Source organism: Stenella coeruleoalba (genome assembly GCF_951394435.1).
Source record: "Stenella coeruleoalba genome assembly, chromosome: 1".
Lineage (NCBI taxonomy): Eukaryota > Metazoa > Chordata > Mammalia > Artiodactyla > Delphinidae > Stenella > Stenella coeruleoalba.
In genome coordinates this window covers 12,875,879-12,934,500 of record NC_137169.1, presented here as the reverse complement: position 1 = coordinate 12,934,500, position 58,622 = coordinate 12,875,879, and the positions used below count along the sequence as shown (strand labels likewise).

Sequence of the window (58,622 nt, the reverse complement as noted above, 5' to 3'; positions counted from 1 at the left end):
CAATTTTTAAAAAGTTAAGTATTTCCCGTTAGGATTTAATGCAGCTGCAAAACTTAGAACTCTGGAAAGGGGATGCTTGGCTTCTTTCTTCCCCTTCTATCTGTCCAGCTGGCAAGTGGTGGTTCCTAACCGGTAGTAGGTTGAATAATAGCCCCCGAAAGATATCAAGGCCCTAATCCCTGGAACCTGTGTTATCTCATATAGAAAGAGTCCTTGCAGTTGTGACTAAGATTGCAGATGTGACTAAGAATTTTTGAGCTAAGATTATCCTGGATTATCTGGGTGGGCCGTAAATGCCATCACAAGTGTCTTTATAAGAGAAGCAAAGGGAGTGACATACACAGAAGGAGAAGGCAACGACCACACAGGCAGAGACTGGAGCGATGCAGCCACCCGCCGAGGCATGCCGACAACCACCAGAAGCTGGAAGAGGCAAAGGATGGATTCTCCCCTAGGGCTCCGGAAGGGGTCCGGCCTTGCGGACATCTTGATTTCAGCCCAGTGAATCTGGTTCTGGACTTCTGGCCTCTAGAACTGTGAGAGGATAAATTTCTGTTGTTTTAAGCCACCGAGTTTTTGGTAATTTGTTAGAGCAGCTGCAGAAAACTAACGTGATTGCAGGAGAAGGGAGGGGAGATGGGTGTGAGGGAGGGAGGGAGGCAGCAGGAAAGTTCTTGCTCCTGAGCGCCATCACAAGATGCTCTATGGGGCTGGCAGGACTTAAACGGGTGCTGTCTCTCACTCGGGCTCCCCTGGCTCCTTTACTGATGCCCCGCATCCCCCATGGGCTCCCCTGGCTCCTTTACTGATGCCCCACATCCCCCATGAGCGGTTGGAGGAGGCTCGCTTGCACTGAGCGGATGCAAGGGCCGCTTTAGCCGTCAGCTCATCTCTCCAGCCTTCTGCAGCTCCAGGAATCTGGCAAGGGCTTCAGCTTTTGTCTACTGAGCTCATTCACTGCTCCAGGCTACCCTATTGGTCAGGTTTGGGGACAACCTCACACCAGCTTCCCCTTGTGCACGGCCCCCTTCTGTCCGCAAGAAACACTTGTGCATCTTCTGCCTCCGCAAATTCCAAGCGGGGTGGGGGTGGGGGGAGCTGATTCTCTTCAGAGAAAGAAGCACATGGTGACCGGGTTTATGGATCCCTTTCTCCTTAGTCTGTGTGAGGGCAGACACTCCGGATGACCATCTTTTTCCACCATCATGTTCTCCACGACCCACCTGAAAACAGCGTCTTTGGGTGTTTTCTGAGCATCTCAGGCTCTATGGAGCCAAAATCTGGCCTCAATCATCAAGACCTCAAGTCACCAAGTTTTATTTTCTTCAGGGGAATCTTACGTCCTAATGTCAGGGCCATAAAAGAAAACATATGAAAAGGACACAGGGGGGACTACCAACCTCACTCCACGAAACCCATGACTCCTGTTCTGCGCCACGTCCAGCTAGACGGAGTGTGGCACAGCAGAAAACAAGAGGGACAAGACTCTGCTTTACAGGGCTTTCTAGCTGGTGGAACGGAAATGACAAATGGGAGAGACAATGAGAATTTGCTGATGTCTGAAACGTTTGCGTGTTTGAAACGACAGTCAGTTCTCCTGTCCCCCTTGGGTTCTTGCATTCCATGTCTGTTGCCTTTTTTCCAAAGGACAATGTGACCAGGAATCAGGCTGCACCTTTGCCCTCGAACCTGATAAATATTGCTCTGTGGTATCCGAAGCCTGAGGCTGCCACGACTTCATCTCTGCTGCTCTTTCCTGCCGAGTGTCCCTGTGATCCAGTCAACTTTTTATAACTTTATTTTTTTAATCCTGAAATACAGAGGAGTGCAGTTAACATACACACACATTAAAGCAAATAATCAAATGAGCATCTGTATACCTCAGGCAGTTCACCTGGCTGGCTGTTTGGAAACTGACTTCAGTGCAGCTCTGGGGATGTGCTGCACCCCTGGGGGGCTCAGCCCTCCTCCTCCCCCCTCAGTCTCCCTCAGAGGCTCCTTGGGAAGATTAGAATCAACTAGGCTCAGATCATAGAAAATTTTATAGACCCAATGTATGCCCGGGAAAGAAAGACATACGCAGGAATGTTGGCCTTCAATGTATCCCGGTCGAACCTTCACGTTTGTAATATTCAATTGGACCATGACAGTGAGTGAATGAATAAATGAATGAACGCCAGGAGCATTAGCTTGACCTCACATACAAAGTGACTGTAAAACGTCATTGCAGGGGCTTCCCTGGTGGCGCAGTGGTTGAGAGTCCGCCTGCCGATGCAGCGGACGTGGGTTCGTGCCCCGGTCCGGGAGGATCCCACATGCCGCGGAGCGGCTGGGCCCGTGAGCCATGGCTGCTGAGCCTGCGCGTCCGGAGACTGTGCTCTGCAACGGGAGAGGCCACAGCAGTGAGAGGCCTGCGTACTGCAAAAAAAAAAAAAAAAGTCATTGCAGCTTCTCACAGCAGAAGTGAGTTTTCAATGCCATGACCATGTTGGGGTCCTCGGTGAGGATTTCAGGGGCTGGGGCACAGGGGAAGGAATCAAGCCACTGCCCAGAGGGTGATCCTCCACCCCTCCCCGGGAGCCAAAATGTCCCCAAGAGCTCTTGCTGTGCCTCACTGCAGGGGACCAGAGCCTCTGGCCAGGATCTTCCGGGGACGGGGGGACGGGGGCGCAGAATGGGCTCAGGGCACCATGCACCACCACTTGAAGGAGAAGGGCTGCCGGCACACGTTGGTGCCGCAGTGCACATTCCCCTGCTGAACGTGGTAGGTGTAGAAGTCATCGATGAAGGTGCAGTGGAGGCCCAGAGGCTCCAGCAGGGACCGCACCTTCTCCTCCAGGCAACAGCGGCCGTTGATGATGGGCCCGAAGGGCTTGGGGATGCCCAGGTGCTTCCCCAGCACCAGCATGTTCACCTGCAAAGAAGCGGGAGCCCAGGTCAGGGGCAGCAGCGTGCAGCCTGCGGCACCATCTGAGCGCCCCCTTCCTCTTCTGACCTTTGGAAATAACAGCCCCACTTCACAGATGAGCAAACTGAGGCCCAGGCCGGTAACGTGAGCTACTTAAGGCCACCCAGCGAGTCTAGGACTTCTACTCAAATCTGTCGAACTCCGGGGTCCACATTCTTAACACTGCTCTCTCCTTCCCCACGGCCACCCCGTGGCAAACTCGATTACTCAAGGCCCAGCTCAAGTACCACCGCCTCCGTGAAGCTGCCGGTGAGTTAGTCATCCTCCTCTGTGTTTCCATAGCTCCCAGCACAGTGCCTGGCACAGAGTAGGCACTTAATAAATATCTGTTGATATGATCTGGTGAATAAGTGACTACCTATTTTGGGGCACCTTCCATATGTTATACCTTATGTAAGTGACTATGTTTCCTCCGTTATATTGGGAGGTGGCCTGGTGAGGTGAAAGGATGAGGATTTGGGCTCCAGGCCAACATGGATTTGAATCCCAGCACTACTATTATATAGCTGTGTGGCCTTAGGCAAGTCACTTCGCCTCTCTGGGCCCCATCAGCAAAGAGAACCCAAACACATTTCCATTGCTGTGACAATTGGAGAAGAACCTGTATGCAGAGTCTGTGCCAGCTCGTGGTAAGCACGGAGTCAGTCTCCAGGGCTTACGAGTCACCGAAGGGGCATCTCACCGCTCAGATGTAGCCCATGCCAAGTGCCTGGCACTCCTCATTTCTCCGCCTGTTCCATGCCCAGGCCCACGCCCCCACCGCCCATCACGGGGCTCCTGGGAGAGTCATGGCTCAGGCTCCAGCTCCCTCTGGAGCCGCGCACAGTGGAGGAACGAAGTCGGCCCTCAGCATAGCTGATTACTTCATCTGAGATGCCTCATCCCCCATCTGTCAGCATCAGCTTTCTTGCCTGGCTGGGCTAAACTGGAGAAAACATGAAATGCTTGGGGCCAATTTTATTCCAGGGGTTAAGAGGAGGGTGCCCCCTCCTGTCTCATTTTAGCCAAGGAAGCTTTATTCTAAACAAAATCTTCTGCAGCACTTCAGTGCATGAAACAGACAAAATCTAAACCACTGCATTTGAGGTCCTACCTTGGAACCCCAGGGCCCTGGAGAACCCAGTTTGAAGACCACTGTGCCAGGGACTACAGGCTCTTCCCTGAACTGTAATCCGCAGCTGCAGCGGGAGAGGGGGCTGAAGGACCCCAGTAGAATTGGGTGAGGTTTCTGCCTGGCCTTTGGGTATTCTTGGAAGAGACACAGCAAGAGGGCAGAGGGACGGGAAATATATACCAGGCGACTTCAAGATGTTGCTGGGGTCAGTTAAAAGTTCTCGACAAAAGTGGATCTCCCTCAAGTTCACCCTTCAGACAGGTGAATCCCACTTAGCCAGGCAGTGCCAGCCTAACCTCCTCAGAGAGGCCTTCCTGGACCAGTCCGAAAAGGTGCCCCACCTTTATTCCCTTCATGGTACTTAATTCGACCTGAGACCATCTTGCTTGTTGCTTGTCTCCGCCCCCCAGAACCTGCCCCATTCCTACCTCACCTGCCACCGAAAGTCCACAGGGGGCAGTTCAGCCAGACCCCAGGCTCTGAATCCCACCTCTTGCCAGGGACCTGGTCTCCCTGGGCATCATCTGTAAAGTGGGGGCGATGATAGTCTTTGACCCCCAGGTGGTTGCCTAAAGCCTCTGTAAGGCGGATAGGGCCGTGCAAACCCCAACGGGTGAGGAGCCAACCAAGCCTCCTGGACCCAGTGCCCAGCTGGCCTCTCTGACTTAAGGCTACTCAGAAGGTCACTTCCTCACCATGTTTGGGAAAAAGGCTTCCACCTTGAGGGTCCCTTTGAAGCCTTTCTGGAGCCTGAAGAGCTGGGGGATGTCCACGATGTCCCCTTCCTTCACGCCCAGCTCCTGTTCCAGTCGATGCATTTCTGGGGGGGTGGGAGGAGGGGACGGCGGTGGGCGGGGCGGGGCTAGCACGGGGCGGGGCGCGGACTGCCGTTGGGGAGGGGCAGGTGGGGCTGAGGCCCGGCCAGGGGAAGGACCACGGACAGGGTCAGGAAGGCGGTGATGGGCACCTCCTTTTCCTCCCTCCTTCCCTCCCTCTGCTCAGTCCCTCTGGCTCTCTTTTCTGCTTCTGTGTCCCTGCCTTTCCAGTCACTCCAACGCTTGGCCTCTCTCCTGCCTCTGTCCCTCTGTTTCTGAGAGTTTCCCCCATCTTTCTCCAGCTCCAGCTTTGTCAATTCTCTCTCCTCCGTGCATCACCTTGTGTGTATTCCTGTAGTGGTGACCAAGGTCTCCTCTCTCTCTTTCTCTCTCTCACACACACATTGACCCAAATCCCAGGGCTGTTCATCACTGAGCCCGTGGAAGGCTCTGCCTTGGGCCTCTAACCACAGGGAAGGGGGCTGGAGGTGGGGGTGGGAGTGTCGGGTCTGCCCGGGATATGGCATCTCCTGGGCAGCCAGGCTAGTACCTCCACATATGAATTATGTTCTCTCAGTTTCTCGTTTGACAGAATGTCCTTTATTTTCTGCTGGGTTTTGTCTGTCATGGAGAAAAAGAAAAGAAAAAAAGCAGATGAATTCAGAGGTCCATTTTGCTCTTCCCAGCAGGTCCAGTCGGGGCTCAGTTTTCCCATCTATAAAATGGGGGCAGCAATGATTCCTAAAATATAGGTTTATTATGAGCATCTGGGAGGCAGATGACTTTAATAAAATAATCTATCAGGGTAAGTTCTCATTAAGAGTTTTAACTTCGCTCCCTTAAATTCTCTTATCTCCAAAGGGATCCCGTTTCTGGAGGGGCAATCAGAGGTCTGACCATTGCCTGATGCTACAGGACATATACAGATATTAGGTGAAAACTCTCAGCCATGGTGACTTCAACCTCTGACTCTGACCAGTGTCTGTGGATTTCACTGAAAAAAATATTTCATTCTGTGCTCCACCCAGACTGAACTTTTTTCAGGTCCTCAAACACATCTTGCGTTCTCCTGCCTCTGTGCCTTTGCTGTTCCTTCTGTCTGGAATATCTCTCTTCCTTCCATCCCACTGCCCCGTTTGCCTGGCCAACTCCTGCTCATCTCTCACGCTCATGCTTGATCTTCGCCTCCTCCAGGAAGCCTTCCTTGAGCTCCTCTCAGACACCCCTCAATGCCCCTGTGTTTAGTTGTTTCCTTGACTCACTTTGCCCTGGACTCTGGGTCCTGAGGGCAGGGAGCTATTCTGCCCTGTTCATACAGCATCCCCAGCACTTAGCACAAAGCCTGGTGCTCAGTGGCTACTCAGACGTCTGTTGCCTGAATGATTCCGTCTGGCAATAGGAGACCATGTGAAGGCAGAGGAAGTTTCCCAGGTAAAAGAACAGGCACAGCCATCTTACTCTTGACCCCTTGGAACAGCAGAGCCTCCCCATGGCCTTCCTTCATTCGCTCCTGGAACAGTTTGTAGCAGGACCTGGAGCTGGCCAGGAGCAGCCAGAAGCCCTGGAGGCAGAAACCCTGGGGTCAGAGGTCAGCTTTGCCCTGGGTCTCCTAAGGAGGAAGGTTCTGCTGAGGGTACGGGGAGTGTGGGTTTGGACCTGGGCAGACCGCCTCTTACATGCCCCCTCCTGGGGGTGAGGGAAAAACAGAGTCAGGAAGGTAAGGTCAGTCACCCCCAGGCAGAGGCAGAGCTGTGTTTGGAAACCCAAGAAGAAGACATGTGGCTTCCTCCAGGGAGCCCCCTGGACTGCACCTTCTTGTGCACTGGAACGAAGCTCAGGAACTCATCCACGTGGCCCACAGACAGCCAGTCGGAGTAGAGTTTCACAGGGGCCTGCACCTGCTGGGCACTGAGGAAATCCTGCAGGTCCTTGTGCGTCTCCTGGCTTTCCTTGCTGCCAATGCGGGGTTAAAGGAGTGTTATGGGGAGATGGGGGTGGGGGAGCCAACAAAGGTGGGGATTAGCAAGGAAGTCTCTTCGGGACTGGGACTTGGCGAAGGGGTCAAGGTTCTCCTTCAGGGAAGGGATTCAAGACCCTGGGATACCTTTTTTTTTTTTTTATTACATCTCCATCTTCATGAGAAGACCGGGCAGGTAACACACCTCTCATCCCTGTATTAGTTTCCAGCTGCTGCTGTAACCCAATTCGTGGCTTCGAACAACACACATTTGTCTCTTACGGTTCTGAGGTCAGAAGTCTGAAATCAGTTTCACTGGGCTAAAATCAAGGGGTGGCATGTTGGTTCCCTTTGGAGGCTCCGGCAGAGAATCCATCTTCTTTCCTTTTTCAGCTTCTAGTGGCCACGTTGGCTGGTCGCCTCTTCTTCCATCTCTTCAATGCCCGTCACTCCAACCTCTGTTGCTGTCATCACATGCATTTTCCCACCGCAACCCACCTTCCTCCCTCTCACAAGGAGCGCTGGGATTACATAGAGCCCACCCAGATCCTGAGAATCCCCATCTCAAAATCCCTAACTTAATCACATCTGCAAAGCCCCTGTTGCCATGTAAGACAGCATCTGCTTCTGGGGATTAGGCCACATTTGAGGAGCCATCATTCGGTCTACGTACTGCACCTATAACTCGGCTTCCTACAAGTCGACGGTCTGTACCCTGGGGCTTCATGGGGGCCACAGACTCCCTGAAAACAGATTCCAAATAGTGAGCTTGGGTGCATTTTTCTGGGAAGATGACTAGTCTCAAGGAGGTCTGTGATAGCATAAGTCTAAAAACCATCATTTCCAAATCGTCCCTTTCTCTCTAAAACCCATGCCAACCTGACTTCCTCCCCGGCTGGGCCGTCAACACTGCTCCCTCGAGGTCTTCGTGGTCACACAGCTAAACCCAAGGGCAGTGCCCAGGCTTCCTTGTCCATTAGCAGCATCCGAGTCAGCTGGTCACCCCCATGTCCCTCCCACACTTTCTGCACTTCGCTTCGGCCATTGCATCCTCTCAGCCTCCTGTGCACTGGGGGCCCCAGACCTGGTCCCTGATTCACTCCCTCCTTTGACGATCTCACCCAGTCTCATGAAATACCGTCCATGTGCTGACCACGCCCACGTTTATATCTCAGTCTGTATTTCCCTCCCAAACGCCGTACATGTGGTACAATGTCTGACTTGGATGTTGACTAAATATCTCACATTTGCCCCAAGCAGAACTGCTGATCCCCACTTCCCAGCTCCTTGTTCCCTGTTCCTCCCTCAGTCCTCCCATCTCAAGGGATGACACCTGCCACTCACAAGGGTCAAAACCTGAAGTCATCTAGGCTTGTCTCTCCCTCACAGCATCAGGAAATCCCATTGGCTCTGTCCTCAAAACATGTCCCAAATCTGGCTGTTTCTCACCCCCTCCCCTGCTCCCCTGGTCTGCAGCCCCATCATCTTTCCAGTTACAGCACCAGCTTCATCCCCACTCTCCCTGCTCCCACCCTTGCCCCACTGCCGTCCATTCTCAGTGGGCAGCCAGAGGTTCTCTTTAATAACATCAATCAGGTCATAATTGTCCTCTGTTTAAGACTCTGCAATGATTCCCTAGTTTCTCAGATTCTAAACAAATGGATTTACGATGGCCAAGAAGCTCACAGGATCCGTCTCCCCACTACACCTCATCCCCGTCACCTCTCTGCCTCTCCTACCACTTTGCTTCTTGCTCACTCAGCTCCACCCCTTCAGGCCTCCTCGCTATTCTGTGAACATGCCAGGCATGCCCTGCCTCAGGGCCTTTGCACTGGCTGTTCCACCGCCCAGAACACTCTTCACCAAGATATCTACAGAGTCAACTTCTTCACCTCTTTCCTGTTTTTGCTCCAGTGTCAGCTTCTCAAAGAGGCCTCCCCTGACCATTTTATTTAAAATTGCAATCCAGTCCCCCCACCACTCTGGCACCTGTGAACCCCTTGATTCTGCTCTTTCTTTTTCTGTAGTACTTGATTTCACCTCCCAACATATAATGTAATGTATTTATTCATTAAACATATTGTTCCTTGTCAATCTCTCTGGGCTAGAATGTCAGCTCCATGAGGGCAGGGGCCTTGGCATTGCTCACCAATAGATTCCAAGTGCCTAGAACAGGGCTGGGCACAGAGTATGTGCTCAAAGAACATTTGATGAATGAATAGCAAATTCATCCAAGTCACTGCCCTGGCTGTCGCCATGAGAAGAAAGCTACCTAGGCTGCAGGCTTGGATTTCTGCAGGCGAATGAAGGGGTATCCATGGTCTGGAGAAGGGCCCCCCGAACCCAGAGCAAGATGTGCAGGAGATGCTCGCATGTGCTACTCGCTACAGATTCCAGCACAGGCTTAGAATGCGTCCAAGTTCTCCTCCAGTCTCTCTGGTTCATCAAAGATGAAAGTCCCAGAGCGGGTGATGCAAATCCACCCTTAACACCCGCTAACGTCCCGTCTTAACAAGCGGAGGGTGGAACCTGGTTCGGAGTTTCTGCGGTCATTTGTGTGGAGCTGGATTTAACAGCGCTCTTTTGTCTTCATTCTGTTTAACTTCAAGCTTCAATGCTTCTACTTATGGCAAGTGCTACTGGTGTTCCACCGACCGGTTTAAAATGTACTGATGTTGTCTTGTGGGAGAACACCCACCACGTGTAAGCCGCATGCTAAGTGCCTGGTGTACAGTGATGGGCACTACGGCCCAGGCGTGCCCTTGTGGTGCTTCCAGTCTAGCGGGGAGACAGAGGTTGGAAAGTAAACAGTCCGGTGATTTATAACAGAAGGAACCAGCAGTGCTACAGTGGAGAATGCCAGGGGCGTGGATGTGTCCTTCAGTACCAGGATGGCCTCACTAAGGAGGGCATTGAAGCTGAGACCTGAAGGTGGAGAAGCAGCCAGACATGTGAACCGGGAAGCTAACCAGGAAGCGGGAACAGCATATGAAAAGGCCCTGGGGCAAGCACAAGTTGGGTACATTTGAAGAACAGGAAGGAGGGCAGTGGGGCTGGAGCCAGGTGAGGGACAGGGAAAGTGGCCCATGACGGGGTTGGAGAAGCAGATGGGGCCGTTACCTGGCGAGGAGTTTGACTTTTTTTTTTTAACATCTTTATTGGAGTGTAATTGCTTTACAATGGTGTGTTAGTTTCTGCTTTATAACAAAGTGAATCAGCTATACATATATCCCCATATCTCCTCCCTCTTGCATCTCCCTCCCTCCCACCCTCCCTATCCCACCCCTCTAGGTGGTCACAAAGCACGGAGCTGATCTCCCTGTGCTATGCGGCTGCTTCCCACTAGCTCGTTTACATTTGGTAGTGTATATATGTCCATGCCACTGTCTCACTTCGTCTCATCTTACCCTTACCCCTCCCTGTGTCCTCAGGTCCCTTCTCTATGTCTGCGTCTTTATTCCTGTCCTGCCCCTAGGTTCTTCAGAACCTTTTTTTTGTTTGTTTTTTAGATTCCATATATATGTGTTAGCATACGGTATTTGTTTTTCTCTTTCTGACTTACTTCACTCTGTATGACAGACTCTAGGTCCATCCACCTCACTACAGATAACTCAATTTCATTTCTTTTTATGGCTGAGTAATATTCCATTGTATATATGTACCACATCTGCTTTATCCATTCATCTGTCGATGGACACTTAGGTTGCTTCCATGTCCTGGCTATTGTAAATAGAGCTGCAATGAACATTGTGGTACATGACTCTTTTTGAATTATGGTTTTCTCAGGGTATATGCCCAGTAGTGGGATTGCTGGGTCGTATGGTAGTTCTAGTTGTAGTTTTTTAAGGAACCTCCATACTGTTCTCCACAGTGGCTGCATCAATTTACATTCCCACCAGCAGTGCAAGAGGGTTCCCTTTTAGAGGAGTTTGACTTTGATCCCAATTCTTTTCCTGAGTGATTTGAATACCCCAGACGAGAGTGGCTAAGAGACCGTCGCAGCCCCCCTCTTCCGAGGCTGTCTGTGGGTTGGGTGAGGACACCTGTGCTGCGGTGTCTGTCTGTCTGCCTGGCACCTGGCTTGTGACATCAGAGAGCCTAGCCTTCCTCACTCTTGGAGACATGGCCACGGAACACAATAGGACTGAAATTAGCGAGAAGGGCCAAAGTCTCAGCACAGCTGGCAAATTCATCCTGCTGCTCCTGAAACAGGATTAACCTGATTCTGTGGCAGAGAGACACCAGTGACCCCAACTAAATCCCCTCATTGTCACCACTCAGCACAGGAGAACAAGCGAGTTAAACTCAAGTTTCTTTTCAAAGCCTCCTGCGTGGGCAGGGCTGCTTCCTTTCCCCTTGGGGCACAGGGTGCTCCTTGGAAAGCCATTCACCACAGCAAACCTTGCACCCCGCACTCTTTCCTTTGTTTTCCCTGGTGCCTGAGGTTAGGGGGCTGTCCAGGCTCAGATCGCAGGCCTGGGGTCTTACTGGGAAAGCAGGAAGCAGGGTGCTCATGGCCCAGTTTGAATTCTAGCTTCACTCTCTTTTTGTGTGACTTCAGGAAAGCTGCTTCACCTCTCTGAGCCTCAGTTTCTTCATCTATAAAATGGGTCTAGGGATTCCCTGGTGGCGCAGTGGTTGAGAGTCCGCCTGCCGATGCAGGGGACACGGGTTCGTGCCCCGGTCCGGGAAGATCCCACATGCCGCGGAGCGGCTGGGCCCGTGAGTCATGGCCGCTGAGCCTGCGCGTCCGGAGCCTGTGCCCCGCAACGGGAGAAGCCACAACAGTGAGAGGCCCGTGTACCGCAAAAAAAAAAAAAATGGGTCTAGTGATAGCATCTACCTTAGAGGTTGTTAGATTAAATGAGTCCGCTCATGTAAGAATTTAGCCCTTTGAATGCCACAGAACGCGGGCTCACTAAATGTAACCATTATTATTACTATTATTATTATTGTTCTTTGCTGAGTTTGCCCGAAACTGCCAGGTTAGTCAAGCATGACTCACTAATATGTCACCCTCGCTCCACCCCCCAAACACACGTAGAGACCTTGGCTGACAAAGTCACACCGAGGAAGTGACCACTCTGATCCTGAACACCCCCATGTCCCAGAGGGAGCCCCCCAAAGACCAGCCTCCCACCCAAAAGACAGAGCCTCCAGCTGGACATTGGGGAAGGTTCTGGTCCTGGCCCTACCCTCACCTTCCAGCAAGAGCATCTTTTTTTTTTTTTTTTTTGGCCGCATTGCACAGTATGTGGGATCTTAGCTCTCCGACCAGGGATCGAATCCGTGCCCCCTGCAGTGGGAGCGTGAAGTCTAATCCACTGGACGCCAGGGAAGCCCCAAGAGCATCTATGGTGAGGACTTACGTCCTCGGCAGGGTTTTCCTGAGGACAAAGTGAGCTCATGGCCAGAAAGGGCTCTGGGAAGGGAAGAGCCAGATCTCATCACATCACAAAAATGCCCCGCAGCCACCTGTGTGGGGGCTGCTTGGGTAGGACGCACACCTGCAGGATGCTCAGCAGCAGGCGGGGGTGGGAGACAGAAAAGGAGGAAGGAGGCCTCAAGGCAAGGGTTTCAGCGCTGGTGCCCATCCCCGCCTAGTACGTACCAGCATGCATTGGATGGGGAAATCCTTCAGGCCTCTGTTCCTTGGGGAGGCAAAGACCACGGGCAGCGTTTTGTGTGGGGCTTGGATGTAGCCGATCTCCATCTCATCCTGTGAAGAGAGAGTGCAGGGGAGGCTGTTACGTGCGCTGCCTGGGTCTCAACCCCCAGCGCAGGGATGGGGGTGTAGAACCATCCACACGCTCCCCCTTGCCGTCAAGGGCAAATGCACGTGAGACATTCAACTCCAGAGGAGGGGCTCCGGGAAAGCAGAGCTTACTATACTGTATTTGAACAAACGTGTAGTGGAATCAATGGTGTGCCCTTCACTCTCGCTCCTGGTAAGTGCCCGGCCAGATGCCAGAGACCCACCGTGTACGAGCCTGTCCTCAAGGGGGGATCCAGGAGCTGGGCACTCACCACCCGGTGCTAGGAGGTGATGGGAGGGAGGTGAGGGGTCTTCGGGAACACGGAGGAGGGACTCCTGATTCAGTTGGGACGGGTCAGAGGAGAGTTCTTAAAAAGAACCTACTTTATAGCACAGGGAACTCTACTCAATGCTCTGTGGTGACCTAAAAGGGAAGGGAATCTAAGAAAGAGAAGACATGTGTATATGTGTAACTGATTCACTTTGCTGTACAGCAGAAACTAACACAACATTGTAAAGCAACAATACTCCAGTCAAAATTAATTTTAAAAAAAGAGAAAGAGGGCTTTCCTGGTGGCGCAGTGGTTGAGAGTCCGCCTGCCGATGCAGGGGACACGGGTTCGTACCCCGGTCTGGGAAGATCCCATGTGCCACGGAGCAGCTGGGCCCGTAAGCCATGGCCGCTGAGCGTGCGCGTCCGGAGCCTGTGCTCCGCAACAGGAGAGGCCACAACAGTGAGAGGCCCCCCGTACCGCAAAAAAAAAAAAAAAGAGAGAAAGAGCATTGCTGAGCTGAGGCTGGAGGGCAGCAGTAGCTCCGCCCCAAAGGAGGGCAGGTGAGGCCCCGGCCGAGCCCATGGGGCAGAGACGGGGAGGATGCAGAAATGAATCGGGTACACATCCTGCCTGTATTTTAGCAGGCAGGCGTGATCTTGGACACATCACTATTAGCTGAACCATCCAAGATTGCCATTCTTGGAGGTAAAAAATGGCGGCATATCAGCCATTTCTTCTGGTTCAACCTGATTTAACACAGATGGAAGGATGAGAAAGGAAGAGAGGGTATTATTTGGAGGTTTAGAAGAAAGAGGAATGAATTCCCGCTGGAAGGATTGAGGACATTTACGGAGGGGATTCGAGCTGGGATATGACGGGACTGATTTGGACGTGGGGGTGGGAATGGGGAGGGCGGCTGGAGAGAAGGAACAGGGCTATGGGATGGGGTGGGAGCAGGGCGGGCAGCATGGAAGGAGAGGCACGGAGGCTCGGTCAGCCCGCCAACTGCCCACTAGCACCACCCAATGCCAGGTTCTCGGTGCTGAGCTGAATGAGACTCCCTCTCTGCCCTCAGGGGGCTCATGGCACGACGGGGTGGAGGGGGAGCCTGGCACAGAGACGGAATGGTGATCCAGTGTGGCCGGTGTGGGACAGCCAGATTGAGAGGCAAGCTGAGAAGGAGGAGATGGGAGCCATGGAAAGTGCTGGAGCAGGGGTGTGGCCTGGCCTGGTGGCCGAGCCCGGGAAGGCTGGCTTGGAGGGAGGCTGCTAGGGGGAATGGTTGAGCTCCAGCCCCCTGAGCTTTGCAGCATTTCCTCAATTTCCTGAAGTTGTCTGAGAGTTTTCAAGCAGGAAGGTGGTCATCTTGGTGACCACGGCGGGCATGACGTGTCCACAGTAGATGTCAGTGGAGTCACTTGCCTGAGCCCTCCGTCTGTGAGGACCCTCAGAGGCTCCTAACTCCCCGCCTGTCTGAGGAAAGGTGACCAGCCAGGTGCTCGGCCGAGCCCTAGGAGCCCAGGTCCCCGTGTCCCTTGACCCTCAGGGATGCGCCTCCTGTGTGCCCGGGCCACGCACCTGCATCCACCGGTCATTCATGCTCTCCTCCTTGGCACAGACCGTCAGCCTGCACCTGGCTTTCTTGGCCAGAGCAGCCACTGACTTCAGGAAATCCTCATTTGCAAATAACCTAAAAAGAACAGAAAAAACAACCTCCTCAGTGCCCTTGATTCAGCAGTCAGTGGCCTTGGCTGGCCTTGAGGGGGCAAGCTGGACCCCCTGGGGTGTCTCTAGGGATGGAGCAGGACCTCAGGGCTGGATGGAGGAGGGGAGGGGCACGGTGGGTGCTCCAAGGCACCTGGAGCCTGGACAGAGACCGCAGCTCACCCTGTGTCTCTGCTCTTAGCAAGCATAGCTCGCTACACTCTGGTAACAACCCAGGAGGGGAGCTAGTGGGCAGCCTTCCACCGAGGAGGAGACAGAATGAGGAGGTCAGAGCTCAAGGTCACGCCATCTGGATTCGAACCCAGGCCTTGCTGGCTTCCAGCCTGCGTCCTGACCATGGGGTTACATTCTCACCCCTTCTGCCCCAAAGCAATGGGAAGAGGAGAGGGGAAGGTCCCCCTGTGACCCCGCATGGTTAGCAGGGGCTCTCAGACTGCAGGAGCCTCCCCCGGCAACTTGTGAAAACACAGCTGGGCCCCGTCCCGTCCCCAGAGTCGAGACCCAGCAGTTCAGAGGCTGGCCCAGAACGTGCATTTTAAATGAGTGCCCAGGGGTTTCCGGTGCAGAAGACTCACAGGCTGCCCTCTGAGGGGACAAATTATTACATATCACAGTTATTATGTGCAGCAGGGAGACATTGAGGGAAACAAGCCCTGGGAAGCTGGCGTCTGGGGAAGCCAGGCCCTCCACATAGAAGTCTGTGCTGTGATGGCCACCCTGGAGCTCCAGAGGGTGAGAGGGGTGCCGTGGCCCCAGGATCATCCCGTACCTGGAGGGCTGTTTGTCTGCTGGGAGAGAGCAGGGGAGGCTCAGGTCTGCGTCCCTACTTCTGAGACCTTGTCTTCTTGGTGTGTGAGGCCTTCCCAAGGCCGTGGCATCTCCCCCCTAAGGATCCCTCACAGCGGGATCTGGCAGGAGCCTCCCCTTAGGAGGAAGGGACTAAAGGCCCCGCCCTCGCCCTCCCGATGGAGGTCCAGGAATGGAGCGATGAGGGTGCCTGAGTCATTCACAACTTTGCAGAAAGTCCAATATACATTATAGTTCATTCATTCATTCATCCATCCATTCACTCCCTATCACCTGCTCTCAGCTGACACCTGGAAAGACCAGGGTGACAGTCACTGTCCTGGTCCCCAGGGAGTGCACAATCTCCTGGGTAAGTAGGGAGGAGCAAAGACAGTCAAAATTACAGATAGTAGTAAGTTCTGGGAGGTCAGGGAAGGCTTCCTGGAGGAGGTGATACCTCCATAGAGGCAAGGAGTTGGTTTGTGGCCAAACCAATGTCAGTCTAATCGCTGAGGTTTGAATGGAAGTCAGATCAAGTTGCGCCTCTGCACAGCCCTCAGATGGGCCCCCACCTCCCACAGACTAGAAGCCACAGTCATTTCCTGCCTCCCTGACCCAGCCCCTTCCCCTCTGGCCTTTCTTCTCCACCCTCATCCCCCCACCCCCGCTTAACCCTTGCATTATGCACTCCAGCGGAGCCGGCCTCCCTACATTCCTCAAGCCCATGGGCACATCCCACCTCAGGGCCTTTGCACCTGTGGTTCCCTCTGCCAGGAGTGTCCTTCCCCTGGGTGTTCCCACACCTCTGTCTGCTCAATGACACCTTCTGGGGGAAGCCTTCCCTGGCCCCCCTTCCCCACACCCCTCATTCTCTTCCTCTTCGCTGTTGCATCCCTCCGTGTAGCATTTAATGCCGTCTGAGGCACTAGACACTTTACTTAATGATTTTACATATCATTGCTCTCAACCCGCTAAGATGAAAGTGACATGAGGGCAGAGACTTTGTTTTGTTCTCTGCCTAGAACCGAGCCCGACACTCAGTGGCAGGTGCTCGCAAGCTGCTGAGAAGTTACTGATGTCTCTGATCACCAGGTTGTTGGAGAACAAATTATTACCGTTATGATGTGCAGTCAGCTTGGATTCAAAAACCTCTGTAAACAACAGTCCTGTGTGTGTGTGTGTGTGTGTGTGTGTGTGTGTGTGTGTGTGTGTGACAGAGACAGACACACAAAGAACAGCTACAACAGTCCTTGGGAGGGAGGTCCTTTCCTTCTCAGTGCTCACCCAGCACCAGACATCACCTTGTTTGCTGCATTTTGTCTGTGCCCTTTCTACAAGGCAGTGGGCAGAGATGTCCATCGTGCTTACTGCTGCATCCTCAGTTCTTAGAACCTGGCACAGGGTAGGTGCTCGGGAATTATTCACTGAAGTGTGTGTGAAGGGGCTGAGTCCCATTGGCTGGGATGGGAAGGGAACACCAAGGTGACGGCCAAGGGCGACTCACCATTGGCTCGAAACACCTGAGTTTATCCATCTCAGACTTGGCCACATGGAGCACCAGCTGGTGCTTGCTGAAGTCCCTGGGGGTCTTCGTGCTCAGGGTCACCAAGGACATGTCCTTCAGGTCTGGAATGAGAAGGGCATGGCCTGAGACGCAGGCCCCTGAGACTACTACGCCCCCCCACCCAAGACTACCCTTCATCACGTCACCTGCTTTATTTTCCTTATGCTCTTTCCAGTATTTAAACAATATTTTTCATTTTAGAATTAAAGGAATTCAAGGTTTTGGTCCTCTCCCACTAGGATGAACTTAGGATGTAAGCTGGCCAAAGCGGAAATCACATTTATCTTGTTTGTTGCTCTGTTCCCAGCTCCGAGAAGCATCTAGAGCAATGCCTAGCACAAGGCAGGTGCTCAATAATTATTTGTGGGGTGAATGAGTGGAAAGGTTTCTCCCCGGGGCCTGCGTGGGAAGTGAGCCAACCTGAATAGTGGCCGGCAAAGGCTTGGGGAGATTGAAGATGGACGAGAGTCAGAGGCTGGACAAGAGTCACGTGGTCAAGGGCACTGGAGTGGGCGGGGTTTGAACCCTGGATGTCTGTGGGCTTGGGGAGGTATTGCAGCTCTCCGTCCCTCTGCTTCCTCGTAAATACACAGGGCTGAGCGCAGAGCCCACACGGAGGGAAGGGTGCAGTCATATGTGTAAAGTGCATATTATAACGCCCGGGCTGGTTGGTTATTACTGTGTGCCAGGCAGCGTGTAGAGGCTGCTCCCTGGCATCAGGCCAGGCCAACTCCATGCGACTTTAAAATGCATCCATTTCTAGGCCATTCTAGCAACTCCCCAGGAAGGCGGCAGCTGCTGCCCTGGCCAAATAATCCTGCCCCCCTCGGCGCCCTCCTCCAGTGCAGGTCTTCCACCCTGGCCATGCCTCAGAGGTGTGCCAGCAGGGACCCTGCGCCCAACTTGTGCCCCTAAACCTGCCCTGGTGTTGGGATGCGTGGGTTCAAATCCTGAGCCTGTGACTTACTAGCTGTGTGACCCAGAGCAAATTGCTTAACTTCCCCATACCTCAGTTTTTCCATCTGTAAAGTGGGGGTGAGGACCATACATACTTCTGAAACTTGAGCTGAAGGATCAAATGAGTTAAGAATTCTTAACTGGTCCGAGCAGTGCCCAGCCTATGGCAGGGGCTCAGGGCTGCTCTGGCATGAATTTGGGGCTCTAGTCAGGCTTTCATTTTGAATTATTTTGGGCCCCAGGTTTGACCCAAGAGCAGAAGTTTGGGTTGGTTAACGGGCTGGGGATGGAAATTGGGCCCTGGAGGAGGCATTGGGAGACTGAGCGTTGCTCCCAGCTCTTCCCTGGCTGCTGTGTGACCTTGGGCAGGTTACTTGCCCTCTCAGGACCCCTGTCCATTCCTTCACCTACATAACAGTCATGCTAAAAAGAACATACTTCCAATAACCCTGGTTTCCGAGGGTTGTTACAAGGCTCAGGACAAAAGGCTTCACAAAAAGGCAATGCTCTATTCCCATTGGTTCTTGGGGGGTCTTTACCTTGGCTGTCAAGCTGGTCATCCTTGCAGTCCACAGTGGAAGATTTGGGATTGTCTCTGTCACAGTTCACTAGCAGGATGGCGCCCCGCCCATGAGGGCCCCAGGTCCAGGTCCTCTGTGGACACCCAGCAGAGACGGGGTACACTTAGGAACCTGTGTATGTCCCTCCAACTCCTGGGAAAGCCCAGCTACCTTGCCCTAGCACCTCGATAGCCTTTTGTGATTTACACATTTTGTTCCCACATCAGGTAATGTTTTGGTCCCAAGAGTGGATTTTTGCCTGCCCCAAAAGTCATAAACAAATTCCACTCATCCACTTAAAAAAAGGAGTCCAAGACAGTAAAATTGATTTCAACAGCTTTTAAAAACTGTTGGATTAGCAAACCAAACTGCGCTAAATATTTGTGTCTAGACTCAAATCTAAATAGCTCCTCTTCTGAGAACTCTTAATTACTCCTTCACCAAAGTGTGGGCACTATTCTTAGCAGTTGGTTACTGTCTGCCCAAAGATGAAAGCAAATTGAGCAGCCCCTCCCAGCAGGACTCTAATAGTGATGACATCTTCTGTTGGTAGGAGAGCATTCTCCCCCGAGGAATGACTGTGTATTGGGAGGGACCCAAGGATGAATTCCACTCCCAGAGCTGTAATTCTTCCCCCCACTTTTGACTGACCCCACAAAGGGATATTAATTTTTGACAGGTCATATCATCTTAAAGTGCACACCAGCATATGGAGAATTCCCTGGTGGTCCAGTTAGGACTCAGTGCTTTCACTGCAGGGGGCACGGGTTCGACCCCTGGCTGGGGAAATACTATCTGGCAAGCCACACGGTGTGGCCAAAATGATAAATAAATAAAATACAGTGCACACCAGCACAAAAATGTGCAGGCAGCTTTGGGGTTTCAGGGACACCCTGAGGTTTATCCATGGACCCCAGTTAAGGCGATTCATCACCTGCGTACGATATCACCCTATATTTCTGCAACATACATTCCCTCTCCCCACCTGGCTCCTTCCCTCCTCTATCCCCTGCCTCTTTTCTTTATTATTCACCTCATGTGAACCTCTCCCACCAGTAGCTAAAGTCTAGTATAGGGGATTTTTTTTTTTTGGCTGCGCTTTGCGCTTGCGGGATCGTATTTCCCTGACCAGGAATCGAACCCGTGCCCCCTGCAGTGAAAGTGTGGAGTCCTAACCATTGGACCGCCATGGAATTCCCCATAGTATAGGGAATTTTTGAGCCAGAGTTGAGACCTGCCTGCAAATTTTCTCTCTGCTGTGCATGAACTGGGTGAGTCTAGTTTCCAGTTTGTGGGACAACACATTCTCTGAACCCACAATCATGAAAATCTAGTTTTGTAGAATAGATGGGACCTATGTAAACCAAAACGGTAATGGTATTCGTGATTTTAATTTTCTTTTTTTTCCTGTTCTTCTTAAATTTGTTTCGTTTACTATTAACATGGATACGTGAGACAGACCGCTGTTCACCTCATCACCACCAGGGGGCGCGCTAGGAGAAGCCAGTGGAGTTACGGGAGCATTTGGGGCGCCGGACAAGGTCGAGCCATACCTGGTCCTTCCTGCCTCCGGTGGACTTCATTTTGCCAGTGCGAGTGAAGTCCGCGCTCAAGGAGATTTCTGAAATCCCGGGGAGTAAGAGGAGAGGGATAGTGAGGGTGCAAGGTGGGAGCACTCAGTCTGGTCCCAGATGGACAATCCTTTCCCCAGGAGACCTATCTGCACAAAGGCTTCTTTCTCACTGGTTCAGAGGAGACACAGGTTCTAAGACACCCCCATGTCTCCCAAGAAGAAGTCTGGCTGCAATTCTGACAGCAGAGCCGGGGCTTCTAACCACACACATTCTGCTCTCATGGAGGACCTGCCACAGCTGTGATGCCAACCAGACCCTGCATGTCTGGCCATCCCCAGGGGTCTCAGAAAGAGTTCCCGGCCACCCCAATGGATGTATGGTACGAAGCCCCTGAAAGGACACCTTGCCAGGCTCTCAAAGGCCTCTGGCCCCAACTCCAGCCCCAGTGACTTTGGGGTAGGGGACACAGTGGTTATTCCAACCCCACCTGGCTCTTCGTTCTGTGTACCGTGACTGCACTGGGGACTAGCCACAGCCCCAAACATACCCTGCTCTGTCCAAACGGCATGGCTGAGAAAGCATATGTTTGCTTCTGAATCCTTCCCCTCTCATCAGAGCGCATGACTCTATGGTCATTCCGATGACATTGTGTAGTGACCCCGTGAGCTCACAGAATGAGATTGACCTAGAGGACATTTTAAACATATCCATAGCCATGTATTGATGTTGGGCCATAGAGCATAGGGCTTGGTGGCCAGGACTTCCTGGCTCCTTTGCTAACCAGCTGTGGAATCTTGGGCAAGTCCCTTTACCTCTTGTACCTCAGTTTCTTCATCTGTAAAATGTGGTAATGATAGTGCCAATTTCATTGGATTGTTGTAAGGTTTAAATGTAAAGTCTTGGCACCCTGCCTGGCATAGAGTAAGTGCTATATAATAATAACAACAACAATAATAATAATTATTATGAAAATGTGTATTAATGAAATAAATGAATGAAATTCATTAATGAAAAGAAACCTGGAGCTTTCACATGCTGTTCATATATTTAATGTATGTTTAAATAGTAATAATAATATTATGATACTATTGTCCCAGATGAGGTCAAGTTAAAAATGTACTTTATTTAAAGAAGAAGAATAAATAAATACGAGTACAAGCAGATCACTGATGTGGCAAAAATGGTGAAGATGGGATGTAAATAATAGAATTTGGGGAACACTCGTCTATATTATTGCATAAAACAGTCTCATCATCTATTTTTTCTCATAAATATTTGAGGTTTCAAAAAGGTATAGAGATGCGTATGTTGAAAATCCACGTACCACTTCCTAAGCTGAGAAATAAAATATTGAGACGTAATTGAAGCTTCCTGCAAACGCCCTCTCTCCCCAGCTCCATTCTGGGTTCACTGACTGGGGAAGGAATACTTATGAACTACCAGATGCATGACTGGTTAGAAATTATCCTTTTCTCTGCTCAGTCTAAAGTAAGCTTCAGGGTGTAGTTTCTCCTGGAGAGATGCCTTGCATGGGTGTGTGTGTGGAGGGAGAGGGGTGGTGCTCCAAGGTCCCTGGCGTCACTTACCGACCCCGGTGATGTAGAGCAGGGCTTCAGCTGGAGTGGTCTCGGGTCCATAGTATGAAATCTGAACCTATAGGACAGAAGCCAACCACTGATGATTTCCCTTAGTCATTCAACAAACACTAACTGGCCTGCTATGTTCCAGCTCAGAGCAGGGTGCTGAGGAGACAAGGATCAGGCTCCCAGCCTGTTAGGAACACCCCAGCTGGTGGGAGCGGAAGGGGAGCAAAACACTCAGGTGACTATGATGTACAGAAGAGGGTCCTTTGGGAGACCAGGGAGGCAGTGGCTTCCTCTGCCTGCATGGTGTCAGGAGTTCAGCAGATGGGGATGTGGTGGAAGAGGCATTGGAGGGAGAGTGGCAACACCAACTCCCACTGCCCAAGGTTAAAAATCCAGGAAGAACCCATCTGATTGGCCCCGCCTGGCCAGAGGAGGGCAGAGTGTCAGGAACCACACTTCTAAGCAAGATGACGGAGGGGAGTTCCCCAAAGCAAAACCAAAGAGCTGCCACCAGAAGAAGGGGAGCTCCTGAGGGTCGCACTGAGGTGTCTCGACCTGTACTGCAGATAGTGGGAATCCAGGGAAGTGTCACACCCACTGTCACTTTGCATCTAGACCACAGCATCAGCCTCCTGACTGGTTGCGCTGCCCCCAGTCTGCTGCCTAGATGTAACTGACTCACTACACTGCAGCCAGTGGGTCTTTCTAACATACATATGTGGTCTTGTTACTCATGGATGAAAGGTTGTCATTGGCTTCCTGTTGTCCTAAGAGAATGAGGTCTCTGATGCCAAACTCTTTAATACTGGCTCCCTCTCTCCCTCACCTTCCCTTCTACCTTCCTTTCTTTCCATACAGCGCTTCCTCAGCTTCCCCAACACACATCTCACCCTCTCTTATCCAGAGTGTGCACACAGGCCACATCCCCTGTGTAGAGCTCTCGCTTCTCTTTTCCTCTTTTAAGCAGGTCATTGATACCATCCATCAGCTTGCCACTTCTCCCAGGAAGCTTCCTCTGATTGCGCCCTTGCTGACCAGCTTTGATGCCCAAGGTCTGTATTCTTACAGCAGGCAACAACTCTGCCCCAGGAAGTATCCTGCTTGGCCTGTCCTGCTGGGAACAAGAGGTTGTTGTCCCAGATCCCTGTGGGAATCCTGGAGGGTCCTGTTGAGTCCATCTATAGTCAATGCGGCTACAGCGGGTTGAATGGTGATTCCCCAAAAGATACGTCCACGACCTAATCCCTGGATCCTGTGAATGTGACCCTATTTGGAAAAAAAAGATCTTTGCAGATGTAATCAAGGATCTTGAAATGAGATCATCCTGTATTGTCCAGACAGGTCTTAAATCCAATGACAAGTGTCCTTATAAGAGTGAGGCAGAGGGAGATTTGACAGGTTGAGGAGGAAGTAATGGACCACGGAGGCAGAGATTGGAGCGACGTGGCCACAAGTCTAGGAATACCAGCTGCCACCAGAAGCTGGGAGAGACAAAGAACTGATTCTCCCCAGAGCCTGCAGAGGGATGGGGCTCTGGGTCGACTGAGTGGCTGACCTGTTATGACCTGCTGACCTCCTCCTACACATCCCAGCCCACGGCTGCCACACTCACCTTCCGGTCACCTGTGCTATCGCTGGCAGCTCTCATCTTCAGGCTCACCTCCAGCCCAGGGTCCAGGGGCCACTTGGAGGAACCTGTGAGATTCTTCTTGGCTGGAGGGTGGTGGGCAACATCTACGACCACTCCTGGGGAAGCATTGATGCTAAAGGATGTGCAGTCCTTGGGGGCAGAGCTGTGGAAGAGACAGATGGGGAGGACAGGGGGACACGGTGAGGCAGTGCCTGGCCCACTACTGCTCTCCCCACTGTTCTTCCTTTCCCCACCAGTGTGGACACCAGAAGGCAGCCAGACTGACCCTGACCATGGGAGTAAGTACTGGTAGGTTGTCAGGAGGTAGTGAGAAACAGAAAGAAAATCCCCTGCCCTGGAGAGGTTACGCTTGAACTAGGAAAAGCCACACACACACAGATGTGTGCATAGAGTGACGTGTGTACCCGAGGCTTATGTTACACAGACACGCACACACAGTGTTGTGCATATACGAAGAATCGCACGAACAGTACAAACAGTACTCAGTACTCTGAAGGACCTTCCCTTACAAAACAACTGGATCATGGTTAGAATATACTTTTGTATTTATTTATTTATTTATTTTTGGCTGTGTTGGGTCTTCGTTTCCGTGCGGGGGCTTTCTCTAGTTGCGACAAGCGGGGTCCACTCTTCATTGCGGTGCGCGGGCCTCTCACTATCGTGGCCTCTCGTTGGGGAGCACAGGCTCCAGACGCGCAGGCTCAGTAGGTGTGGCTCACGGGCCTAGTTGCTCCGTGGCATGTGGGATCCTCCCAGACCAGGGCTCGAACCCGTGTCCCCTGCATCGGCAGGCGGATTCTCAACCACTGCGCCACCAGGGAAGCCCTAGAATATACTTTTCAAAGCATTGCTGAGATGTGAAAAGTAAGGGAAATTGCCAAGAATTCCCTTCTCTGCATACACACACACATACACACACACATACACACACAGACACACACAGGCACACACACATACACAGACACACACACAGACACATACACACACACACACATACTCACACATACACACACAGACACACACACACAGACACACACAGACACACACACAGACACACACAGACACATACTCACACATACAGACACACACATACAGACACACACATACACACACAGACACACATACACACAGAGACACATACACACAGACACACACACATACACACACAGACACTTACACACACACAGACACACACACAGACACACACACATCTCACTGTGGTTAAGAATACCAAAGACATGGGGCTTCCCTGGTGGCGCAGTGGTTGAGAGTCTGCCTGTTGATGCAGGGGTCACGGGTTCGTGCCCCGGTCTGGGAGGATCCCACATGCCGCGGAGCGGCTAGGCCCGTGAGCCATGCCCGCTGAGCCTGCGTGTCCGGAGCCTGTGCTCCGCAACGGGAGAGGCCACAGCAGTGAGAGGCCCGCGTACCGCATAAAAAAAAAAAAAAAGAATACCAAAGACAAACAGTTTCTTTTTTTTCTTTTTTTACATCTTTATTGGGGTATAATTGCTTTACAATGGTGTGTTAGTTTCTGCTTTATAACAAAGTGAATCAGTTATACATATACATATGTTCCCATATCTCTTCCCTCTTGCGTCTCCCTCCCTCCCACCCTCCCTATCCCACCCCTCCAGGTGGTCACAAAGCACTGAGCTGATCTCCCTGTGCTATGCGGCTGCTTCCCACTAGCTATCTACCTTACGTTTGGTAGTGTATATATGTCCATGCCTCTCTCTCACTTTGTCACAGCTTACCCTTCCCCCTCCCCATATCCTCAAGTCCATTCTCTAGTAGGTCTGTGTCTTTATTCCCGTCTTACCCCTAGGTTCTTCATGACATTTTTTTTCTTAAATTCCATATATATGTGTTAGCATACGGTATTTGTCTTTCTCTTTCTGACTTACTTCACTCTGCATGACAGACTCTAGGTCTATTCACCTCATTACAAATAGCTCAATTTCGTTTCTTTTTATGGCTGAGTAATATTCCATTGTATATATGTGCCACATCTTCTTTATCCATTCATCCGATGATGGACACTTAGGTTGTTTCCATCTCTGGGCTATTGTAAATAGCGCTGCAATGAACATTTTGGTACATGACTCTTTTTTTTTTTTTTTCTTGGATTGAGTTTTAAATACTTCTTGATTATTTTTATTGTTTGGAATAACAGATGTTCACGCCTGTTAAAGGACCCCAAACTAGTGAATATAATTAGAAAAAATAGAAACTGAAAAATACTTGCCTACTCTTAAGAAGAAATGACATTTTAAGTTTATTCTATACTAAATAGCCAAGAAGAAATTTAAGAATTCTCCTTTGGAATTTTGGATGTAAGGATTTGTATCCATTCAGCCAATCTGTGTCTTTTGGTGGGAGCATTTAGTCCATTTACATTTAAGGTAATTATCGATATGTGTGTTCCTATTCCCATTTTCTTAATTGTTTTGGGTTTCGTTATTGTAGGTCCTTTCCTTCTTTTGTGTTTCTTGCCTAGAGAAGTTCCTTTAGCAGTTGTTGTAGAGCTGGTTTGGTGGTGCTGAACTCTCTCAGCTTTTGCTTGTCTGTAAAGGTTTTAATTTCTCCATCAAATCTGAATGAGATCCTTGCTGGGTAGAGTAATCTTGGTTGCAGGTTTTTCTCCTTCAACACTTTCAATATGTCCTGCCACTCCCTTCTGGCTTGCAGAGTTTCTGCTGAAAGATCAGCTGTTAACCTTATGGGGATTCCCTTGTGTGTTATTTGTTGTTTTTCCCTTGCTGCTTTTAATATGTTTTCTTTGTATTTAATTTTTGACAGTTTGATTAATATGTGTCTTGGCGTATTTCTCCTTGGATTTATCCTGTATGGGACTCTCTGTGCTTCCTGGACTTGATTAACTATTTCCTTTCCCATATTAGGGAAGTTTTCAACTATAATCTCTTCAAATATTTTCTCAGTCCCTTTCTTTTTCTCTTCTTCTTCTGGAACCCCTATAATTCGAATGTTGGTGCGTTTAATGTTGTCCCAGAGGTCTCTGAGACTGTCCTCAGTTCTTTTCATTCTTTTTTCTTTATTCTGCTCTGCAGTAGTTATTTCCACTATTTTATCTTCCAGGTCACTTATCCGTTCTTCTGCCTCAGTTATTCTGCTATTGATCCCATCTAGAGTACTTTTAATTTCATTTATTGTGTTGTTCATCGTTGCTTGTTTCATCTTTAGTTCTTCTAGGTCCTTGTTAACTGATTCTTGCAATTTGTCCATTCTATTGTCCATTCTATCTCCAAGATTTCGGATCAACCTTACTATCATTATTCTGAATTCTTTTTCAGGTAGACTGCCTATTTCCTCTTCATTTGTTAGGTCTGGTGGGTTTTTATCTTGCTCCTTCATCTGCTGTGTGTTTTTCTGTCTTTTCATTTTGCTTATCTTACTGTGTTTGGGGTCTCCTTTTTTGCAGGCTGAAGGTTCGTAGTTCCCATTTTTGGTGTCTGTCCCCAGTGGCTAAGGTTGGTTCAGTGGGTTGTGTAGGCTTCCTGGTGGAGGGTACTAGTGCCTGTGTTCTGGTGGATGAGGCTGGATCTTGTCTTTCTGGTGGGCAGGTCCACGTCTGGTGGTGTGTTTTGGGGTGTCTGTAGACTTATTATGATTTTGGGCAGCCTCTCTGCTAATGGGTGGGGTTGTGTTCCTGTCTTGCTAGTTGTTTGGCATAGGATGTCCAGCACTGTAGCTTGCTGGTCGTTGAGTGAAGCTGGGTGCTGGCGTTGAGATGGAGATCTCTCGGAGATTTTTGCTGTTTGATATTATGTGCAGCTGGGAGGCCTCTTGTGGACCAGTGTCCTGAAGTTGGCTCTCCCACCTCAGAGGCACAGCACTGACTCCTGGCTGCAGCACCAAGAGCCTTTCATCCACAGGGCTCCTTAATTTGGGATGATTCGTTGTCTATTCAGGTATTCCACAGATGCAGGGTATATCAAGTTGATTGTGGAGCTTTAATCCGCTGCTTCTGAGGCTGCTGGGAGAGATTTCCCTTTCTCTTCTTTGTTCTCACAGTTCCCAGGGGCTCAGCTTTGGATTTGGCCCCGCCTGTGCGTGTAGGTCGCCGGAGGGCGTCTGTTCTTTGCTCAGACAGGACGGGGTTAAAGGAGCCGCTGATTCGGAGGCTCTGGCTCACCCAGGCCGGGGGGTAGGGAGGGTCACGGAGTGCGGGGTGGGCCTGCAGCGGCAGAGGTCGGCGTGACGTTGCAGCCTGAGGCCGCCGTGCGTTCTCCGGGGGAGCCGTCCCTGGATCCCGGGACCCTGGCAGTGGCGGGCTGCACAGGCTCCCCGGAAGGGCGTGTGGCTAGTGACCTGTGTTCGCACACAGGCCTCCTGGCGGCGGCAGCAGCGGCCTTAGCGTCCCATGTCCGTCTCTGGGCTCCGCACTCTTAGCCGCGGCTCGCGCCCGTCCCTGGAGCTCTCTCAAGCAGCGTTCTTAATCCCCTCTCCTCGTGCACCAGGTAACAAAGAGGGACGTAAAAGTGTCTTGCCTCTTCGGCAGGTCCAGACCCCTCCCTGGACTCTCTCCCGGCCAGCCGCGGCGCACCAACGCCCTGCAGGCTGTGTTCACGCCGCCAACCCCAGTCCCCTCCCGGCGCTCCGACAAAAGCCAGAGCCTCAGCTCCCAGTCCCGCCCGCCCCGGCGGGCGAGCAGACAAGCCTCTCGGCTGGTGAGTGCCGGTCGGCCCGATCCTCTGCGCTGGAATCTGTCCGCTTTGCCCTCAGCACCCCTGTTGCTGTGCTCTCCTCCACGGCTCCCAAGCTCCCCCACTCCGCCTCCCGAAGTCTCCACCCGCGAAGGGGCTTCCTAGTGTGTGGACACTTTTCCTCCTTCACAGCTCTCTCCTGCTGGTGCAGGACCCGTCCCTATCCTTTTGTCTCTCTTTAGTTTTTTCTTTTGCCCTAGCCAGGTACGTGGGGGGTTCCTTGCCTTTTGGGAGGTCTGAGGTCTTCTGCCAGCGTTCAGTAGGTGCTCCGTAGGAGTTGTTCCACGCGTAGATGTATTTCTGGTGTATCTGTGGAGAGGAAGGTGATCTCCGCGTCTTACTCTTCCGCCATCTTCCCGGAAGTCCACAAACAGATCTTAAAGGTATCCAGAAAGAAGAAAAGTCAGGTCACCTATAAAAGAATAATAATTATCAATAGATTGAAAGTAGACTTCACAACAGCAGTAATGAAATCCAGAAGAGAGTTGAGTAATATCTTCAAAGTATCTTGAAAACATAACTATTAACGTAGACTTGTGTACATAAAAAATTATATTTTAATAAAAACATTTTCAGATGAAGAAAAACTGATGTTTTAAAACCAACACACTTTCACTAAAGCAACTTCTAAAGACATTCTTTAAGAAGAAGATACCTAATGTCAGAATCATCTGGATTCAATAAAAATGGTGAACAAATAACATGGTAAATATTTTGGTAAATCTAAAAAATATTGTCTGTATAAAAAAAAGTTTATAAAAATATCAAAATTGTGAGATTAAAAAAAAGAGCAGAATGTAAACTGGGAGAGGTAATGAGGTCTTCAACTGAAGAGAGAATTAAGATAGTGTTGAATTCTAGAAATGTAAAAGTATTCACCAAAAGAATAGAAATGGAGTTTATAAATTTCTGTACATGGAGAAAATGCAATAATTTTTTAAAAGAATGGATAATTCCATTCAAAACGGCGATTACAGAGAAAAAGGCAACATAGAAAAAAATAGACAACCAAAAACTAAAAAGCAAATGGTAAAAGCAAACTCAAATATATAAATGATCAAAATAAATATAAATAATGTTACTAGTTAAAAGAGAGTTTGGGACTAGATAAAGAAATAAAATCCAGCTCCATGCTATTTATAAGAAATGAACCTAAAATACAAGGATCCAGGAAAGATGAAGTTTTAAAAAAAAAAGGAAAAAAGATACATGAAGCCAATATTAGTCAGGAGAGAGCTGGGATGGATATATTAATATCAGACAAAATTAATTTTTAGGCAAAAACCACACTATTAGCATATAATTTACATTAGGAAGAAATACTGTAAAACACCTAGGATAAACCTAACAAAAGATGTGTAAGGTTTTTATGGAGAAAAATGATCAAACCTTATTGAAATCCATTAGAGAAGACCCAAATTAGAAGAAAGAAATACCATGAACATGGTTAGGAAGGCTTAATATCATCATGGTATGAATTCTCTCCAAATAGATTCATATGGTCAGAGAAATTCCAGGGTTTTACTTGAACTTGACAAGTTGATTCCAAGGTTTACTTGGAAAACCAAGGGGCTAAGATAGTCAAAGTACCTTGTAAGAAAAAGAAGCAAAAGGTGAGGGACTTGCTCTACCACGTATGACTTACTGTAAAGTCATGGATTGCATTGTAATGGCTTAGGTAAAGAAAATGACAGATGCAACTTAAGAGAGATTCTCCTTGATCTATGACAGAGGTGGTCTTGCAAATAACTGGAGAAAGTGAAGATTGTGTAATAAATGGTGCTGGGACAATTGCTTATCCATATGGAAAATGAATACATTGAATAAATAATTAAATTGATCCCATCCTCACATCATATACTAAAGACTTAAGAAAGACAGAATTTTGCATCTTTTTTTTTAAAAAATAGCTCATTTTCTAGAGAAGTTTTAGGTTCACAGCAAAATTGAGAGGAAGTTACAGAGATTTCCATATATCTCCTGCCCCAACTGCTGTATAGCCTCCCCTATTATCAACCTCTTCCCCCAGAGTGGTACATTCATTAGAATTGATGACCCTACATTGACACATAATTATCACCCAAAGTCCACAGTCTAACATTAGGGTTCCCTCTTGGTGTTTTACATTCTGTGGATTTGGACAAATGTGTAATGACATATAGCCACCATTATAGTACCATATCAAGTAGTTTCACTGACATAAAAATCCTCTGTGCCGCATCTAAAGATGAGTTGGCTATATCTATGCATGGTTTCTGGTCTCTATTCTATTCCATGTTTCATTTGTCTATTCCTTTGCTAATACCACATTGTCTTGATTACCGTAGCTTTACAGTTAAGTCTTTTTCTAAAAATAATTTTTATTCGGGTATAGTTGATTTACTTTACAGTAAGTCTTGAAGTCAGGTAGTGTCGGTCCTCCAACTTTGTTCTTCTTCAATATTCTGTTGGCTATTCTGGGGTTTTTTGTTTGTTTTGTTTTGTTTTCTTTGTTTTGTGTCTCCATATAAACTTTAGAATCAGTTTGTTGATATCCACAAAATAACTTGATGGGATTTTGATTGGGATTGCCCTGAATCTACAGGTCAAGTTGGGAAGAACTGACAATATTGAGTTTTCCTACCCATGAACATGAAATAGCTCTCCATTTTTTTACTTCTTCTTTAATATCTTTCATCAGAGTTTTGAAGTTTTTCTTGTACAGACTTTATACATATTTTGTTAGATTTATACCTAAGCATTTAATTTGGGAGGGGTCAAATGTAAATGGCATTGTGTTTTTAATTCCAAATTCCATTTGTTCATTGTTGGTATACAGGAAAGCAATTGACTGTGTCCTGCAACATTGTTATAGTTGCTTATTAGTTCCAGAAGTTTTTTTGTCAGTTCTTTGAGTTTTTCTACATAGATCATCATGTCATAGGTGAACAAAAAAAGTTTATTTCTTCTCAGTTGGTATCCCTTTTATTTCCTTTTCTAGTCTTAACCATTAGCTAGGACTTTCCATATTGTGTTGAAAAACAGTGGGGAGAGGGAACACATTTGCCTTGTTCTTGACTTTAGTGGAAAATTTCAAGCTTCTCACCATTAAGTGTGATGTGAGCTGTAAGTCTTTTGTAGATATTCTTTTTTTTTTTTTTTTTTTTTTTGTGGTACACGGGCCTCTCACTGCTGTGGCCTCTCCCGTTGCGGAGCACAGGCTCCGGACGCGCAGGCTCAGCGGCCATGGCTCACGGGCCCAGCCGCTCCACGGCATGTGTGATCTTCCCGGACCGGGGCACGAACCCGTGTCCCCTGCATCGGCAGGAGGACTCTCAACCACTGCGCCACCAGGGAAGCCCTTGTAGATGTTCTTTATCAAGTTGAAGATCTCCTCTATGCTTAGTTTACTGAGACTTTTTATCATGAATGAGCATTTGTATCTTTCAAAAGTTGTTGGAGACATCTTAATGCCCGTAATTAAATAAGACACAAAATCCATAAACAAGAAAGAAAAGATTGATAAATTCAACTAGATGAAAATAAATAACTTCTGTTCATCAAAAGACTCTCTACAGTGAAAAAGCAAGCATAATCTGAGAAGAAGATATTCACAGCATAAAACCTACCAAGCCTTGGCATCCGTAATATTTAAAGAGCTCAGGCTACTCCACATGAAAAAGACAAACAACTCAGTAGAAAAAAAAAGCCCAGGGCAAAAGATGCAAACAGGCCTTCACAGAAATTGAAACCCAAGTGGATGATAAACATCTAAAGAGGAGCTCCACCTCACTAATAAGTAAGGAAATGAAATATTAAAGCCTTGAGACAGGGTTTTCCACCTATTTGATTGGTAAAAAACAACATCGTAGACTATATGGTTCAACGGCAACTTTAACACACCGCTCATGGGAGTGTCAAGTTAAGCACTTTGTAAAAGAACTTGCTGTTACCTTGTAAAGTCAAACATTAGCCCACCCCAAACCCAGCAATTCCACTCTTGGAGAATCTTTTGCACACGTACACCAGGAGACACGTTGAAGGATGTTCAGAGCAGCCCTTTCTGCGACAGTGAATGACCCACAGACAGTGAAATCCTCACAGACAGAAGGGCTGGTAAATTGGAGCAGATTCAAACCATAGTGGAAACAACTGAGAGAGGCGGCCCTCACTCCACAATGTCACAAGACGTGGATTTTATGATTACACTTTTCATTTTTGTTTTTGTAATAAAGTTCTTTGTCTCCATATCAAAAGCTGTAGGTGTCCCTTATAGAGAATTAGGGAAATACGGGAAAAGTACGTGGCGGGCAGGCTTCTGAGATGTCTCCAATGATCCCCACCTCTGGTGTTCATGCCCTTGTGTAACTCCCTGCCCCTGAGTGTAGGAAGTCTCCCCAGAGACTTCCTTTCAACCAATGGAAAATGGCAAAAGTGATGGGCTGTTACAAAAGACCTCTTCCCCCACCTCTTTCTCTCTCCTCTCTCTCTCTCTCTCTCTCTCACCTTTGCTCACCTTGATGAAGCCAGCTGCCATGCTGTGAGCTATGGAGAGGCCCACATGGCAGGGAACTGGGGGAGGCTTCCTGCCAGCCACGTGAAGGGAACTGAGGCTCTCAGTCCACAAGCCCATGAGGAGCACAATTCTCCACATGACTGAGCTTGGACGCAGGGCTGCCCTGGTCAAGCCTCAACGTGACTTTAGTCCCGCTGACACCTTCATTGCAGCCTTTGAGCCCCCAGGGCAGAGGGCCCAACTAAGCCACACTGGATCCTGACCCACAGAAACTGTGAGATCATAAACGCTATTGTTTTGAGCCAGCATGTTTTGGGGCAACTTGTTACATGGTGATAGATAGCCAATACAGGATCAGTCCTTGACAAAGACACCATTCCACTTCTGCTAAACTCTAACAGCAGGTGTCCCTGTGTGCTCCCTGGTGCAGGCACTGGCTTTCCTACCTGCCCCCAACTGCTCCCAGCACAATAGTGGCCGGGTAGCAGGATGGCTGGGTCGTCGTCCCTGGGAGGCACTGACTGTCTGGGTCGGGGAGACAGCCAGGGTCAATGTGGAGGAAGTCTACAAACTATGCCTGCCACCACATTGAATAGCCCAGGGGCCAGTCTGTCTACACCAGCTGGCTATGGCACGTGCCTGTGGATGTGGTGTCTGCAGCCGGCTGGGGCTCTTTGTGATCAGACACTTGCCTGCAGACTAGCAGGGACGCAGGGGCTCAGCTGCCCATGGGAAACCTCTCCCAGGCCAGCCCGGGAACAGCAGGCAGCCTCAAAGGGCTGGAGAGTGGCGATGGGCTTGGGCCACTTCTGACAGGCTGTGTGACCTTGGCCTAGGCACTGACCCTCTCTGGTCTCAGTTTCTTTCTCTGTAAAATGGGAATAATGTTTACTCCGATGATGCTTTCTACGATGTTGTGCAGACTGAAGGGCCCATGTGTGGTGCTCGCCCCTCTTCAGTAGCTAGGTAATGATATCAGAAATGAAGGGACATGATGGTAACAGTAATAATAAGGAATGCGTGGCCCTTGCTGGAGGACAGTTCACGTCCAAGGGATGGTACAGCAGAACCAGTGCCCCTCTGCTCAAGTGCCTCAGTTGACCCTATACCTTCCTCGCCCTGGTTTCTCTGCCAAAGCCCGGAGGCTCCTTCTCTGCTCCATGCGCAGCTGTTTGCCTTTAGGCTCACAAAGCCGGGGTGGGAAGCCAGGCGTCCCCAGCCGCCCAGGTGCCGTGGCAGGAGGATGGGGATGGGAGAGGGACACGCCATGCGTCTGTTACAACAGGAGAACGAGCAAGCGGCTCAAAGAACAAGGGGGAGACAGAGACTTGGAGACAGAGACAGTGGGGGACAAAGCGGGACGCAGGACCTGCCTGCGGGGCGGTTCCCCTCGGCTCGCTCCGCCTGGCATGGCTTCCTCTCCAGAACCGAGAGGAGGCCGTGGACAGATGGGTCTGCCAGCTGCTGGGGCTCTACAGCCATCCCATCCTCTCTGCCAGATGCGAAGCCAAGGCTCAGAGAGGTGAGGCCCTGCTGGGAAGTGGCACCACCGGGATTTGATTTAGGATGTTTTCCAGACCCTCTCAGGTCCTAAACAAGGGACTTTCATAAACACACAAGGGTTTTTACTGTGTTGGGGGCTGGGGGACCCGTGTGTGCTATTATAAGATATCCCAGAGCTGAATCTTCTAGTCACTTCCAATAGCCTCCAGAGAGGCAGCACCAAGAACTTGAGCCCCAGACAAACGACATCATTCCTTCAGCTCCTGCGTCTAACATTTCCTTACAACGACCCCCAGATGGGCAGCGGCGTCTGCAACACTCTCACGTTCAACAACACATGCAATCCTTACGGAAAAGGGGGACCACTCTGCCAGACTCTCGGCATGCGTTGTATAATGTAATCCTCACTGCAACTCAGCAGGGTGGGTGTTAATGTCCCCATTTTACAGATGAGTAAACTGAGGCTCAGAGACACTAACAATCTTGCCCTGCTCCCCACTGTCACACTGAGTGGTTTCCTGTTGAGAAGGAGGCGCCAGAGGAAAAGGAGTACCCCAGTGATTGCAGCTCCAGAATGCCCACGGTCCTCCGTGGTTGCCACCTCCTGGAACGCACCCCCCACCCTTTCTGGATCTCTCAAGCCCTCTGGAAGCTCTGGAAGCTCTACCAGCCAGGCAGCAGTGCCTAGCAAGGCCAGACCCACAGCACTGGGAGGCAGCGTGTGCTGGGGAAGCAGGGGGAGTTTGGGGGTCAGAATGTCCTGGGTTCAAATCTCCTGGCTTGGACACCTTTAATTTGGGTGACCTTGGGTAGGTGTTTTCACTTCTTGAGGCCTCAGTTTACTCCTCTCTAAAATGGGCATGCCGATAGTGTTTACCTTGCAGAACTTCTGTGAGGATTAGAAACCAGGAACAGAAGGGCCTGGCACGTGGTAGCTGGAGTCATGATCCCTCCCTGACTCCAGCTGCAAGCATCACAGAAAGCCCTCGACAGGTTTCAGTATTCATCTCAGGTCAGCGGAATTTTGTTTGAATATAATCAGTGTATTTCCCATTGCAGACAAAGTACCTTCCAAACTCAGAATGAAAATCGTAAGCAGAGCTTGTCAGAGCAGCTCTGGAAAGGCACCCATAGCCTGTGGTCTGTTCCTCTACAACCTTGTCTTTCTAAGCCCTGGGACCTCTGAGCCCAGCTGCAGGGACACAGCTTGAGCAAAGGTACGGAAGCTTGTACTGGGAGGGGGTCAAGGAGGCAGTGCTGGGATGGGGGGGTTGCCAAGCCCATCTGTGCTTTTGGAAGGAAATTCAGGCCGAGTGAGGGTGGTGGCTGCTTAGGACGTGGTGCTGGCAAGGAGCTGCTGTGAAGGGCAGGCAAGAAGTGACAGGAAGGGCTGGTCCAGGGCTGGAGCGGCAGAGAGGAGGGTCCCAGAGCCAGGCTGCCTGGGTTTCGATCCTGGCTCCCTTACTAACTAGCTGTGTGGCTTCAGTGGGTTACTCAACTTCTCAGAGCCTCAGCTTTCCCTTCTGCAAAATGGGAATTACAGCACTGCCTACCTCACAAGGGGGCTGAGTGAGTTGTGTGCACCAAGCGTGATGTGAATATCAGCCGTTATTGTGTGAGAAACCACACATCACAAGGGCGCTTGAATACAGGGTTCAATGCCTCCCTGATGGAAGGGCTGTCTCCTGGGAGTCGGGTGGCCTCCGGTGACCGTCAGCCTCTTCTTCCTCTACTCCTCACCCTCTCAGTCTCTGCTGTTCTCCTACTGCTGGCTGGGGGCTGGGAGCGAGCGGCACTTCCAAGGAAATGTGCCAGACACTCCTGTGGGCACCGTTCTAGGACCACAGATGCTCAGCCTGGAGCATCTGTTCAGATGGAGGAAGCCAGGGGCTGCCACTACTATTACTGACAACAGCAGTGACCCCAACCACGCCCACCAAGAGCGTTCCTAGACCATCTTGTTTAGCCAGAGCCTGGCACAGGGCTTGGACATAATAGGTATTCAATCGGTATTTGTTGAATGAATGAATTAAGGGATGAACAAATGAACAACTACCAGGGGTAGGCCCAGCACTGTGCTAAGTACTTAACAAACATTTTTATGGTTTTCACATTTAATCCCTACAAGAACCCTACGAAGTGGGTATAATCCCCATTTCACAGATGAGGAAACTGAGGCTCAGTTGCCCAAGGCAGCCCAGCTAGCCAATAGCAGGGCCTGGTCTCCTCCTCGGCCTCTCCATGCCACAGCCTGTCTCATCACACCCACGCTATTACCCACCCACGGAGGGAGGCTTGGCCGAGAGGTGTAGGGCAACAAACTGCAGGGGGATCCAGGTCCGGGCTATGAAGTCCAGGGTCCAGCCTTGCTTCCAGGGCACACTTGCTGTGTGACCTTAGGTAAGTCACAGACCCTCTCTGAGCTCCCATTGCCTCAATGGTGAAAGGATATGGTCCTGTTTGCCCTATAATAATGCATTTGTGTTGGGCGTCCCTGGTGGCGCAGTGGTTGAGAATCTGCCTGCTAATGCAGGGGACATGGGTTTGAGCCCTGGTCTGGGAGGATCCCACATGCCGTGGAACAGCTAGGCCCGTGTGCCACAACTACTGAGCCTGCGCGTCTGGAGCCTGTGCTCCGCAACAAGAGAGGCCGCGATAGTGAGAGGCCCGCGCACAGCGATGACGAGTGGCCCCCGCTTGCCACAACTGGAGAAAGCCCTCGCACAGAAACAAAGACACAACACAGCAAAAATAAATTAATTAATTAATAAACTCCTATCCCCAACATCTTCTTTAAAAAAATAAAATAAAATAAAAATAATGCATTTGTGATGAGGCCCTGGGGAAGACCCACTTGTTCATGGCAATGAACTCACTGCCTTGAGTCCACACACATCCCAGGGCCACTCAGGTCTAAGCTCTCTAGCTTCTCCCCTGCCGATGGCTGCAGAGGCTGGAGCCTGAAGCTTGAGGCAAACACACGTCTTGTGTCAGCAGAACCTGCTCATCTAGCATCACCAGACCTGCCCCCAACCCCAGAATGTCCCCTGCTCACCCGTAGACATCCAGCTGCGTCTCGGTGCCCAGCACACACACGGCATAGGTGGGCTGCTCTGGGGCCACTGGATCACTGTCCCCTGGGCCATCATCTGGCCAGCTCGTCCCTCCGGCTGTAGAAAGCCCCAGGGCTGGTTCGTTCACAGCACCCAGTGCCCAGCAGAGGCCATGAGTCAGCACCTGTGGTTTGTGGCCCAGCCCCTCCCCACTCAGGTCCCTGGCATGTCTTCTCAGCCCCTCCTCTGCCCTGGAGCTTCCCCCTCAGACCGGGACCCTGTTTGGTGTTGATGCCAGAATCAGTGGCAGCCTGGATCGTTAGTTTCCTGGGAAGAGCCGAGGGATCAGGGGGTAGGGGTGCAATTCTGAGGCCTCATGCCCACTGCCCCATCCCTGCCTGGGACCGTGAACTCCTGGATTCATCCAACCTTGCTTCACTGTGCCAAACAGGGTATCAGAGAGGAGAAGGCAAGAAAAGTGGGGAGGCTGGGAGATTTTAGGCACAAGGTCACAGACCGGGCTACACATTCAAAGACCGATCTGGCTTGGGCCAGGTCTCGCCGGGCTGGGTCACCCACGTGACATCCCACCCTTCTGTATTTTCTGTGTCCCGGGCACCTTTCTCTGGCCATCTTGTGGAATAACTCACGAAGGCAAGCCTGTGAGGTAGGTACTATTATAATTCCCTCAGTTCATTCTCTCAGCATCTCTCTGAGGTCAGTACAATTATTATCCCCAATTTCCAGAAGAAGAAACTGAGAGAGGTTACACAGTGGTAGAGCCAGGATTTGAACCAGAGGCATCCTGCTCTTGGGGGTATGAGATGTATCAGCTGCCTGTCCACGTGACACGAGCTTTTCAGACTTCAACACACCTACTTCTTATGGCAGTGCAAGGTCTGTATGGGCTTGTTATTACTACCCATTTTACAGAAGGGAAAACAGAGGCACAGAGAAGAAAGGTGATGGGCCCAAGGCACCATAGCTAGTATGTGGCAGAGCTTGAAGCCAGAGTTCCCTGCACACATGGGAACGCTCACTCAGCCGCAGAGCCGTGGGTGTGGGCCACTGGTGCTAGGCTCTGCCTGCTTGTCGGGTGATGGGTGAGGGGTTGGAGGGACAAGTCCCAGAGGGGACACCCAGAGGAGGCGCGCACAGGGATCTGGAGTGAACAGAGTGTGTCTTGGGGGTTGGAGATTGCGTGTGTGTTTTTTGTTTTCTCCGGCTTTGAAACAAGGCATTTGCCTCATTAATTAAGAGCCGGGCTGTGGGATTAGACAGGCCTGAGTTCCAATCCTGCTTCATACCAACGTCCCCATGAAGTGGGTCCTATCACAATGCCCACATTATAGTGAGACCACCGAGGCTTCAAAACATGAATTGGGGGTGGGGAGACACAATTCAGTCCATAGCACTGCTGGGCGTGAAGGCTGTTTACAGATCTTCTGTATCATAAACCACTCTGTGATGCATTCGGTGTGCCCGTGTCTGTGGTTATTGGCAGGGACTTTGTGGCTTTACCTTTGTCTCTCTTTTTTCTCTTGCAGAGCATTTGGTTCTTTTCCTGAAATTTGCCACAGCTTGTCATCGTGTGTGTGTGTGTGTGTGTGTGTTTAAGTGTCTGTGCCCCAACTAGGCATGAGAGCAGGGCCTTTGTCAGTCTCAGCTGCACACTCAGTGCCTAGAACAGCTCCTGACTTGTAGTAGGTGCTCACTAAACCCTTGTGGCTGAAGACCATGGTGTTCTCCAGCACCCAGCACCCAGCCCAGCACTTGACCCACGGTGGTACCCCTGAGGGCAGTTTCCTGTGAGGATCCCTGAGAACCTGGCCTGGCCCTGGCCTGGCCGTTACCCTCACAGAAGACATTACCCTTTCAGAGCCTGAAGGGGGCTTTGGGGTTTGGGAAGCAAATCCTTTTGCACATGAGGGTATCTGGCTCAGAATCCAGGCCAGAAACCCCAGAGGAAGGGGCCCTCTCTTTCTGCTGAAAGGCAGAAACGCCAGCCCAGCTGCTCGCCAGGAGGAAGCCAGGTTGTGCTGAGGGTTGCCTGATGCTCTCTGGGCGTTTGGGGCCAGGTCACTGGGCACCTGAACTGATGCCCCAGTGACCAGCCTGGCTATCCTCCTCCAGGTGAATGTGATGACATCATTCTGGGCAAAGGAACTGGCATCAGGGATCGTTCCCAGAGGCTGCAGGACTGAGTATGCTGCAAAGTTGTGCTTGGAGGAGATGGCCGGGCCATTCTTTGAGTGTTCTTCATTCATAGATAACGCTCAGATTCATTTATTTAGCTCTTCACCCAACAAATATTCATCCAATGCCTCTCAAGTCCATGGCTCTCTCTTAGAGGCTAATTAGGCTTTGTCTAAAACAGATTTACAAGGACTAAGGTGATAACACAGACTCCCATCTATTAGACACCCACCACGTGCCACACTTGCCAGCAGGTCCTTGGGCTCTATTCTTTCTTTCTTTCTTTTTTAATATTTATTTACTTATTTATGTGGTTGCACCAGGTCTTTTTTTTTTAAACCGTTTTTATTGCATACATTTGTATACTATATTTTTAAAATAAATTTATTTATTTATGGCTGCATTGGGTCTTCATTGCTGCATGTGGGCTTTCTCTAGTTGCAGTGAGAGGGGGCTACTCTTCATTGAAGTGCGTAGGCTTCTCATTGTGGCGGCTTCTCTTGTTGTGGAGCACGGGCTCTAGGCACGCAGGCTTCAGTAGTTGTGGCACGCGGGCTCAGTAGTTGTGGCGCACGGGTTTAGTTGCTTCGCGGCATGTGGGATCTTCCTGGACCAGGGATTGAAACTGTGTCCCCTGCATTGGCAGGAAGATTCTTTTTTTTTTTTTTTTCTGCATTGATTTTTTTTTTAACATCTTTATTGGGGTATAATTGCTTTACAATGGTGTGTTAGTTTCTGCTTCATAACAAAGTGAATCAGTTATACATATACATATGTTCCCATATCTCTTCCCTCTTGCGTCTCCCTCCCTCCCACCCTCCCTATCCCACCCCTCCAGGCGGTCACAAAGCACCGAGCTGACATCCCTGTGCCATGCAGCTGCTTCCCACTGGCTATCTACCTTACGTTTGTTAGTGTATATATATCCATGCCTCTCTCGCCCTGTCACAGCTCACCCTTCCCCCTGGCAGGAAGATTCTTAACCACTGTGCCACCAGGGAAGTGCCTGCACCAGGCCTTAGTTGTGGCATGTGAACTTTTAGTTGTGGCGTGCATGTGGGATCTAGTTGCCTGATCAGGGATCAAACCCAGTGCCCCTGCATTGGGAGCATGGAGTCTTAACCACTGCACCATCAGGAAGTCCCTGGGCTGTATTACTTCTAATTCTCACCATAAACCAGTGGGCGGACTTATAGTCTCATTTCTGCAGAGGCAGGAAGCACCGTGCTCAAGGCCACATGGCTTCTAAGTGGCTTTCAAACCCAGGTTTGTCTAACTTGCTCTGCTTTCTGGTGTGGCCCTTACCTGTGCCAGGCTGCTGACTTGCATCATCTCTAATCCTCACAGCAAAATTTGTCTGAATTATACTCTCCCCATTTTCCAGATGAGGAAACTGAGTCTTGCAGGGGTTAGGTAACTTGCCCACGGTTGCACAGACAGGAAGTGGTGACATTTGGATTGAACTTTACCCCTTGTCCCACTCCATGCAATGTGCAGCTGCCTCCTGGTCGGGCCCCTTGGCCAATGAGCTCTGAAGTCCCTTTGAGCACAAAGAACCCCAGCCTCTCCATAACTTCAAGTAGAAAATTGGGAGTGTATCTAGATCATCCAGACTGGCCAAAATTGGCAAGTCTCCCCTTCTTACTAAGGTGTTCATCTAAGAGCCCTGTGTCTGCACTTTCTTCTCTTTCTGTTCCCACAGCCCTGCCCTGCCCCGAGCACCTCTCCCTGCTCTCCTTCATATAACCCATCCAGGCTCTGGAAGGATTTGGGCACACAAGAGCAACATCTGACTCTAAGATGTGCCAGGCCCTGCCCTGCACTGTTTTTACTGCACCCACTCATGTGAACCCCACAACAACGTGACAAAGGGAAGACCTGTTAGTCATTGACAGTGAGCATTACTTCAGGGGCAGAGACGGGAGGTGGACTACAGTTCTGTCTGCATTGAAAGCCTGTGACCTTCCACTACGCCATCTTTGAGAAGGGGAAGGGGACCTAGCGAGAGGAAGGTCAATGCCCCTGCATTCCTTTTCTGGAGCTGGCTCCTACCCTATCTTTGACCCCAGGTGCCCACTTTCCTTTTCTAGCATCCAGGATTTCTCCTGGGGAAAATGACCATGAGAATGTCAGCACCACAAAAGCAGAAACTTTCCTTTGTTCATTGCCATACCCTTAGTGCTTAGAATAGTGTCTGGCTCAGAGTAGGTGTACAAGAAATATTGTATTTTATTAAATAGAAAACACCATTTATTTTAAGATACATCCTTGCTCTATCACAATTTGTTGAAAAGACTATCCTTCCTCCATTGAATTGCTTTTGCAATTTTGTCAGAGAATCAGTTGGCCATACTTGTGTGGGTTGTTTCTGTGTCCTCTATTTCATTTACTTGATCTATGTGTCTATCCACCAACCAAACACAGTTTTGACTACTAAAGCTGTATCTTGAAATTGGGTAGACTAATTGCTCTCACTTTATTCTTCTTTTTCAAAAATGTTTTAGCTATTATAGTTCCTTCATAATTTCATATAGTTTTAGAGTAATATTACCTATATCTACAAAAAATCTTTCTGGGATTCTGATAGTAATTGCATTAAATTTCTATATCAGTTTGGGGAGGATTGACATTTTACTATGTTGAGTTTTCCAATCCATGAACATGGTATGGCTCTCCATTTATTTAGATCTTCTTTCATCAGCCTTTTGTAGCTTTTAGCATACAAGTCTTGTACATTTACACCTAAGTATTTCATTTTCGGGGAACGATTGTAAATGGTATTGTAGTCTTAATTTTGTCCACCTGTTCATTGCTAGTATATCAAAATTCAATTGATTTTTAGGTATTAATCTTGTATCCCATGACTTTGCTAAACTCATTTATTAGTTCTGAGAGTTTTTCAGTAGATTCCTTGGGATTTTCTATGTAAATAATCATGTCTTCTGCAAATAGAGGCAGTTTTATTTCTTCCTTCCTCATTTGTATGTCTTTTATTTCTTTTCTTGGTTTATCACACTTGCTAGAACTTTCAGTACTAAGTTGAATAACAGTGGCAAGAACGGTCATCTTGTTTCATTCTCAGTCTTGTGAGGAAAGTGTTCAGGCTTTCACCATTAGGTATGTTGTTAACTGTAGATTTTTTGTATATGCCCTTCATCAGGTGAGGAAGTTCCTCTCTATTCCTAATCTGCAAAGAGTTTTAATCATGAATGACTATTGGATTTTTCAAATGCTCTTTCTTCATCCATTGATATGATTTTTCTTCTTTAGCCTATTAAAATGGTGGGTTACACTACTTATTGTCGAACAGAACACCAGACACCAGCAACCAATGCTGGGAGAAGACTCCAACTACTTGGAGGATAGCAAGATCATCACAATGCCAGGCACCAGGAAGAGAAGTCCAAACACTTCTGTCCACTGCACCTTGGTATCAAAGTTGCCATGGAAACACAACCGAGTCAAGCACTGGATGGAAATGCTTTTACTCACATAGAGAAGAGAGAGCGGGATCGGCTGCAATAGTGTTCATCAGTCCCTCATGGTTAGCAGGTGCCCCCGGCAGCCATGGCAGGGCAACTGGCCTGAGTGCACCCCTCTTGTGCCTCAGGAGAAGAACACCTCCCCCTCCCTCAAGAAGTCTGAAATACTGAAAGCTGAGGGTGCACCTCAGAGCCGTTGGGTACACGTTTTAACAGAATGCTCATTGAGCCTAAAATAGGGGAAATATTCCTGAGCAAGGTGACAAGCCTGGCACAGGCTCTGTGCGCTCATTATCTCTTAGTAAGGACGTATTCCAGGCCCAGCGCCTCTTCTTACGTGGTCTAGGGGGAGCCTAAAGACTGTGCACATGAGGCTGCCTGTACCAACAGTCTCGGATGTTATAACAGCCTTGCATCCTTGAAATAAACCTCACTTGGTCATAATATGTAATTCTTTTTATATATTGCTGAATTCTATTTGCTAATATTTTGTTAAGAATTTATGTCTATATTTACAAGTGATATTGGTCTGTAGTTTGGGATTCTTTTGTATTGTTTTTTGTCTGGTTTTGGTATCAGGGTAATACTTGCCTCTTTAAATGAGTTGGGAAATATTCCCACCTCTTCTATTTTTCTGGAAGAGACTATGTAGAATTGGTGTTATTTCATCTTTATTTGTTTAGTAGAATTCTCCAGCAAACCATTTGGGCCAAGATGTTTCTTTTTGGGGAGTTTTAAAATTATGAATTCAATTTCCTTAATAGGTGTAAGGATATTCAAATTTTCTGTTTCATATTGCGTAAGCTGTATTCATTTGTGCTTTTCAAGAAATTTGTCCATTTAGTCTAAGTTGTCAAATGTATGTGTGTAGAATGGTTTGTAGTATCCTCTTATCATACTTTGGTTGTCTTCGGGGCGTGTATCGATATCTCTATTACATTCCTGATATTGGTAATTTGTGTCTTTTCTCTTTTTTAATTTGTCAGTTCTTGCTAGATGTTCGACAATTTTATTGATCTTTTCAAATAACCAGATTTTTTCATGGATTTTCTTTATTACTTTTGTTTTCAATTTCATTAATTTCTGTTTTTATCTTATTTCCTTCCTTCTGCTTGTTTGAGTGTCTTTTGCTATTCTGCATCTAGTTACTCGAGAAGGGAGCTTAGAGTATTGACTTGTGATTTTCCCTCTTTTCTAGTGTAAGCGTTTAGTACTATAAATTCCCTCTCAACTCTGCTGAGCATCACCTATTTTGATATGTTGTCTTTTCATTTTCACTCAGTTCAGTGTATTTTTAAATTTCCCTTGAGATTTTCTCCTTGACCCATTGATTGTTTGGAAGTTCATTGTTTAGTTTCTAAGTGGAGTTTCCTGTTATTTCTCTGTCATTGTCTTCTAGTTTGATTCCACTGTGTCAGAGAACACACTCTGTATGATTTCAATTCTTTTAAATGTGTTGAGGTTGCTTTATGACCCAGGATATGATCTATTTGGTGTAAGTTCTGTAGGTACTTGGAAAGAATATTTATTCTGAAGTTCTTGGGTAGAGTGTTCTATGAATGTCACCTCAATTCTGTTAGTTATGGAGTTCTTTTAGGTCTTCTACATCCTTGTCATCTAGTTGTTCTCTCCATTGTTGAGAGAGGAGGGTTGAAGTCTCCAATTATTATTCTGAATTTGTCTGTTTTTCCTTTCAGTTCTATCAGCTCTTCACACATTTTGCAGCTCTTTCGTTTGGTGCATACACATTTAGGATTGCTATGCCTTGTGGTGGACTGAAACTTTTAGCATTATCTTATGTCCCTCTCAGTCTCCTGTAAATATTTTGCTCTGAAGTCTACATTATCTGATATTAATAAAGCTATTCCTGCTTTCTTTTGGTTAGTATTTGCATGGTATATCTTTTTTCATTCTTTCACTTTAAACCTACTTATTTCTTTATGTTTGAAGTAAGTTTTTTGTAGACAACATATAGTTTTAAAATTCATTCTGCTAATCTCTGTCTTTTTATTTGTGCATTTAGACAATTTATATTTAATGTAATTATTGATATATTAGAGCTTAAATTTGTCATTTTATTATTTGTTTGTTTCTGTTTTCTTTTTCCTGCCTTCTTGAGGGTTACCTGAATATTTTTGCAGATTTCATTTTGATTTATCTACAGTAGACTTAAGTATATCTCTTGTAGTGGAGGATGATGGTGGGAATTCTGACCTCAGCTGATACCATCCTGGCTGGAAGGCATAAGGATACCTTGTTATTACTCTCCATACGGTCTCCACTAGCACTGTGTGTGTAAATGGGTAACCTCATTGCCACTGGGTAGTCATGAAAGTCCTGACTCCCCCGCTGGCCTCCTGTAAAATATAGGAACAGTTTTACTATCTCAAGAAAATATCAACCAGATGTGTTTTGGGGGCAGGGCCATGAGACATAAAATGATTCTCTCCTTGCCATAGAAGAACCACAGAGCCCATGGTTTTTAGTCACTATGACAACAGGGGACTCCAAGTCCATGTCATTTAGGGGGGTGACAGTTTATCCAGTTTCAAGTTATACCTTCAAGGTAATTCTTTCATTTCCTCTGAATTTGGAACCCTCTGTGGGACTGAGGCTAATTTTTTTCAACTAATTGCTTTGCTGCCTCGTTGAATTCCACATTCTTTCATTCTCTTCCTTTCTGGTTTATAGTTATTTACATTACATCCAGCTGGATAATGCAGAGCTGAAGCACTTGTCTGGCACTGCCAGGGATTTGAACAGGGATTTGAACCCAGGCAGGCTCAGTGCTCGAGCCATTTTTCCTGCAGCACTGGACGGTTTGATGTAAGGGCCATGCAGCAGACATGTAAGAGGGGCTTGCTGGGTGCTGGCAGCAATCAAGTATCTGGTCTGGATGGTGGAGAAGAAGGGCCCGATCTGCTTCCCTCTTTGTGGGGAGGAGGCTTCCCCACCTTGGCAGGGACTCATTCAAAGGATCAATTCTTCTCATCTTTGGGGAAAGCAACCAGGTCATTATTTGAGAGTTTAAAATGGACACTTCCCCCACCCCCATAGTCAAGGTTCTCTCTGTAGCTGCTGGAAGAAACTCAGAATGCCTCCAGGGTTGGAGCTCTGTATCTTGCTGATGGATACCCCCAAGATGCCCTACCGTATTTCACATGGCAGGATTACCGAGTTCCATAGTCTCCGTTTAAAAAGTTCATGGGACATTTCCCCTTTCTTACTACAAGTGGCTGATAATAACAAGTTTGGGGGGGGGGAAGGCTAGTTGGAGGAAACATATAAAAATATTCCCTGATTCCATCAGTCACTTCTAGCAAATAATTTTATTTCCTTCCATTTTTTTCATATATAGAATTTTTAATTTCATATCTTATGGATCCTTTTCTGTTCTTATATAGCTTTATTTATTTGTTTTTTTAAAATTTCCAGTTCTTATACCAAAGGTAATATTTTTTAAATAGAAAGAGAAACTCCTCCTCACCCACACCCCCTCATTTCACTCCCCACTGGTAACTTCTGTTACCAATTAAGTGTGGATCCTTCTAGAATTTCTTCTAGAGCATTATAGATGATGAGATTATGCCAAACCTACTGTTGCTCAACCTTTTTCACTTTGTAGGTCTCAGACAACTTTCTACCTTGTACATATAAATCTGATTTTTCCCTCTTTTTTCATACATTTAAAAGATGTATTCAAAGCAAATCGTGCCCAATTTAAACCATTTCCACAGGTAATGATTGCTACAACCACTCCCACTTACCCATTTGGCATTTTGCCATTTCACAAGTCACTTCCTTTCGTAGCCAGATTTTTTCACCTAACAAAAAGGTATTTATCATATTACCGTAAAGACCTTGCAAGTTTCATAAAATCCATCAAATGGAGGTACCACAGTTTTCCTACCCATTCCCAAATGCTTTTACATTTTGACCAAGCGTTATTCTCATTTTCTGTTATTATGAATTCCAAATAAACATTTGTCTCTGAATAGGGTTACTTCCTTGTCTATTTTCCTGGACGTAGAATTCCTAATATGTGAAACTGCTCTCCAAAGGATTATATAAAATCACATCTATATAAGCAATTCACGCAACTGCTCACTTCATCCTGGCTTTCCCAGCAACTTTTGTTTTTGTTTTCATTTCTGCTATTTCGATTGTGGTATTTTGTGTTTAGTTCTTAATGAGACTGAAAAATGTTCCAGATGTTTGCCATCCTATCTGCCACCCATGTTCTCGTTGTTTTAGAGCAATTTTGATCAGGAAGGATATTAGGAAGGGAAAGGACCAGAACCAGGAGCCGGAGCCCTGCAGGCAATTCGTCACCTCACAAATTCATCGCTTTGTTTTTTCTGATTAGACTATGATTGCATCTCTCCAGCAGCAACTAGAAGTTTGAACCTGGAGCTACGTTAAAATAACACTGCCATACAAACTTTTTTAAATATAAATTTATTTATTTTTATTTATGTATTCTTGACTGGGTCAAGGGTCTTCGTTGCTACACGTGGGTTTTCTCTAGTTGCGGCGAGCGGGGGCTACTCTTCTTTGCGGTGCGCGGGCTTCTCATTGCGGTGGCTTCTCTTGTTGTGGAGCACGGGCTCTAGGCACGCGGGTTTCAGCAGTTGCAGCACGGGGGCTCAGTAGTTGTGGCACAAGGGCCCTAGAGTGCAGGCTCAGTAATTGTGGAGCACAGGCTTAGTTGCTTCGCGGCATGTGAGATCTTCCCTGACCAGGGATCTGAACCCGTGTCCCCCCGCATTGGCAGGCAGACTCCTAACCACTGCGCCACCAGGGAAGCCCTGCCATACAAACTTGAACCAAGCGCTGGTTTAAAATAACACTGACGCCTCACATTCTTCTCAGCCAGGCTTGGGTGATGATCTTTTCTGGGATTTGTTTGCTCAGTGGATTTACACCCAGCTGGGAGGCTGACAGGCAGGGCTGGAGAATGGTGTTGCCGAGGTCTAGGTAGCGCATGCCTGTCTGGTGGCTGCCTTCTCTAGCTCTCTTCTTCCTGGGTGCTCCAGACCTCACTGTGCATCCCTCTTACTAAGGAGGGCTGCCCGGACATCTTCAGCTGCCACTCAAGGGCCCTGTGAGTATAACATTAACATGCCTCTTTGTCCTATAAAGTCCAGAAAGCTCAGAAGCCATGGTGGAGGATGATGAGACCTGGGGCTGCCACTGTCCTCACGTTTAGGGCTCTCGTCCTGTTTTTCACTGAGCAGGGCCTCCAGTGGCTGCATCATACTACCTGTGCACCATCCTTTCAAGCAGTTACTAGGCATTCACTGTGTGCCAAGTCCCCTTCCCAAGTCTTAAGGAATCCAGGGAAAAAGCCTCGATTTTTCTGGGATATCCTGTTTTCAAGTATGGTATCCCAATATATGTCTTCTTAACTGCCTTTGTGCAGAGAATGTTCCAGTCCTGCGCTTCCAACCAATAGAATCAACTAGCAGGTCCCGGGCTCCAGGCAGGCGCCAGGTGAAGTCTCTGACACACACCAACTCATGTGATCCTCAAATCAACCCCAGGAGGAAGCGGTTATCACCCTCGTTGTGTAGGCAACTAAACTGAGGCTCAGAGAGGTTGAAGGACTTGAAAGATCACACACTAGTGGTAAAAGAAATCAGGACCTAAACCCAGATCGAGCAATGGCAAAGCCTTAACCACAAGGCTTTACTGGCCAATTAGGAGGGAAAATAAAAGACCCCAGACACACTGGTCTGCTGACTTAGGTTCATTCACAGACATCTGCTGAGCTCACCTCTGTGCCTGGTGTTGTGCTAGTTATTAGGGACACAGAAGATAGAAGGGTCCTTGCCTTCAAGGGACATGAAACAAAAGTCAAAGAAACAGAACCAATAGGAGATTCTCTCTCTCTCTCAAAATCAAAAAATATATATATATACACTGTGTGCACATGAGAGAGAGAGAGAGATTTTAAGGAATCAGTTCGCATGATTGTGGAGGCTGGTGAGCCCCAAATCTGCAGGGCAGGCAGGAGAGAACCCCAAGGAAGAGCTGATGTTGTGGGTTGAGTTTGAAGGCAGTCCGCTAGAAGAATTCCCCCTTCCTTGGAGGATGTCAGTCTTTTTTCTCCTAAGGCCTTCAACTGATTAGATGGGGCCCACCCACATTATGCAGGGTGATCTGCTTTACTTGAAAGTCCACTGATTTAAATGTTAATCTCATCCAAAAATACCTGCACAGCAACATCTGGACTGAAGTTTGGCCAGATATCTGGGTGTCATGGCCCAGTCAAGTTGACACGTAAAATTAACCATCACAGAACACATAGTTTAGGACAGCTGTTCCTTTTTTCTCCTTATCTTTTAAAACAGCTTTGCCGAGCAGTAATTGACAAATATAATTGTATACATTTAAAGTGCACAACATGAGGATGTGCTATGCATATACATTGTAGAATGATTACCAAGATCAAGATAATTAACACATCCGTCACCCGACACAGTTAACGTTTGTTAACTCTTGTGTGTGTGTATGTGGTAAGAATGCCTACAGTCGACTCTCAGAAACTTTTAAGTATGCAATACTGTATGATTGACTATAGTCACCATGCTGTATATTAGATCCTCAGAACTTATTCTCTTTATAACTGAAAATTTGTACCTTTTGACCTAAACCATCCTATTTTCCACTCCCCCAATCTCTGGCAACCACCATTCTATTTTCCATTTCTATGCAATGGACTTTTTTCTGTTGTTTGGATTCCACATGTATGTGATACCATCCAGTATTTAAGACAGGTGTTCTCCATTTTTTTTTTTTTTTTTTACTTTTTTAAACTTTTTATTTTGAAATAGAAGATTCACAGGAAGTTGCAAAGATAGTACAGAGAAGCCCCATTCATTTACCCTTAAACAAGTTTGCCCCAATAGTCACATCTTGATGGTCAAAATGTCAAAACCAGGAAATTGACATGAGCACAATGTGTGTGTATTTAATGTCATTTTATGACACGTGTAGATTACTCTAGCTATCACCACAGTCAAGATACAGACTGTTCCTTCACTGCAAAGATATCCCTTGCTGCTATCTCTTTATAGTCACACCCACCCACCTACCCCTCAACCTTTCCAAAACCCTGGCAACAGCTATCTGTTCTCCATCATCACAATTTTGTCATTTTGAAAATAGGATGGGTGTTCTGAACGCATATGGTCACTTACCCTTTTGAGCATTTAAAGGAAGCAACAGAGATGCCCTTAGCTTTCCTTCCCTTGCAGATGGGGAAAGTGAGGCTTGGGGAAGAGCTGTAACTGGCCTAGGGTCATGGTCAAGTGGGTGCAGAACCAAGATGGGAGTTTCTCTTCCTGACTCCCTGTGAGCGTTCTTCATCTTCTTGGGGCTTCTTAGTTTGGGTTACCCCAGGGGAGACTGTAAGACAAAGATCTGAGTGTAAGTTGTTTATTTGAGAGGCGCCGGATACACTGGGAGGGAGTGGGAAAGTGAGACAGGGAGGGAAGAATCAGTGAAGGCATATTAGTGAGCTGGTCACCACCTGCGGGTAACTGGAGCTTAACCCACCGGGCAGCCCTGGGAAGTGGTGCGGAGCTCAGGCTCCAGAGCGAGCCTTCCCAGGAGCAGCGGGGCCAGGGTATTAATACACCCAGTCCCATCAGTCGTTGGTTAAGGGCTGCTCCTGGGGGGCGTTAGTTCCCTGCACTTTGATGGGCGGGCTCTGGCGGCCAGAGAAAACCTCAAGCAGAGTGCAGGTGCTGGCACTCGCGGGCTGGACCTCCATGAACTGAAGAGGGACGGGGTAGGGGGGCACCGACAGCATCTGTTACAGGAGCCGTGTCCTCAGCCCTTCAAGGAGCAGGGCACAGCTGGGGACACATTTCCCCTGAAAAATGCATATGGAATATTTTGCCCACAGTTTGATGGGTTCACAGACCCCTGGGGATTCTGCTTGACGATCTCCATCTCCAGGGACCCTTTCTTCCTCTCTCCCCACCCCCACTCCCCGCACCCGCCCCGACCCGGAGATGGTCAGGGCTTTAATGACACAGCTGCCCTCTACTCGCGCTCAGGGACTCTTCCGGGGAAAGGGGGCTCAGTGATGACATTGTAGTCTGGCCACCCGTCTGTGGACGCCCTCCTGTTCCCTGAGCTTTGGAGCAGCTGGTCTGCTTGCAGCCCACCCCGAGAAGCCCTTCCCGAGGGTTGGCAAATCCGTCATCTGCCACTGGAGGCGGGGTCTGCTCTTGTTCCGGCCAGTGTGAGCCGTGTTGATGAACTTGAGCCACTCATGCACGCTTTCCGTGGTTGTCTTTATATCCGTGTGCACTTCTTCAAACTGCACAATGTATCGTGCATTTGGAGGAGCCTGTAACATGCAATCATTTTAAGGAATAACAACAAAGTGAACACCGTGGAAACACCACCCGGGTTGAGGAATAGAAAGCCTTCAGCACCTTTGAAACTGTTTGAGGACACCTCCCTCACTCCTTCCCCCCAGTTGCAGAGCAAATAATGATGCGAACTTTTGCCATCATCAGTCTGTTGCTTTTCTTTATGGTTTTTACTTTATTGTTTAGTTTTGCCTGCTTTTGGTCTTTACGTAAATGGAAGCACACTTTATTCCTCTGTGACTTGCTTCCTTCCCTTAACGTGGTGTTTGTGAGATGCATCCATGTTGATGTGTGAGCCATAAATGGTTCATCTTCATTGCTCTCTAATATTCCACCATATGACTATACAACAATTGAGTTATCCATCCTACTGGAGATGGGCATTGTTTCCAGTTTGGGGATAATTTGACAAATGCTGCTATGAATATTCATGTCTCTTCAGGTACCAGTGCAAGAGTTTCTCTAGGTATATACCTAGGGAGTCAAGTTTCTGGCGTAGGGTGAGGGCATTTTTAACGTGTGGGGTAGTAACTGTTTTTCAAAGTGGTTGTACCAGTTTTATCCCCATCAGAAATTTATATACGAGGGTTCTGTTGTTCTGTATCCTCACTAACAGTTTTACTTTATGTATTTATTTATTTTTGCCCATCTGGTGTGCATGTAATATTATACCACTATGCCTTTCCTTCATAGTTTCCTGATTACTAATGAGGTTGAATATCTTTTTCATCTGTTTATTGGAAATCTGTGTTTTTTGTTTTGTGAAGGCCCTCTTTATAGTTTTATCCTATTTTTCTAGCAGTTTGTTTCCCTTTTTCTTTTTTTGTTTTTTACTGAATGGTAGGAGTGGTTTATACATCCTAGATACTGGTCCACAAAGAACAAAATGATAAAGGAAAGGAAGGATAAACTTAGTTACACTAAAGTGAAGAACTGCTATTGACTAAAAGACAGATTAAGAGAGTAAAAAGAAAAGCCACAGCCTGGGAGAAAATATACCTGTAATACATGTAAGTGGTGACAGATCAGTATATAGGTTTATAAAAAACTTCTACCATGCAATAATAAAATGTCTGGCCCTCTGTTCTGTGTAAATGGTCTGTCTATCTCTGCATAAATTCTACATTGTTTGATTTACTATGGCTTTATAATAAGTCAACACCTGGTAGAGCATGTTTTCACACCTTGTCATCTTCAGGAGTGACTTAGCTATTCTTGGCTCTTAATACTTCTATATACATTTTATAATCAGCTTATAAGTTCTACACACACATACACTGTAGCTATTCTAATTGGGTTTGCATTAATTTACAGATCTTGGGGAGAATTGGCATTTTTTTCAATATTAAGCTTTGAATTTATAAACATGGTAACTCTCTCCATGAATTTAGATCTTCTCTAATGTTTTTCAGTACAGTTGTATAGTATACTCCATAAAGGTTTTACACATCTTTTGTTAGATTTGCTCTTTGGTGTTTTATTTTGTTTTTCTTTTTTATTGCTATTATAAGTGATATATTTAAATTAAAAATTTTTTTCTATTTGTTGTTGGTATATAGAAATCCAGTTAACTTTTGTATTGGTTTTATAATGATAGCCTTGCAAAACCCTCTTATTGATTCTTGTAGCTTGTAGATTCTTTTGGATTTCTACATATATAATCATTCTTTTCTGATCCTTAAAACTTTTATTTCTTTTTCTTGCCTTACCTACTACATGAACTTTCTTTGTTCAGTGCTGAATAAAAGTGATGATAGCGGACACTCTTGTCTTATTCTGATCCTAGAAGGAATGCTTTCAATATTCCATCATTAAGCATAGTTTTTGATGTGAGTTTCTTGGTTGTCAAACTCTACCGGCACTAGCGTTACCTGGAGAGCTTATTGAAACAGATTACTCCCCTACCCCGAACCCCAGAGTTTCAGATTCAGTAGGTCTTGGTGAACCCTGAGGGTTTTCATTTTGGACAAGTTCCTTGGCAATGCTGATGCCCTTTGAGATCCACCATGATAGATATTCTTTATCAGGTTAAAGAAGTTCCTTTCTATTCTTAGTTTTTTTGTTTGTTTGTTTTATTTTGTTTTTGCAGTACGTGGGCCTCTCACTGCTGTGGCCTCTCCCGTTGCGGAGCACAGGCTCCGGACGCGCAGGCTCAGCGGCCATGGCTCACGGGCCCAGCCGCTCCGTGGCACGTGGGATCTTCCCGGACCGGGGCACGAACCCATGTCCCCTGCATCGGCAGGCAGACTCCCAACCACTGCGCCACCAGGGAAGCCCTATTCTTAGTTTTTTATTTTAAAATCATAAATGGAACTTTTATCAACTGTTATTTTCTGATTTATGGAGAAAATTCTGTAATTTTTTTTCTTTGACCTGTTAATCTATTGAACTGATTTTCTGAGATGAAGCTTGCATTCCTGGGATCCATTTAATTTAACCTGGTATTGTATAATCTGATATTGTATCCTTTTCGAATGCAGTTTGCTAAGCGTTTTACTTAGAATATTTTTGTTTCTGGGTTCACTGCTGTGTCTATAGGTTTCCTTTCTCATGCTGTTCTTGTCATGTATAGTACTTAGCTCAGATTAAGTGCTAAAAAATGGAAGCCATTATAGTTATTATTATTATATGCCGATTATTATTATTATGCCCTTATAATCGTACTTACCCTGCCAGGGTAAGTATTATTATGCCCTTATAATAATAAGTATTAATTAATAAATAAAAATAATACTTATAATAATAAGTATTATTATGTCCTTATAATCGTACTTACCCTGCCAGGTTGCCATTGTCTGTTTGCCTCGCTTCTTTGCTGATCTGTGAGCTCCCTAAAGGCAGGGTCCACATCTGCTCATTCACTGCTATATCTCCAGAATCTACCACTGAGCTGGACACATAATAGGGATAATTGTGCCCATATAAAGTAGGCATGAGGATTAAATAGCTAGATAATAAGGAACCAATAACTATAGTAAGGCACTAATCCTGTGGGGAGTGAGTGGGAATAGAAAGTAAAGAAATGAATTTTGATTGGGTGCTTACGGCCTGCCAGGGGCTGGCCTAGTCCTCAGAGAACCCAAAAAGCAAGCAGTCCTCACATTCTACAGATGAGTAAGCAGAGGCCCTGCCCCAGGCGGTCTCTCATCAGGTTTTTGCTGCTACAAGGTCGTCGAGGACCCTGACTCCTCCACACCCTTTTACAAAGGTCTGTGTGTGGCAGGAATCATTTGGCATGTTGCCTTCCTTCCAGTAATGAGAATCAGATGCCTAACTCTGGTTCCCTTCTTGCATGGGCTGCTGGGAAGCTCAGATCCTAACTCTGAGCTTAACCACAGGTGCTAGTTCGATCCTCATGGTCATAGATATGTTTGTCCTTTCCCGTGGCCTTTAGGTCCGAGATTTTTCCTGCTTTGATGTCTTTATGTTTCTCTACTTTTTAGTCACCTGCTTGTTGAATATTTCCTTATTATAAGTGGCCTGGAGTCCCTTGAGAAATGTGTCAAGGAAATAAAAAATTAAAAATAGAGAAGAAGGGGCTTCCTTGGTGGCGCAGTGGTTGAGAATCCGCCTGCCGATGCAGGGGACATGGGTTCGTGCCCCAGTCCGGGAAGATCTCACGTGCCGCAAAGCAGCTAAGCCTGTGAGCCATGGCCGCTGAGCCTGCGCGTCCGGAGCCTGTGCTCCGCAACGGGAGAGGCCACAACAGTGAGAGGCCCACATACCGCAAAAAAAAAAAAAAAAGAGAGAGAATAAGTAAGTATAATGACTGAGCTGTCCAGGAGCCTCTTCGGTCATGTTACTCACATGAAAACTCCTTTCTGAATGATTCCCTGCCTAGCCCTGCTCAGGTCCCTGCTCGCCCGAGCCCTGGAAACTGCCCAGGACAGCTATAATTTCTGCGATTAAGGTAATTAAGATGTTCCAATTGTTATAATTAACACTGAGATGCTGTTTCTCAAGATGCTGAGACTCATTTAAAGACCCAAGACAGGTTCAAAAAAGAAACTATGGAACTAACTTTACTGCTGGCCTTAAACCCTTCAGAGAAGCTCTGCTTCAGGGAGTTATCAATCGCGCTTCGTTTGCATCCACTGGTTCATGACACACACGTCAGATGAGCACCCACACCGACAGCGCTCACCCTCGGCTTTCCAAGCATGCGTTCCTTTCTAGGAACTCCAAGGGGGACTCCTGCGCCCTGACATCCTGTCAGCAACCATCCCAAATCCTTGCTACCCAACCAGGAGACCCAGGACAGGTGCCCAGAACTGATGGGACGGACTTGGGGGAATAGAGTCCAGCGCCTCTCCCACCCTGAGCCTCATGAAAACGTGCCCAATGTTTGTTTCAGCTTCAGATCGTAAGGGAGTGGCCACTGACACATCGCAGTGGGCAAACGGGAGACACCACTGCCCACCCCCAGTGGGCAGCAAGTGCTTACACTTGTGGTCTTAATGAAGGCTTTGCTGTCACCTGACTTCTTATGTGTCCGGCTTCTCTTTTTTTTTTTTTTTGGCTGCATGGGGTCTTAGCTGCCGCACTCGGGATCTTCACTGGGGCACGCAGGATCTTTCATTGCAGTGCGCGGGCTTCTCTCTAGTTGTGGCACGTGGGTTTTCTCTCTCTGGTTGTGGTGCACAGGCTCCAGAGCGCATGGGCTCTGTAGTACGCGGCACGCGTGCTCTCTCGCTGAGGAGCGCGATCTCAGTAGCTGCAACGTGCGGACTTTGTTGCCCTGCGGCATGTGGGATCTTAGTTCCCTGACTAGGGATCGAACCCGTGTCCCCTGCATTGGAAGGCGGATTCTTTACCACTGGACCACCGGGAAAGTCCTTGTCCGGCTTATCTTAAAAAACTATTTATCATCAGAAAAAAGCAGGCAAGATTGTTGGTGGGAATGTAAATTTATACAGCCACTATGGAGAACAGTATGGACGTTTATTAAAAAACTAAAAATAAAACTACCATATGACCCAGCAATCCCACTACAGGGCATATACCCTGAGAAAACCATAATTCAAAAAGACACATGTACCCGAATCTTCATTGCAGCACTATTTACAATAGCCAAGATGTGGAAACAATCCAAATGTCATCAATCGACATATGAATGGATAAAGAAGATGTGGTACATATATACAGTGGAATATTACTCAGCCATAAAAAGGAACGAAATCGGATCATTTGTAGAGACGTGGATGGACCTAGAGACTGTCATACAGAGTGAAGTAAGTCAGAAAGAGAAAAACAAATATCGTATCTTAATGCATATATGTGGAATCTAGAAAAATGGTAGAAATGAACCTATTTTCAGGGCAGGAAGAGAGACGCAGACGTAGGGAATGGACATGTGGACATGGCGGGGGTAAGGAGAGGGTAGGACGGATTGGGAGATTAGGATTGACATATATGCACTACCATGTGTAAAATAGATAGCTAGTGGGAATCTGTTGTATAGCACAAGGAACTCAGCTCAGTGCTCTGTGGTGACCTAGATGGGTGGCATGGGCAGGGGAGTGGGAGGGAGGTCCAAGAGGGAGGGGATATATGTACACACATAGCTGATTCACTTCGTTGTACAGCAGAAACTAACAGAACATTGTAAAACAACTATACTCCAATAAAAAAAGAACATTTTAAAAAAAGGAAAAAAGCAGGCAAGAGACTCCTTAGGCGGCAGTGCAGAAAAAACGAGGCTTTGGAGCCAAACGTACCTGTCTTTTTAGCTTACTCGGGTAAGTTACTTCAAGTTACTTTCTCCCTGTCACTTAGCTGCAGTTCGCTGAGTGGCAGGCCCTATGCCAATCACCTACCCGGATCTGTCACACTGCTCACAACACCGCCCTGAGATGGGTACTGTCACTATCCCCATTCTACCAATGAGCAAAGTAAAGTTCAGAGAGGTTAAGCAATCAGCCCGAGGTCACACAGCTGGTGGTGGCAAAGCGAGGATGCACACCCTGGCAGCCCAGCCCCGGAGCCCGGGCTCTGAACTGTGCTACAGTCACTGTCACTTATTGCCTGGGTACATAGTATGTGCTCAACAAATATTCACTGGATTAAATGAAAATATGTTTGAGAGTCCACTCCTGTTTCCTTCCTATCTGCAGAGCTCTTCCTCATGAGCAATGGCAGGGACAGTTTCGCAGATAAATCTCAACCTACTTCTGTGTTGGCACACCAATTGCTCCGTGGCCACAAATAGGGAAGCAGAAAAGGCAGAAAGAGACACTTCCCAACACGCTTTCATCAGTCCCCAGGCCCTTCCTGAGGCCCTTTGTCAGCTTCCCTTGCAGAAACCCTTGACTCATTAATCTCTCTCCAGGAAACCCTGCTTACAGTGTCTCTTGCTCAGCGAGCGAGACCCAGAACCACAACATGAATGGGCCCGGGATGGGGTGAGGGATCAGAGAGGAACCTACAGGGGTGGGCCTGTGCTGTCTGGCCACCACTGTGAGAAGAAGGCTGGCTCTGCATCCCTAAGGGTAGGACACGAAGTGAATAGAAATGAGACTTGGTCCGAAAACTGAAGGATGAGCCCGGGCAAGCTTCTCGCCATGAACGACGTTATTCTCCTGGCCCAGTGTCCTTCTCCTCTGGGTTCGGGGTGTCTAGGGATCAACGAGGAATTCCTTCTCCTCTGGGTTCGGGGTGGCTAGGGATCAACGAGGAATTCCTTCCCCATCGTCTATAACGTGGACCCGACTCTGGAGGTGGCTGCCCAGCCAACGACTACATTTCCCAGAGTCCCCTGCATCCACACGTGGCCACTGAGTTCTCCCTGTTGGACTGTAAACGGAAGTGAAGTGGGGTCCTTCCAGCCTGAGGTGGTTCAGATACTGGTGTGCTTTCTCTGCCCTCTCTCTTCTCTTTTCTGGGGGCACAAGGTCAATGCCCAGAGTGAAGCCAACAGAACCTCCATCAGCCTGGGTCCCTGAGGGACGGTGTGGAACAGAGCTCCCCCACTCCACCCCAACACGCGTACTTACCATTCAGACCTGAACTACCTTAGACTGTTGGCCTGAGCAGGAGATAAACACAGGCAGTGTCTGAGCCATTACACATTTTATAGTCTATTTGTTAGAGCAGCTGGCCTCCCTGAATGCTTACTTCCCCCCAAACGGCTCCTATCCCTTTTTCCTCCACAGCATCACCATTCTCCCAGTTAATAAAGCTAAACACCTTCTAGGAATGTGTTCTAGAGACTCATGAATGTGTACACCGGGACACGTCTCCAAGAACGGTGAGAGCCACATAGTTACAGCAAGTGTAGGAAGAACCCAAGACACTGTGACAGAAAGAGGTATACATGAATCTCATTCACAAAATGGAATACTACACAGCAGTGAAAAGGAACGGCTTATGGTGACCAGCAACATGAGTGAATCCCACCAACACAGTGGTGAGTGAAAAAAGCAAGTCACAGGATAACACAACAAATCCTGTTCTATGCATATACATTCTAAAAGCAGGCAAAATGCAAGAGTAG

At 48.1% G+C, this 58,622-nt stretch overlaps 1 protein-coding gene across 1 annotated transcript; it reads right to left on the bottom strand.

Moving 5' to 3' along the window:
• Positions 1-2,680: 2,680 nt before the first annotated feature.
• Positions 2,681-37,161, bottom strand: PADI4 (peptidyl arginine deiminase 4; the record flags this gene model as incomplete). Its single annotated transcript, XM_079946126.1, is given in 19 exon segments — positions 2,681-2,914; positions 4,778-4,884; positions 4,887-4,902; positions 5,448-5,518; positions 6,356-6,458; positions 6,709-6,850; positions 9,602-9,779; positions 10,967-11,057; positions 12,466-12,573; positions 14,463-14,574; positions 15,235-15,397; positions 16,900-16,914; positions 16,917-17,021; positions 18,456-18,570; positions 20,030-20,097; positions 21,637-21,703; positions 23,249-23,429; positions 37,068-37,137; positions 37,140-37,161. Coding segments are annotated over 19 exon segments (1,968 nt in total).
• Between the last annotated feature and the right edge of the window lie 21,461 nt (positions 37,162-58,622).